The following is a 72,089-nucleotide window of genomic DNA, read 5'->3' as shown; positions in this document are numbered from 1 at the left end:
CGGTTGTTTGCACAATTACGAAAGATTAAATTAGACATTTTTTGTCCCAGCTTTTGCATTAGCATTGTCGTGCTACGTTTACATACCACTTTGCAATTTAGTTTTGCAATTTATACTCAAAATTGAGCTCTGATCATCACAACCATGTCTGTGGAGAAAGTTATGGAAAGAAGATGTCCATTAGAGATGGGTGAATAGTAACTATTCGTGTTCGAATAATGCTTACCGAACACCTAGTACTATTCAAGTATTCGTCACGACAAGAAAAATGCTTGGGCTCCCCTTTGACCTGTATAAGATTCCTTATTCTTGACAAATAGTACTTTTGGATTCATTACAAATAATCCGAACACGAATAGTTACTATTCGCCCTTTACTAGTGACCATAATCATAGTATCATATCATAGTATCATAGTATCATAGTTTTTAAGGTTGAAGGGAGACTCTAAGTCCATCTAGTTCAACCCATAGCCTAACATGTTGATCCAGAGGAAGGCAAAAAAACCCCAATGTGGCAAACAAGTTCCAATGGGGAAAAATGTCCTTCCTGACTCCACATCCGGCAATCAGACTAGTTCCCTGGATCAATACCCTGTCATAAAATCTAATATACATAACTGGTAATATTAAATTTTTCAAGAAAGGCATCCAGGCTCTGCTTAAATGTTAGTAGTGAATCACTCATTACAACATCATGCGGCAGAGAGTTCCACAGTCTCACTGCTCGTACAGTAAAGAATCCTCGTCTGTGATTATGATTAAACCTTCTTTCCTCAAGACGTAACGGATGCCCCCGTGTTCCAGTCGCAGGCCTAGGTGTAAAAAGATCTTTGTAAAGGTCTCTGTACTGTCCCCTCATATATTTATACATTGTGATTAGATCCCCCCTAAGCCTTCGTTTTTCCAAACTAAATAACCCCAAGTTTAATAACCTATCTTGGTATTGCAGCCCACCCATTCCTCTAATAATCTTGGTCGCTCTTCTCTGCACCCTCTCCAGTTCAGCTATGTCCTTCTTATATATCGGTGACCAGAATTGTACACAGTATTCTAAGTGCGGTCGCACTAGTGACTTGTACAGAGGTAGAACTATATTTTTTTCATGAACACTTATACCTCTTTTAATACATCCCATTATTTTATTAGCCCTGGCAGCAGCTGCCTGACACTGTCCACTAAAGTGAAGTTTACCATCCACCCATACACCCAAGTCTTTTTCTGTGTCTGTTTTACCCAGTGTTCTACAATTAAGTACATAATCATAAATGTTATTTCCTCTACCCAAGTACATGACCTTACATTTATCTACATTAAACTTCAATTGCCACTTCTCAGCCCAATCCTCCAATTTAAATAAATCTCCCTGTAATATAAAATTATCCTCCTCTGTATTGATTACCCTGCAGAGTTTAGTATCATCTGCAAATATTGAAATTCTACTCCGCATGCCCCCAACAAGGTCATTTATAAATATGTTGAAAAGATGCGGGCCCAATACTGACCCCTGTGGTACCCCACTATGAACTGAGACCCAGTCCGAGTACGTACCATTAATAACCACCCTTTGTTTCCTATCACTGAGCCAGTTTTTAACCCAGTTACACATATTTTCCCCTATCCCCATTATTCTCATTTTATGTACCAACCTTTTGTGTGGCACCGTATCAAAAGCTTTTGAAAAGTCCATATACACAACATCCACAGCATTTCCCTGGTCCAGACTTGAACTTACCTCTTCATAGAAGCTGATCAAATTAGTTTGACAGGATCGATCCCTCATAAACCCATGTTGATACTCTGTCATAAGGTTATTTTTCTTGAGATACTCCAGTATAGCATCTCTCAAGAAACCCTCAAGGATTTTACCAACCGTAGAGGTTAAACTTACCGGCCTATAATTTCCCGGCTCAGTTTTTGTCCCCTTTTTGAATATTGGCACCACATTTGCTATGCGCCAGTCCTGCGGTACCGACCCTGTTATTAAGGAATCTGAGAAGATTAAAAATAATGGTCTATCTATCACAGAACTCAATTCCTGTAGTACTCTGGGGTGTATGCCATCCGGGCCCGGAGATTTGTCAACCTTAGTGATTTCGAGGCGGCGGCGTACTTCCTGCTGGGTTAAGCAGGTAATATTCAAGGGTGAATTTATGGTATCACTGGTCATGTCATCTGCCATGGCATTTTCTTGTATAAAAACCGTAGAAAAAAAGTCATTCAGCAGGTTGGCTTTACCCTCATCCCCTTCCACCATTTCACCAAGACTATTTTTAAGGGGGCCAACACTATCGCTTTTCAGTTTTTTACTGTTTATGTAGTTAAAGAATATTTTAGGATTATTTTTACTTTCTCTCGCAATGAGTCTCTCTGTCTCAAACTTAGCTAACTTAATTTGCTTTTTACATATTTTATTTAGTTTTCTATAATTATATAATGCCTCATCACTACCTACCCTCTTTAATTCTTTTAAGGCTTTCTGTTTTTCTTTTATTGCTTCCCTTACAGCTCTATTTAGCCATAGGGGTTTCCTCCTATTTCTAGCATGTTTGTTCCCATAGGGTATATTTTCTGCACAAGCCCTATTCAGGATGCTCATAAAAGTCTCCCATTTGCTTTGTGTACTTTTATTACTTAGTACATCATCCCAGTTTATTGCACTAAGATCATCTCTCAACCGTTTAAAATTTGCTTTCCTGAAGTTTAGTGTCCTTGTAGCCCCTCTACTAGACATCTTACTAAAGAATACATGAAAACTTATTATTTTGTGATCACTATTCCCCAAGTAACCCCCAACTTGTATATTTGATATGCGGTCTGGCCTATTGGTTAGTACAAGGTCTAGTAGTGCTCCCCCTCTTGTGGGGTCCTGTACCATTTGTGAAAGGTAATTATCTTTCATTGTTATCAAAAATCTATTTCCTTTGCTGGAACTGCACGTTTCTGTTCCCCAATTTATATCAGGATAATTAAAGTCCCCCATAATAATTACCTCTCCGAGACTCGCTGCTTTATCAATTTGCTTTATGAGGATATTCTCTACCTCTTCCCTAATATTCGGCGTCTTATAACACACCCCTATCAGTATTTTATTATTCATTCTCCCTCCCCTTATCTCCACCCATAGGGACTCTACATTCTCAGTACCCTCACATATGTTGTCACGCAGGATGGGAATACTAATAATACTAATTATTAATTAGGAATTATTAATTAGGAATACTAATAATACTAATAACTAATATTATTAGTATTATTATAATTTATGATTATAGCGCCATTTATTCCATGGCGGTTTACATGTGGAAAGGGGTGCACATAGTAGGGACAAGTACAATAATCATAATTAAAACAAGGCACAGGCTAGTACAGGAGGAGTGAGGTCCCTGCCCGTGAGGGCTCACAGTCTACAGGCGATGAGTGAGGATACAGTAGGTGAGGGTAGAGATAGACGTGCGGCGCTATATCAGACTGAGGGTTACGGCAGGTTGTAGGCTTGTTGGAAGAGGTGGGTCTTCAGGTTACTTTTGAGGCTTTTCAAGGAAGGGGAGAGTCTGACATATTGTGGTAGAGCATTCCAGAGTATGGCGGAGGCACAGGAGAAATCTTTGATGTAATGGTGGGAAGAAGAGATGAGAGAGGAGTAGAGAAGGAGATCTTGTGAGGATCGGAGGTTATGTGCGGGTAGGTACCAGGAGACTAGGTCACAGGGGCAAAGATGTATGGAGCAGACAGATTGTGGATGGCTTTGTAGGTCATGGTTAGTGTTTTGAACTGGAGTCGTTGAGCAATGGGAAGCCAGTGAAGGGATTGGCCATATGTTCCTATTACATTGAATTTCAATACCCTATAAAGTTCCAAATTACAATGCTATGCATTGTCAAATAGCGCTTACAGCAGGTTAAATAGAGTAAGTATTAGGCTATGTGCGCACGTCGCGGTTTTTTTGCATTGTTGTCGCGTTTTAAACTGCACTGTGTCAATGACAAACTGCATGCTTTTGCTACCCCAGCAAAGTCTATGAGAAATCAGAATTTCCATGCGCACACTGCAGTTTTTTTGTCAGCATTTTATTTGTCAAAAATTTGTCAACATCTTTGGCATAAAATCCAGCATGTTTATTCTTTTTGGTTTTTGTCACATTTTGTCACCCATTGAAATTAATGAGGTGTGTCAAAACGCAAGAAATGTTAGCTGTGCGTTTACACCGCGTTTTTGTTGTGTTTTGGATTCATTTCTGTCAACAAAAACGCAGGTCATCCACATTGTTCCCAGATAAATTTATTCTCTCTCTCCAAGTGCTTTACATTCACCAATCACCGGTGCGGCGTTGCTGTCACACTACTCCCGCTGCCTCTCGTTCTTCTTCTGGAGCCACTCATTAGGCTCATACATATTCGCTGCTTCTCCTGACCACCAGCGTCTGTGATTGGTTTCAGTCAGACGCGCCCCCACACTGAGTGACAGCTGTCTGACTGTAACCAATCACAGACGCCAGTGGGCGGGTCTATATCGTACAGTAAGATAAATAGTTTAAAAAAATGGCGTGCAGTTTCCCCAATTTTCATACTCAGCCAAGATAAAGCCCCACAGCTGGGGGCTGGTATTCTCAGACTGGGGAGGCCTATGGTCAGTAGGCTATCCCCAGCCTAAAAATATCAGCCAGCAGCCACTCAGAATTGCCGCATCCATTAGATGTGACAGTTCAAGCACTTTACCAAGCTCTTCCCGATTGCCCTGGTGCGGTGGCAATAGGGGTAATAAGGAGTTAATAACAGCCCACAGCTGCCACTAAGAGACCCTGTGATGCCCTGGCAAAACCAGGTAGTCACAAAAGAGTTAATCCTCCTTGTTATCACCTGATCCCACACTAGTACAATCCAACAGACTCCCCCCCCCCCTAGAACAGTAGGGACACCCACTCAGGGGATATGAAGTGTCTGGGGAGAAAACAGGCAGTTGGAAGTGGAGAGCAGAGCAGAGCAGAGAGGGGTTTGAGCTCCTGGGCTGCTGTGGAAGCGTGCAGTGTGAGCCAAGTTCTGGGAGCTGAAGTGAGGAGTAAGCTCAGGGAACTGAAGTGGAAAGTGAGCTCCGGGACCGCTGGAACAAGTTTCTGTAGGAAGGAACCCAAAGTGGACCGGGACAGTGTAGTGGCCCGTCGGTATTGTGAGTGGGAATCCGGACTAGTGCAGGGAAATGGACTTCCCCCTTTCCAAGCAGAGGAGTTAAAGTGGCTTTCCACTGTGTGCAGGAGAGAGGGCTCTGCTTCATTGTACCGGGTGTGGGATCCGAGCACCACCCACCAAAGGCCCACGAACACCTTATGGACTTGTGTGAAGTTACTGTGTCATCCTCAGAGTGAGCACACCAGTCCCCTCCGGTCCAGTGGACGGCGTTCCGCTGTGCTATCCCTGCCATCACCACAACTTCCAACTGGGCCCCGGGACTACACGTCCCCTACCCGTGGAGGGGATCCCATCTTGCTACCCCCCCTGCTCCATCAGCCCCGGCGTCCCATCAACAGGCAGCGGCGGTGTCAACATCCCTCACCGCAACCCATGGGTGGCGTCACAGACAACTCCCCTGTAAATACCCCCCTTTTCACTCGTGGGCGACGGACGGCTGCGCGAGCCCCGGATCCAGCTGGAACTCGAGCCACAGCCACCGCCCGGATCCGAGTGCCTCGAGCGGCTCCCCGGTTGTGATCTTTCCCCCGCCCGCGGCAACCCCCCCCAATCATTAATCTGTAAGTGAGGGTAAATAAACACAAACACCCCAAAAATACTTTATTTGAAATATAAGACAAGCATCACCCTCTTTCACTTTATTAACCCCAATAACACCCCTGCAGGTTCGACATAATCCACACAAGGTCCCACTACGCTTGCAGCACTGCTGCATCTGATGCTTACAGCGAGCGCCATAGAACAAGACTACCCGCTGTGAGCTCCATGCAGCAACTGAAGTGAGCAGCGCGGTCAGCAGTGACATTAGGCAGGTTAGCCGCGGCCGCATCTGGAGTCCTCCACCCGTAACAGCAAATAACCAGAGTGACTGACGTGAGCCGCGCGATCAGCAGTGATGTCACTTGGGTGATTTGCGATCACAGCTGGAATCCTCCACCTGTGACCAGAAATCAGGCCGCTACTGAAGTGACCCGCAGATGGAGGACTCACCTGAGTGACGTCACCGCTGATCGAGTGGCTCACTTCAGTCAGGGACTGAACCTCACAGTAATGAACCACAGTTGTGACGTTTGGGATTCACCCGAGTTCATTCTGATTGCTCGACTCTATCTGCACACACAGCGGGAAGTCGTGCTCTATGACACTTGCTGTGACAGGAAAGGGATGTAGCAGAGCTGAATCACCATGGACCTCGTGTGGATTACTTCGGACCTGCAGAAGTGTTTGGGGGGTAATAAAGTGGTGAAAGAGTGTGCTTTTTGTATTTTATTCCAAATAAAGGATTTTTGGAGGGTATGTGTTTATTAACTTTCCCTTACAGATTAGTTATGGGGCAGGGTCTCATAGACAATTGCCATCACTAATCTAGGACTCAGTGACAGTGGTGGACTACCATTATCTCCTTATTACCCCGATTGCCACCGCACCAGGGCAACGAGAAGAGCCGGGTCCCGCGCCAGAATTGCCGCATCTTATGGCTGCGCCACTTCTGCGGCGGCTGTGGGCTGCTATTGTTAGGCTGGAAAGGGCCAAATAATGATGGCTCTTCCCACCCTAATAATATCAGCCCCCAGTTGTCTCCTGTACCTTAACTGGTTTTAGAAAAATAGGGGGGACCCCAAGTAATTTAAAAGAAAAAAAATAAAATAAAATAATTAAAAAAAAAAGCGTGGGATCCCCTCTATTTTTCATAACCAGCCAAGGTACAACAGACACTGAGGGTTTCAGCCTGCAGCTGCTGCTGTTCCTCTGCTGGAAATGAAAAACAGGGGGGACCCCACATCATTTTTTTTACCCCTGTCCAAGCTACCTATCCCTCTATCGAGCTATTCTGTTATTTCTTTCTATCTGTTCTCTGTTCTTGCTTATTATCTATTCTATATGTTCTTTCTATCTATTCTATATGTTATTTCTATCTATCCATCTATCTATTATTTCTATTTTTTCTATCTATCCATCTATTCTAGCTATTTATCAATTATCCTAGTCCTATCATATTTTTTTTCTCCTGTAAAAAACACATTAACCAAAATGTGCCTAAAACACATGCATTTTTACAGCGTTTTTTATTTTGTCAAACACAGTGTTTACAGTTGTCAAAGTCTGCCAGAGGGTGCAGTTTTGTTGTCAAACCAAAAACGCAGAGTGCGCACATATCATTAAACACATCACCAATTAGCTAAGTAAATATATTTCTAAATGTGCTATTGACATGAATTTCTCACCAGATGTCAGCAGCAACCCATCCAATCCACATAATGAAAAAAATCAAATCATAGCTGTCCACAAATTATATGTAATTATGAGAAATGACACAGGAAAAAGTATTGAACACACTTACTGAAAACTATTTAATTCTTCATACAATGACCTTTGTTGGTGATGACAGCTTCAAGATGCCTCTTGTATGTGGAGAAACTAGTAGCATAAATTGCTCAGGTGTGAATTTTCCACACAAACACTCTTCAAATCCTGAGGGTCCTGTGGGCCCCTTCTATGAACTTTGAGTTTTAGTTCCTTCCATATATTTTCTATTGGATACTGGTTAGGTGATTGGCTGGGACATTCTAGAAGCTTTATTTTCTTTCTCTGAAATCAACTGAGCATTTCCTTGGCTGTGTGTTTCAGATCATTGCCTTTCTGAAATGCCCACCCTCATTTCATCTTCATCATCCTGGTAGATGGCATTAGAGTTTTTATAAAGAATGTCTCGGTACATTTATCCATCCTTCAAATTAGTTTGCCAGTGCCGTATGCTAAAAAACAGCCCCACACCAAGATGTTTCCCACCTAAAAATGTTAGAGTTGGTATGATGTTTTTAGTGTGATGTGCAGTGCCTTTTGGACTCAAAACATGGTGTGGCATCCAGAGAGTTTTAATTTAGTCTCATCTGACCAGACTATATTCTCACTGTATTTGACAGACTTGTCATGTTGTTGCGTAAACTTTAAATGTGCTTGAACATGTGTCTTTGGGATTCGATCTGACAACTGAGTGCTGTGTGATCAGCTTCCATATCCACTGAGCCACAACAGATTTTGTTCCTATCCAAGTGCTTGTTATCTTTTACTTTTGTTTCATTCTTTTTCGGTCACCAGGTCTTTTCATTTGTTCTTGTTCATTTAGTCTGCCCTATCATATTGCGTATGTGGCTATTTATACCTTCCCCTTACTAGTCTTTAGTGCTGGTGCCTGATGTATAGAGACCAGCTAGGTTTAACTTCTTTGCTGTAACATCTATCTCTACCATTCCTTTCTCCTGCCAATAGTTAGATAGTAGAAGGCTATTCTTTCAAGCAGTAAGTACTTTTCCTTTAAACACTTTGGATTTGTGGTTTATGTTTCATCACTTTGGGCTCTCTTGTATATCTGCACGCTTTTCCTACTGTGGGTTTTAGTTCTCTGTATCTCCTTCTGATTCCTAAGGTCTCTGCCACACTCATGTGAAAATCACGCACGTGCCGTGAGACACATATTTTCCTTGCGTGTTGCGTTAGGTAAGTACGTGTCTCCGGTACGTGTGGGCCACGTGTGTTCTCCGTGTGCTATCCGCGATAACACGCGATAACACACGGAGAACCGGTTTACATACCCACGTGGTCCTTGCTGCTGTCCAGGGTACTGATCTTCTGCTCCAGCCACGCCCACTCCCCGCTGATGCTGCTTCTGGACGAGTGGAGGGGAGGAGATCAGTGCCCGTGATATCACGCCCACCTCCTTAACACGCTCATAATGAGCGGCGGACGGCAGCAACTGTTAACAGCGGAAGATTCTGCAGGGCTGGTGGAGGTGAGTATTTTTTTTTTATTTTAAAATAATGACACGTGTCACACGGGACCGCATCCACACTACATCCGAGTGGTATGGGTGCGGGCTGTGTGACACCCGTGATGCCGGAGAAAAACGGACATTTCGGCGTTTGTTAAACATGTACAAAAGTACAATCCACACGGACACAAGTTCCGTGTGGATTTACGTTAATGTGCCTGTTACCATAGGGTAACATTGGTGTACGTGTGTACGTGTCTCCGGTACGTGAAAAAACTGCAACACACGTACCGGAGGCACGAACGTGTGACAGAGGCCTTAAGAGGTTCGAGGAATGCGTGATTGCCTTTTAGGTAGCCAGGTTTGAGTTGTTATCTCTTAGTTTTGTGGTCAGGGTTATTTCATCTTGCTCAGGTGCCGCCAGAGTCTGTGTGGTTAGGAACTTCAGTCTGTGCAGGAGCCAGTTGGGCCAGGTCCAGTAGTTTAGAAATTGGCCCTGTCATCCCTGTGAGAAACCACATGTGCATAACATTATAACCAGCCCACTACGTTTTGTGTGTACTGAGCCGTCACTAATGGATCCTGTGAAAGTCTTGGCCTCGCAGCTTTGGTCCCTAACTTTGGAAGTGGTGGATATCAAGTTGCATCAACAACTTGCACTTTCCGCCACCACCGAGGGTTCGGTCCATCTGAGTATTTTGTTTGAACCTAAGGTGAAATTTCTGCTCTTTTTTGAAGGGGACCAAATCAATTTTTTTTATTTTCTCCGTCCTCTATCCTCTGGATGAGAAACCCAATGAGTGTGTAGCTTTCTGTCATTGCTCCGTTAAGATTCTAAAGTTTGACCATTTTCTGAAGATTCTCTAATATTTTCCTCTGTTGATACTCTTTTTTTCTGCACTTGGTCTCATTTACAATGAACCTAATAAGGTTGCGGTTGCTGAGTCTATGCTCTGCAGGTTGGTTCAGGGAAATCATAAAGTGGTGGACTACTGCTCTCATTTCAGACATTAGGAAGTTGAGACCTCCTGGAATGACGCTGCTCTCCGGAGTCAGTTTTGCCAGGGGCTTTCTAGCCAGACTAGAGACATGATAAATTATAGTCCTTCCCCGTTGTCGCTAGAGGTAGCTATTTAATTGTCTGTTTGGACAGACATCTAAAGGATAAAGACACTATTAAAGGTGTGTCAGGAACTTCTCATTCAGTAGACATGGGCCAACCTATGCAAATTGGGGCCTGTAGACAGTTCAATGTGGGAACTAAACTTGGAGCACTTTCTCAATTTTGTTTGTACTGTGGTTATTATGGCCACGTTATGATCCAATATTTCACATACAATAATGATTTTCTTAAAAGAAGAAGGGATTTTAAGGTGTAAAGATGTAGGCTCTAAGAGTCTGAAATTATTTCTCATACATACATCTGTTTCTTTCCTACAAGTGTCTTTGGGGAGTAAATCTGGGTTTATTGTTACTTCTGCATGTGTAGATTCAAGTTCTTCCTTAGATCTTATTGAGAGTGATTTTATTATTAAATTTGGATGCAGTGTTTCTTCTCTCTGTCATCCCATTCCGGTGTCAGCGATTGATAATTCTACTCTTGCTCAAAGTCATACTAGTTCTAAGGTTGAAACTGTTTGTATCAAGGTGTAAGAGTTAAGGCTGCTTTACACGCTAGCGATGTTGCTCGTGAAAGCACCCACCCCTGTCGTTTGTGCGTCACAGGCAAATCGCTGCCCGTGGCGGACAAAATCGCTAGTACCCGTCACACATACTTACCTTCCTAGTGACGTCGCTGTCGGCGGCGAACAACCTCTTTGTTAAGGGGGAGGTTCGCCGTCACAGAGACGTCACACGGCAGGTGTCCAATAGAAGCGGAGAGCAGCCGCATTAACGACACGCCCACCTCGTTGCCGGCAGGACGCAGGTACGGTGTTGTTCATCGTTCCTGGGGTGTCACACGTAGCGATGTGTGCTGCCTCAGGAACGACGAAAAACCTGCGTCCTGCAACAGCAACGATATTTGGGATATGAACAACGTGTCAACGATCAACGATTAGGTATTTTTAATCGTTAACAGACGCTCGTAGCTGTCACACGTAACAACGTCGCTAACGAGAACGGATGTGTGTCCAGAATTCCGTGACCCCAACGACATCTCGTTAGCGATGTCGTTGCGTGTAAAGCCCCCTTTACACACAGAATCCATATAATTCATGGTTCTTCCTTCTTTATCTGCTAAACTTGTGTTAGGTATACCCTGATTGGTTAAACACAATACTGCTATCAATTGGAAGACCTATGAGATGAGAGCCTGCTGTGGCTCTTCTTTTTCTGGATGTCTATTGGGATCCTTGGATTTTGTGAGGTCCCACCTTCCAGAATACATTCAGGACTTTGATAATGTTTTTTCTGAGACTCAGTGTGATGTTCTTAGGCCTCATAAGACATATCATTTATTTAACCTCTCTTTTCCAGAAAGAGAGGCCTCGTAAGAGTCTGGCCAACGGACATATATGGCTGTCTATCTCTCCAGTCGCTGTGGAGTTTTTCCTTGTTAAGAAAAAGATGCATTCATGTTGGATTTTAAAGAGATAAATAAGATTACAATCCATAATCCTTATCCTTTACCTCTTATACCTTGACTGTTTAATCAGTTGACTGGGGCAAAATGATTTTGTATACTTGACCTGAGAGGGGCGTATAACCTTATATGTATTCAGCAAGGTAACAAGTGGAAAACCGCTTTCAAAACACCTGAGGGTCATTTTGAAAATTTGGTAATCAATTAGGAATAGTAGATAGCTACTGGGTAACAATTCACTGAAAAAATGGACAATAGTAGCAAAGTGAAAGATAGCAATTACGCCTAAAACATAACCTTTAATATTTCCATATAATAAAAAGGTCAGAAAAGGGACCTGTATTAAAATGGACAAGACAAAAAACAATTACGATAAATATAGCCAGAAACCATTTATCATGATCCTGAAATCAGACCAACTGGCTTGTTTTGAATCACCTTATAGTTAATGATGTAAATACTGTATCCAGTACTGACAAATGCCGCAAGAAAACGGCAGTGACGAGATTATAGGAAAAGGAACGGTCTTACCCCATCTGCCGTGTAACCTATTCCCTGGTTGGTATAAACACTGGTGCTGGATGGTTCTGGCTACCAAGGCAAGATAACCTGGTCCTTAACTGTATGACTCAGGATCCCCACAGGCTCCAAACATGCATCCAGCGGTGTGCATATTTCTCCCAACGCGTTTCTTGTATCATCAGGGGAGAGAACTCCAAATTTCTGGTCAAAAAAATGACCCACACAATATGGCACAATTATTCCATCCAGACCAGGAGAATCCTGGGCAGAGCGCTCTAGGTTACACGGCAGATGGGGTAAGACCGTTCCTTTTCCTATAATCTCGTCACTGCCGTTTTCTTGCGGCATTTGTCAGTACTGGATACAGTATTTACATCATTAACTATAAGGTGATTCAAAACAAGCCAGTTGGTCTGATTTCAGGATCATGATAAATGGTTTCTGGCTATATTTATCGTAATTGTTTTTTGTCTTGTCCATTTTAATACAGGTCCCTTTTCTGACCTTTTTATTATATGGAAATATTAAAGGTTATGTTTTAGGCGTAATTGCTATCTTTCACTTTGCTACTATAATCAATTAGGAAGTTTTCAAAACTTCCTAAGTGATCTTTTTTGCTCTCTGGTGGGTAGATTTGTAGTGATTAATTTGGTTTTCATATTGAATTACTCATGCTCTCAAGAGGAGCTTCATGAACATGTCAAATAGGTTCTTCAAATTCTGTGTGACAATCAGTTATATGCCACACTGGAGAAATGTCAGTTTGAGGTTCAGCAGGTACATTTTTAAGGTCATTTGGTCTCTACATTGGGGTTTCAGATGGATCCCGGTAAGGCTGCTTTCACACATCAGTTTTTTTGCCACCAGGCACAATCCGGTTTGTGCCTGATGCGACGGATCCAACAAAAAAACGATTCGTTTTTTTTTTTTTCTTTTTCATGCCAAGAGAGAGAGAGAGACCCCCCATCATCACCGCACACACCAGTACTACCACCCCCATCAACATTGCACACACCGGTACTACAACTCCCATCAACACTGTACACACCGGCACTACCGCCTCCATCATCACCGCACACACCGGCACTACCACCTCCATCATCACATCATCACTGCACACACCAGCACTACCGCCCCCATCATCACCACACACACCGGCATACTACCGCCCCCATCATCACTGCAGACACTGACACTACCACCCTCATCATCACTGCACACACAAACACTACCGCACCCATCAACACTGCACACACCGGCAATAGCACCCTCATCATCACCGCACACACAGGCACTACTGCCCCCATCATCACCGCACACACCAGCACTAACACCCCCATCATCACCGCACACACCAGTACTACCACCCCCATCAACATTGCACACACCGGTACTACAACTCCCATCAACACTGCACACACCGGCACTACCGCCTCCATCATCACCGCACACACCGGCACTACCACCTCCATCATCACATCATCACTGCACACACCAGCACTACCGCCCCCATCATCACCACACACACCGGCATACTACCGCCCCCATCATCACTGCAGACACTGACACTACCACCCTCATCATCACTGCACACACAAACACTACCGCACCCATCAACACTGCACACACCGGCAATAGCACCCTCATCATCACCGCACACACAGGCACTACTGCCCCCATCATCACCGCACACACCAGCACTAACACCCCCATCATCACCACCACACTGGCACTACCGCCCCCATCATCACCGCACACACTGGCACTACCGCCCCCATCATCACTGCACACACCGGCACTACCGCACCCTTCATCACCGCACACATGCAGGCACTACCGCCCCATCATCAACGCACACACACAGACACTACTGCAAATATCATCACCGCACACACACAGGCACTACCGCACCCATCATCACCGCACACACACCGGCACTACCTGAGTGACGTCACCGCTGACAGCGCGATTCACTTCAGCTGACAGAGAGCGGCGGTGTTCTACGGCCGTTTGCTGTCAGCTTCCGATGTAGCAGAGCTTAAAGCGTCGTGGGACCTCGTGTGGATTACGTCCGACCTGGAGGAGTATTTGAGGATTAATAAAGTGGTGAAAGAGGGTGTTTTTTTGTCTTTTATTTCAAATAAAGGATTTTTCGGTGTTTGTGTTTAATTACTTTCACTATAGATTAATCATGGGGGGGTGTCTCATAGACGCTGCCATGATTAACCTAGGATTTAGTGGCAGCTATGGGTTGCCATTAACTCTTTATTACCTCGATTGCCACCGCACCAGGGCAATTCGGGATGAGCCGGGGAGAGTCCCGGGACTGTCGTATGTAATGGATGCGGCAATTCCGGGCGACTGCTTGCTGATATTTTTAGGCTGGGGGGCTCCCCATAACGTGGGGCTCCCCATCCTGAGAATACCAGCCTTCAGCCGATGGCTTTACCTTGCCTATATCAAAATTGGGGGGACTGCACATCATTTTTTTTAAATTTATGTATTTTACTGCACTATATAGACCCGCTCACCGGCGGCTGTGATTGGTTGCAGTGAGACAGCTGTCACTCAGCGTGGGGGCTGGTCTGACTGCAACCAATCATAGGCACCGGCGGGCGGGGGAAGCAGTGAATACGAGATGGAATAATGAGCGGCCGGCATTTTCAAAAGCAGGAGAAGCCACCAGAGCAGTGTGACAGCTGTGCAGCGCCGCTCCCATGATCGGTGAGTATAAAGGAGGGAGGGAGAGACCGACCGACAGAGAGAGAGACCGACCGACAGAGAGAGAGACCGACGGACTGACCGACACATCGACAGAGAAACATGCCCAGAAACAAAAACAGGATCCATTGTTGGTTTCCGGCATATGCCGGATGACGCTGAATCCGGCGCCCATAGGCTTCCATTATACCGAATGCAGTATGGCTTTGGATTCGGCGTGGTCCGTTTTTTCACCACAGCCAAAAAACTCTGCATGCTGTGTCCTTTCCGGCTGACGCCGCATGCAACGCGAGGCCATCTGGCACAATCCGGCGTTAATACATGTCTATGGGGAAGAAAATGGAACCGGCGCCGGATCCTTTTTATCCGTTTTTTGCTGGATTGTGCCTGATGCCAAAAAACTGATGTGTGAAAGCAGCCTTAGGTACAAGCCGTCCTTGATTGGGTGCAATCCACTAACCTTAAGGGGTGCTTTACACGCTGCGATATCGCTAACTATTTATCGTCGAGTTCACGGTGTTTGTGACGCACATCCAGTGTCGTTAGCGACATCGCAGCGTGTGACACGTACGAGCGACCTTCAACGATCGCAAAAGTGGTAAAAATCGTTGGTGTTGGAGAGGTCGTACAATCACCAAAAATCGTTGTCTGGTCAGTAGCGATGTTGTTCGTCGTTCCTGCGGCATCACACATCGCTACGTGTGACACCGCAGGAGCAACGAGCATCTCCTTACCTCCGCATCCACCGGCACTAAGGAAGGAAGGAGGTGGGCGGCAGGTTCCAGCCGCTCATCTCCGCCCCTCCTCTGCTATTGGATGACTGCCGTGTGACGTCACTGTGATGCCGCACGAACTGCCCCCTTAGAAAGGAGGCGGTTCGCCGGCAACAGCGATGTTGCTAGGCAGGTAAGTAGTGTGACGGGTGTTAGCGATGTTGTGCGCCATGGGCAGCGATTTGCCCGTGACGCACAACCGACGGGGGCGGGTACGCTCGCTAGCGATATCGGTACCAATATCGCAGCGTGTAAAGTACCCGTTACACGCAACGACGTATCTAACGATATATTGCCGGGGTCACGGATTCCGTGACGCACATCCGGCATCGTTAGCGACGTCGTTGCGTGTGACACCAACGAACGGCCGTTAACGATCAAAAATACTCACATTATTATTACATTGACACGTCGTTCATTTTCAAAAATCGTTGATTGTTGAGGACACAGGTTGTTCGTCGTTCCCGAGGCAGCACACATCGCTATGTGTGACACCTCGGGAACGACGAACTATAGCTTACCTGCGGCCACCGGCAATGAAGAAGGAAGGAGGTGGGCGGCATGTTACGGCCGCTCATCTCTGCCCCTCCGCTTCTATTGGGTGGCCGCTTAGTGACGTTGCTGTGATGCCGAACTAACCGCCCCCTTAGAAAGGAGGCGGTTCGCCAGCCAAAGCGACGTCACTAGGCAGGTAAGTGACAGTGACTGATCCTAGCAAAAGCTCCACCCCAGTGACTGAAACCTAAAGTATTTGCTGCATTTACTTAAAGGGACTCTGTCACCAGGTTTTTACTGCTCCATCTGAGAGCAGCATAATGTAGAGACAGAGACCCTGATTCCAGCTATGTATCACATACTGAGCTGTTTGCTGTGATTTTGATAAAATCACTGTTTTCTCTGCTGCAGATCTAGCAGTTATTTGAATATGGAGCAGAGTTATAATGAGCTCATACAGCTGCTGGACTACCTGGCAGCATGCCAATGGATTTACGCTAATGGTAATCTCCTGCTAATTAAACAGTGATTTTATAAAAGCTAAATTAAGCAGCCCAGTAAGTGACACATCGCTGGCATCAGGGTTTCTACCTCTACATTATGCTGCTCTCAGATTAGGTGGCAAAAATCTGGTGACAGATTCCCTTATTCCATATAAGTCTTTTTTTTTTAAGATAAATACATGGATTTTTTTTTGTTTTTTCACAATGTTAAGGCATCGTTACACGCTACGATTTATCTGATGATATGTCGGCGGGGTCACGGTTTCTGTGACGTACATCCGGCATCGTTAGCGACGTCGTTGCGTGTGACACCTACGTGTGACTCCAAATGATCGCAAATAGGTTGAAAATCGTTGACCGCTAACACGTCGTTCATTTTCAAAATATTGTTCGTCGTTTGGAACGCAGCAGACATATTGCTACGTTTGACACCCTGCCAACGACGAACAACATCCACACGACCGCCTTGGTCAAACAATATATCGCTGAACGATTTTGCGTCCTTTTTGAGATCGTTACTGCTAATAAACGACCTATGAGCGATCTCGGCAAATCGTAACTACGATCTGGGCGTGTCACACCGCTACTGAGATCGTCAGATAAATCGTAGCGTGTAAAGCGGCTTTTAGTGATGCACATTGCATTATTTAAATTACATTGGGGGCGGTTTAATAAAAAATGACATGACAAGTTCCCTTTAAATTCTCCAGAGCTCTAAAGGCCCTGTCACACACACAGATAGATCTGTGGCAGATCTGTGGCAGATCTGTGGCAGATCTGTGGCAGATCTGTGGCAGATCTGTGGCAGATCTGTGGCAGATCTGTGGTTGCAGCGAAATTGTGGACAATCAGTGCCAGGTTTGTGGCTGTGTACAAATGGAACAATATGTCCATGATTTCACTGCAACCACAGATCTGCCAAAGATTTATCTCTGTGTGTGACGGGGCCTTAAGTAAATCTGGACGGTCCGATGTGATGGGCTTTCTTGGTGTGATGTCTGTTCCTCCTCTCCTTTGCTGATTGCCATCCTCTTGCTTTGATTCACTTGGCTGATGCCGACTGATTCGGTTTTTAGCTAGCTGCTGGTGTCGGTTTTGCTCCAGATCAGGTATTAAACTGTCGTTCTCCTCAGATTATCAATCATATACTAATGGACAAACAGAGAGGATGAACCAGGAGATAGAACAGTATTGAAGATGTTTATTTCATCTAATCAGGAGAACTGGGTGGAATTTCTGCCTGTTGCTGAGTTCACTCTCAATAACCATACATCTACGCCAACTGGGATTTCGCCTTTTTGCTTTGGAGCTCTTGATCCAGTTTTTTTCGAATACAATTGACATGGCTGCACAGCACTTGGTCCCCTATTACAAAGCAGTTAATTAAAGGAGAGAGTAAACTGATCGATGCTCTCAAGATCTTGATGCCAAGAAGAAACCATTAAATTCTAAATAGAACAAGATGAAAAAAATGAGACTTCGTGAACTCCTGCTTATGACTTATTTTTCCGGAACTTGTTTGAAAACAACAATCACTTAATTCTTTAATGGTATTAATAATATTTCAATGGTTATTATCCATGTAAAGAAAGCAATATGGACTAAAAAAAAAAAAAATCAATCTTGAATAGTACAAGTGGTCTTAGGCGGGCTTTGCACACTACGACATCGCAGGTGGGATGTCGGTGGGGTCAAATTGAAAATGACGCACTTCCGGCATCGCATGCGACATCGTAGTGTGTAAAGGCTTGATGATACGATTAACGAGCGCAAAAGCGTCGTAATCGTATCATCGGTGCAGCGGCGGCGTAATCCATGATTACGCTGACGCGACAGTCCGATGTTGTTCCTCGCTCCTGCGGCAGCACACATCGCTGTGTGTGAAGCCGCAGGAGCGAGGAACATCTCCTACCGGCGTCACTGCGGCTTCCGTAGGATATGCGGAAGGAAGGAGATGGGCGGGATGTTTACATCCCACTCATCTCCGCCCCTCCGCTCCGATTGGCCGCCTGGCGTGTGACGTCGCTATGACGCCGCACGACCCGCCCCCTTAACAAGGAGGCGGGTCGCCGGCCAGAGCGACGGTCGCAGGACAGGTGAGTCCATGTGAAGCTGCCGTAGCGATAATGTTCGCTACGGCAGCTATCACAAGGAAATCACTGCTGCGACGGGGGCGGGTACTATCGCGCTCGGCATCGCAGCATCGGCCTGCGATGTCGCAGCGTGCAAAGTACCCCTTAAGGGGGCTTTACACGCAGCGATGTCGCTCGTGAAAGCACCCATCCCCGTCGTTTGTGCGCAGGGGCGGACTGGGCTGACTGGGGCCCACCAGGAGAATTGACTACAGGGGCCCACCCTACAGCTAAATATAAACACCCATTAGCGTTATCCCCATTATTGTGTTGCTTTGACTGTATACACAGACGGCTCCTGCACATCTATATTGTGCACCATAACTGGGATGTACAATTATAGTCGTTTGCAGTAATGGGGTCTTTGGTGAAAACAAGTTATCACCGATCTACAGGGTAGGTTGGTGATAACTTATTGATCGGTGGAACCAGACCAGTGGAAACCACACCGATCGGAAGATTGGGGAACTTTTTGCAGCAGCAGGTGGGGTGTGTGACCACAGCTCCATTCATCCTCTGTGGGGTAGGATGTGTGACCGCAGTTCCATTCATCCTCTGTGGGGTGGGATGTGTGACAGCAGCTCCATTCATCCTCTGTGGGGTGGGATGTGTGACCGCAGTTCCATTCATCCTCTGTGGGGTGGGGTGTGTGACAGCAGCTCCATTCATCCTCTGTGGGGTGGGATGTGTGACCGCAGCTCCATTCATCCTCTGTGGAGCAGCCAGATAATAAAAAGCGCAGCGCTCGCAGCCACTGAGGGAATGAATGGATCAGGGGTCGAGTCGGACACGAGCTCCAGTGTAATGGGGGATAAAAGTTGCACGATCGGTGCAGGTCCCAGCAATCGGTCCACACAGATGAATAAGTTATCACTTATCTTTAGGCCACGTTCACACACTTTTTCTCTGATTTTACTGCTCCTGGTTTTGGCTTCAAATACTGAGGTAAAAAAAACTCACTGAATACTCAATGTGTGAACGTGGCCTTAGTAAAGGTGATTACTTGTTTTCACTGGAGAATCTCTGTAAGTGCATATTTACTGCAGTGTAATAGTCACAGGACAGGGCAGGACAGGGAGGGGAGGGGTTAAATGTTTAAGTATTTAATTTCTACTGGAAAAAATCTGCCCCTTACAGAGAGAAAAAGTGACCTCCATACACAACACAATCCACTATACCAAAATCAATAATACCATATACAAGGGGGAAATACCGCCACACCGCGACCAGACAACATATTACCACCACATAGTGACCAAATACAACCACATACAAGGGATAAATACCGCCACACAGTGATCAGACAACATATTACCACCAAACAGTGACCAAATACAGCCACATACAAGGGAGAAATACCACCACACCATGACCAGACCACATATTACCACCAAACAGTGAACAAATACAGCCACATACAAGGGAGAAATACCACCACACCGTGACCAGACCACATAGTGACCGAATACAACCACATACAAGGGAGAAATACCGTGACTGACTTACCAGTGACGTCTCTAGCTGACTTTATTCATCTTCGCTTTTTCTCTTTATCCGGCGCTGACCGTCATCACTTCTTCCTGCCATGACGCGACTCTGCAGAAAATAACAGTCACCTATAGCCGATCACTCCCAGAGCACATTCCTCACTATTTCCCCAATTTCTACACCACGTCAGACTCTTGTTCCCCCATTGGAGACAGTATCCTCAAAATTAACTTATATTTCATCAGTAATAATGTCCCCTAATTTGCCCCTACAGTAATTATGCCCCACGTGCCACCATAAACTAATAATGTATGTCCCTCATTCTGGCCCCATATAGTAATTATGTCCCTCATCCTGGCCCCATATAGTAATTATGTCCCTCATCCTGGCCCCTTTTATTTAATAATGTCTGGGGAAACAAGTGGAATCAGAAGGGGTTGTTAATTGCTTCCTGTACAAAATATCACCCCACAATCCTGCTCTCCAAAATAGCCCCACAAAGTGCCCCTTTCCAAAATGTCCCCCCAAAAATTGCCCTTTCTATAATATCTCCCCCAACTACATCCCTGTATAAATCCCCCCCTCCTCATTATACTATGCTGCCTTCCAAAATCTTTGATGCCTCATAATGTCCCCCATTGCCCTATAATGTTCCAATTTCTTTCACAACGTCCCCCACTGACCTATAATGCCCCAATTTGCTTCATAATGGCCCCCATTACCCTATAATGTCCTTCCATTGCCCTATAATGTCCCCCACTGCCTTATAATGTCCCCCACTGCCTTATAATGTACCCCACTGCCCTATAATGTCCCCCACTGCCCTATAATGTCCCCCACTGCCCTATAATGTCCCCCACTGCCCTATTATGTCCCCCACTGCCCTATAATGTCCCCCACTGCCCTATTATGTCCCCCACTGCCCCATAATATGCTCCATAAAGTCCTCCACGGCTTCTTAATGCCAGTTGTAAAATAACACTGCTCCTCCCCCACCCGCAGCCCCTCATATAAAAGTACATCTTCGGCTCCTCTGGAGCGCTTACCTGTGCCTGCGCGTCCTCCTCTTCATCCCTGCAGCTGCGGCCCCGGTGATGATGATGTCGGTGCAGGACTGAGGCGCGCTCCTCTGCAGCCCTGGCGATGACGGTACGTTGCGGGGCTGAGCAGAGCTGCTCTCCCTCCTGTCACCGGCCGCACTGTACAAATGTATAGCGCGCCTGAAAGACGCGCATACATCTGAATACCGGCGCGGTCGGTGCAGGCCTGGGGACTCCCGCAGTGCACCGCTAGGACCTTTGGTGAGTCACATGACACATGTGATGTCACTAAAGGTCCTGCAACTGTGAAAACTTCAGTGATCATACAGAACTTGTACGATCACTGAAGTTTACGATTGAAAGGCTGGGTGCCGGGGCCCACTCAGGCCTGTGCATGGGCGTACCCAGGATCAAAACTAGGGGGGGGCAAGCCATGGTCGTTCACATTGTAAAATATTAGAACAGAAAAGGTGAATGCAACGAAAATTTTGAGAATTAAATGTAACTATAGCGCGATTAATGACTCCGCGCCCTCTCCACACACACACACACACACACACACAATACAATACATCCCCCCCATCACCCACTACATACACACACACAAATACCATGCACCCCCAATTACCATCTCCCCACGCACACAATACAATGCACCTCCCCATCACCCCCTCCAAACACACACACACACACACAATACAATGTACCCCCCCATCACCCCCTACACACACACACACACACACACAATAGAATGCCCCCCCATCAACCGCTACGCACACACAATGCACCCCCTATCACCCCCTACACACACACACACACTACGATGCATCCCCATTACCCTCACACACACACACACACAAATACACGCTCCATTACCCCCCCACACACAATACATCCCCCCATCACCCGCTACACACACACAAATACAATGCACCCCCCATCACCCCCTACACACACACACCCACAATACAATGCACCCCCACTACTCCCCCCCCCACACACACACACAATGCACCCCCAATACTCCCTACACACACACACACACACACACAATGCACCGTCCATCAGCCCCTACACACACACACAATGCACCCCGCATCACCCCACACACACACAATGCACCCCCCCATCACACCCTACACACACACACACACACACACACAATGCACCCCTCCATCACCCCCTACACACACACACACACACACAATACAATGCATCCCCCATCACACCATACACACACACACACAATGCACCACCCCATCACCCCCTACACACACACACACACACAATACAATGCATCACCCCCTACACACACACACACACACACACAATACAATACATCCCCCATCACCCACTACATATACATATATGCACACACACACACACAAATACAATGCATCCCTCATCACACCCTACACACACACACACACACACACACACAAATACCATGCACCCCCCACTACCATCTCCCCACGCACGCAATACAATGCACCCCCCCATCACCCCCCTCCAAACACACACACACACACAATACAATGCACCCCCCATCACCCCCTACACACACACACAATGCGCCCCCCATCACCTCCTACACACAAACACACACTACAATGCACCCCCATTACCCATACACACACACACACACACACACACAATACATGCTCCATTACCCATCCACACACAATACATCCCCCCATCACCCGCTACACACACACACAAATACAATGCACCCCCCATCACCCCCTACACACACCCCCACAATACAATGCACCCCCACTACCCCCTACACACACAATGCACCCCCATTACTCCCTACACACACACACACAATGCACCGTCCATCAGCCCCTACACACACACAATGCACCCCGCATCACCCCCTACACACACACACTCACAATGCACCCCCCATCACCCCCCCCCACACACACACACAATGCACCCCTCCATCACCCCCTACACACACAATACAATGCATCCCCCATCACACCCTACACACACACACACAATGCACCCCCCATCACCCCCTACATACACACACACACACACACACACACACAATACAATGCATTACCCCCTACACACACACACACACACACAAATACAATGCATCACCCCCTACACACACACACACAATACAATACATCCCCCATCACCCACTACACACACACAATACATCCCCCCATCACCCACTACACACACACACACACACACACAATACCATGCACCCCCCATTACCATGTCCCCACGCACACAATACAATGCACCCCCTCCAATCACACACACACACACACACACACAATACAAAGCACCCCTCCATCACCCCCTACATATACACACACACACACACACACACACACAATACAATGCATCCCCCATCACACCCTACACACACACACACACAATACAATGCATCCCCCATCACACCCTACACACACACAATACAATGCATCCCCCATCACACCCTACATACACACACACACACACACACACACAAGGCACCCCCCCAATCACCCTCTACACACACACACACACACACACACACACACAATGCATCACCCCCTACACACACACACACACAATACAATGCACCCCCCATCACCCCCTACACACACACACACACACACACACACACAATGCAGCCCCCCATCACCCTCTACACACACACACACACACACAATGCACCCCCATCACCCCCTACAGACACACACACACACAATGCAGCCCCCCATCACCCTCTACACACACACACACACACACACACACACACACAATGCACCCCCCCATCACCCTCTACACACACACACACACACAATACAATGCACCCCCATCACCCCTTACACACACACACACACACACAATGCAGCCCCCATCACCCTCTACACACACACACACACACACACAATACAATGCACCCCCCATCGCCCCCTACACACACACACCCACAATACAATGCACCCCCACTACTCCCCCCCCCCCACACACACACACAATGCACCCCCAATACTCCCTACACACACACACACACACACACACACAATGCACCGTCCATCAGCCCCTACACACACACACAATGCACCCCGCATCACCCCACACACACACAATGCACCCCCCCATCACACCCTACACACACACACACACACACACAATGCACCCCTCCATCACCCCCTACACACACACACACACACACACAATACAATGCATCCCCCATCACACCATACACACACACACACAATGCACCACCCCATCACCCCCTACACACACACACACACACAATACAATGCATCACCCCCTACACACACACACACACAATACAATACATCCCCCATCACCCACTACATATACATATATGCACACACACACACACAAATACAATGCATCCCTCATCACACCCTACACACACACACACACACACACACAAATACCATGCACCCCCCACTACCATCTCCCCACGCACGCAATACAATGCACCCCCCCATCACCCCCCTCCAAACACACACACACACACACACAATACAATGCACCCCCCATCACCCCCTACACACACACACAATGCGCCCCCCATCACCTCCTACACACAAACACACACTACAATGCACCCCCATTACCCATACACACACACACACACACACACACACACACACACACACACACACACACAATACATGCTCCATTACCCATCCACACACAATACATCCCCCCATCACCCGCTACACACACACACAAATACAATGCACCCCCCATCACCCCCTACACACACCCCCACAATACAATGCACCCCCACTACCCCCTACACACACAATGCACCCCCATTACTCCCTACACACACACACACAATGCACCGTCCATCAGCCCCTACACACACACAATGCACCCCGCATCACCCCCTACACACACACACTCACAATGCACCCCCCATCACCCCCCCCCACACACACACACAATGCACGCCTCCATCACCCCCTACACACACAATACAATGCATCCCCCATCACACCCTACACACACACACACAATGCACCCCCCATCACCCCCTACATACACACACACACACACACACAATACAATGCATTACCCCCTACACACACACACACACACAAATACAATGCATCACCCCCTACACACACACACACAATACAATACATCCCCCATCACCCACTACACACACACAATACATCCCCCCATCACCCACTACACACACACACACACACACACAATACCATGCACCCCCCATTACCATGTCCCCACGCACACAATACAATGCACCCCCTCCAATCACACACACACACACACACACAATACAAAGCACCCCTCCATCACCCCCTACATATACACACACACACACACACAATACAATGCATCCCCCATCACACCCTACACACACACACACACAATACAATGCATCCCCCATCACACCCTACACACACACAATACAATGCATCCCCCATCACACCCTACATACACACACACACACACACACACACAATGCACCCCCCCAATCACCCTCTACACACACACACACACACACACACAATGCATCACCCCCTACACACACACACACACAATACAATGCACCCCCCATCACCCCCTACACACACACACACACACACACACACACAATGCAGCCCCCCATCACCCTCTACACACACACACACACACACACAATGCACCCCCATCACCCCCTACAGACACACACACACACAATGCAGCCCCCCATCACCCTCTACACACACACACACACACACACAATGCACCCCCCCATCACCCTCTACACACACACACACACACACAATACAATGCACCCCCATCACCCCTTACACACACACACACACACACACAATGCAGCCCCCATCACCCTCTACACACACACACACACACACACAATACAATGCACCCCCCATCGCCCCCTACACACACACACACACACAATGCAGCCCCCCATCACCCTCTACACACACACACACACACACACACACACACACACAATGCAGCCCCCCATCACCCTCTACACACACACACACACACACACAATGCATCACCCCCTACACACACACACACACACACACAATGCAGCCCCCCATCACTCCCTACACATCACACACACACAATACAATGCACCCTCCATTACCCCCTCCCCAGACATAATACATTTCACCCCACATCACCACCCCCTGCAGACACAAATTACACTACCCCATCACTACACACTCCTGCCTCCCCCCCTCCCTCGGAATACAGTACTCCTCCTCTGCCTGTCACAAAGCTGTGTCTCCTTCACAAATGTTCCCCGTTATGTGTCCTCAGCCCCTCCTCACACATCTCCATTAATTACACCTGTCTCTTCGGCTCCTCCATGGAGCGCTCGCTTCCTCATGTCCCCTGTGTGGCGCCCGCAGCACTGTGATGACGTCAGCAATGTGCTGATCTCATCACGTTGCTGCACGTCGGGGGCGGGGCCCAGTCCCGGCGCGCTGTTCAAATGTATTTACGTCTGAAAGACGCAAATAAATTTGAATAGGAAGAAGCTGCGGTCACCGGCACCGACGCGCTCCTCTGCACTGTGTGCATGTCGGGCACACAGCAGGGCCGGAACAGCACAGCGCGCTGCCTCCTGCTCGTGTGCCCGGCATGCACACACTGATGAGGAACCCGCCGGTGGCTGCAGATACAGGCAGGTGACTGGTAAGAAGAAGAGCCCCCCCGCACATACCCCCGGGGCCCCTGCTCGCTCCCCGGGGCCTCCGCCTTTTATACTCACGCGCTGCTGCTCCTGCAGCCTGGCCTGGGGCGATGCCAGGTCCGTCCTCCGCCGCGCGATGCTGCCAGCACCTGCACAGGAAGGAAGCAGTCATCCCTCTGAGACTGCCTCCTCCTGCAGTGTCGCTGCGCAGATGAGTCAGAGCCATGCGGCACTGACAGTGACAGCAGGCAGAGCAGGGAGATCGCTCTCCCTGCTTGCTGCTACAGAGGGAATAGGATTGTCACTAATCATATCGGCAATGTGCCGATATGATTAGTGAAATTACCGGCCGGGGGGGCCCTCTCACACATATCCATAGGGGCCCAGGGGGGGTAGGGGGGAGGGGCCTAGGGGGCATGGCCATCAATAGCAGGGGCCCACCGGGGGTTCTCCCGACCTCCTGGTGGGCCAGTCCGCCCCTGTTTGTGCGTCACGGGCAAATCGCTGCCCGTTGCGCACAATATCGCTAACACCTGTCACACATACTTACCTTCCTAGCAACGTCGCTGTGGGCGGCAAACAAGCTCTTCGTTAAGGGGGAGGTTCATTCGCCATGACAGCGACGTCACACAGCGGCCGACCAATAGAAGCGGAGGAGCGGAGAGCAGCCGCATGAACAACACGCTCACCTCATTGCTGGAGGAAGCAGGTAAGCTGTTGTTCGTCGTTCCCGGGGTGTCACATGTAGCGATGTGTGCTGCCTCAGGAACGACGAACAACCTGCGTCCACAATGACCAACGAGATTTTGAAAATGAACGACATGTCAACGATCAACGATTAGGTGAGTATTTTTGATCCTTAATACTCGCTCGGAGCTGTTACACGCAACGACGTCTCTAACGACGCCGGATGTGCGTCATGAAACCCGTGACCCCGACGACATATTGTTAGATATGTCGTTGCGTGTAACGGGGCCTTTACTTTGTATTCAGCATCTGCAAATTGCATCAAACTTCCAAATTGTTACTAGTGTGGATGGGTCCTTATCTAAGGAAGTTCTGCTTTTAATCTTCAATCCTATGTGAGGGAGGGAGAGGTGGTCCCAGCAGACATCCAAAATGATTGCCCATTACTTTATTCTATCTATTCTTTGGAAATGGTATATTAGATCAGAACAGTTTCTAATTGTGGTTTCCCATCAGAGGAAAATAAATCATGAATCATTCAAGGCACTGAAGTAACGGGTCATGTTGCTCATTATTTGCCACGTTATTTTAAGTCTTACGTTTCCCCTATTGCAGAAAAATAAGGTGGGCACAGGTACTGTAAAAAGCCAGGCATCTGGCCTAAAACTGCCTAATTACTGTATTGTCCTATTGCAAAAAGTGAGCCAGGCAACAGCCCTTCATGATTTGTTTGCTTTTTAGTCTTTTTTTTTTTTATTACTAGGAACAAAAGCAAAATGAAACTATAGGTGACAAAGTCGTAGAAAAGTAGCAGCAGTCGACATCCATGTTATACTTTATTGGGCCAACTTCATAAAACAACATAAATGAATCTCCAAGACGAAGTATTTAAGTTCGAAACGCGCGTTGAGTGAGACAGAACCCTGTGGTTGTATATATTGTAACTGATGTACTTTGAATGCATGGGATTTTAATATATGGTGTTATTTTTTTGGTCAATGAGCACATATCTCTTAAAAATATAAATGTGTTCAAAGGGATAGTCTGACTGGATATCTTCTTTACATAAAGATCTATTTTGCACTATTATTTTTTTTAGATACAAATTGATTATATTAACTTTGATGATACATATTATGCGGCTTGATTTGCGGTCACACGTGAAGGACTCACCTGTGATCACAAATCCCCTGAGTGACTGCAGTGAGCCGCGCGATCAGCTGTGCGGCCACTCAGGTTACTCGCGGCCACAGCTGCAGTCCTCCACCTGAGAGCGGTGGCCGCGAGTAACCACAGTGACAGCACAGCTAATCGCACTACTCACTTCAGTTGCTGCATGGAGCTGACAGGAGCGGCGGTGTTCTACCGCCGCTCCTGTCAGCTTCCGATGTAGCCGCGCAATCACAATGAAGTCGGGTGAAGTTCATCCGAGTTCATTCTGATCGTGCGGCACTATGTCACAGCCAGCCATGCTCTTTTTGACAGTGCGGTCCCACTCGGCTCTACTGCAAGTCTATGGGGATGCTACAGAGCTGAGTGGGACCACACTGTCAAAAATGTGCGTTCTGGATGCTTTTCTCACTCTGTCTATGGCAGAGAAAGCATCCAGAATGCATGAATTCTCCAGGAATGTGCGCACTTTGCGTTCTGCCGAATGCGTCTCAGAACGCAGCTTTTTCGGCTGTGTTCTGAGACGCACAGGCAGTGACTTACACGCTGCGGAACTGAACGCAAAGTGCGCACATAGCCTTAAGGGAGCATGAACTGGGTATTAAAACAGCACTGAGCTATAGTGTTTTGGAGAAAAAGAAAGCAAAATAAGGTATTGCAGCATATTACAAAACGTCATAACTTTGCAATGCTTGAAAGATAATTAGACCAGAAACTTTGGTTAGTCTTTAATAATGTATCATGCTTTTCCAATCTATTTATAAAAAAAATAGTAAGTGTGTGATTTTTAGATAAGATATCCAGAAATAAAAAAATTAACCTGGCAACCATGGTACAGAGCGTGATCGGATGTAGTGTGCACCAAAAGAAAAAAAACCCACTCACCCTCCCCTAGAAATGATCTGTTCATGGCTGGCTACATGTGGGCGGAGACCCAAACTGCCAATCAGTGACTTCAAATGAAGTTCAGGTCCTGTCCGGGTCCGAAACCAAACTTTTAAAAAGTTCAGCTGGACCAGCAGACCCAAATTTCCATGGGTTCTCTCAAGTTTCCTGGTGAGGTATATTGTGTTCTTATCAAATTCATTTAGACCGCTAAGAGATCCTGCCCAATAGGAAGGCAGAGTATTTAAGAATAAAATCCTTTATAGTGATTGCTGACCGCTCTAGACACTGTGAGACCTGCTATGGACTACAGACTTAGGTGGGTTTAAAAAATGCATTAATTGTGGACCATTTCTTGATGATTATGACCATTTCCATGAACCTAAAGATGTAGTGAAACACTCTAAAAAAATTTGTGAGCCTTGTGTGAGTACCCAGAGATACACCCGAAGGTGAACTACAGTGATTGACCCTGTCAGCCTGCCTGCATCCACCTGAGATAAAGTTAGTATAGATACAGACAATGAAATATACCGCGTCCTGAAATTTTAAGTGGTATTGTGACTTAAAGATTTTATCCACTACCTAACTCATTACATTTTTTTATTCATCAATAGTGCTATTATGTGCTTCCATACTCTTATTATAGTCATATAAACCTTTTATCATGCAGATAGCATTACTTGGTGTCTGATGTTTACATCCTTCTCTTCCCCTCCCCATGCTTCCTGTGTTTTAATACTACAACTTCCATCCTGCATTGCTGCAGCCTGTGAAACAGCACTTAGTTCCTCCTTTCCTTCTACAGCCTGCACTGGTGAAGATTTTGGGAGATACCAAGTGGCAGAGTGGTCCAGGGGAGGTACCAGTCCATCTGGCAATTGCCGGAAGGCCAGTACAGCCCTGTCACTGAGTTTGTTTTGGAAATTTCAGTATGGCTCAACTGTCCATGTCATAGGATTGCCTAAACCCTTTGCTTTTGAAATACAGATTGTAGCAGTTCACTAGGTGTCCGCCCCTTCTGTTACTGCTGTCAGCTTAGCTAGTATGAGACTAATTGTGATTAACTCTAAAATATTCACACCCACCATCTGGAGCCCAGTAACAACTACCTTTCATTTTGTCTTATTTCTCTGCCGGAAAAGGAAGTATCAGACATAACAGAGGAGGAAGAAGCATCTGCATAACTGTTAGGGCCAGGTGGAAGGGCAGACCCAGGAGGTGGATCCACTGGACCGAACTCCTTGATGATGGTAAGGGGTCCGGTAGCTGGAACACTACAGGTAGCAGGGCAGTCCGTGCACAAGAGTATAATGGAGAAGTCCCTGGGACCACGGAGTCACTGATGGTAGTCCGGGTGACGGAGCTCAGGTTCGGAAGCCGAGATGATGTCAGGCGGAGTCCGGAACCGTTGGAGCGAGATGACGGGTCACCACAGGGATCCGAGATGGCACGGACTGTCAGGATGGCAGACAAGCAGCGTTCGGGGTGCGGGATGCGGCAGGACCGGATGGCGAGGCAGGATCGGCTCTAGAAGAGAGATACGTAAGTATGGCAGAGAGACACAAGGAGACCTGACTCCTAGCTTGGGAAACACGAAGATCAGGCCCCGCCCACTTGGACATTAAACCCCTTTATACCCTGAACCTGTGTGCTTCATTTCCTGTCAATGGACGCTGGCCCTTTAAGAAAGGGTCAATGACCGCGCGCGCGCCCTAATGCGCATGCGCGCGGCCCGGGTGCCAGAAGCCAGAGCAGGAAGCTGAGAGGAGGAAGCAGCAGAGCCGGGCTGGGGCTGAGACGCCGACGGGCGCCGGGAGCGGGGACCAGGACGCCTGGAAGGCGCCTGCAATGGATGCTGGAGAGCGGGGAGCGGTGGAGACCGGACTGAAGAACCGGGGAGCGAGGCAGGGGAGCCGGGGAGCGTGACAGGTGAGCCGGGGAGCAGCGCAGGGGACCCGGGGAGCGTGACAATAACAATCCAGTACTATGTGATCCCTGCTGAGATGCGCTCATAGAAGCTATACAATATAAGTATATTACAAAAGGTATTGTTTAGAAGAACTATGTTATATGGCAAGGGGGTGAAAAAGTAGTGAAAAAAACCCTTTAACAATGATATAACAGCCATAGCCTGTTACAATAATCTCTGTCGTGATCTATATCCTCCACGGGCAGCCTTTACAAAGTTATGAAATTTTGTAATGTACTGCATAATCTTATTTTGCATTGTTCTCTCCAAAGCACTCTATTGTTTCAAAGCCCAGTTAGGACTCCTGTTAGGTGCTCCTTTCAACTGCTCTACACCTATACACTTCCTTTTATCAGACTATGTATAGGACTATCTCTCACTCAATATAGGAGGGGGTACAGAGAGGCTCAGATAAGGAAAATCCCCTACACAGATTGTTTGAATGAGGTGTATGGATTTTGCTGAGCAGCAGTTAAAAGGGGAATATCAAAGGAGCTTGAACTGGACATTGAAGCAGCACAACTGCATTGTGATTGAGAAAAAATGAGTCAACCTATGGTAATTTAGAGATTTTGGGAATATAGAAAAAAATAAACTATGTCTGACTGGCTCTTAAAGAAGTTAAAATGTCTTCTCATTAGCATTTATCATACTCTAAGCCTCTTAAAATACCCAACTTAGTGACTTCCCGTGTCCACTCCTCATAAATAAATGGGATTAGTCAAAGCACTAAGTGAAGCTATATAACAAGAAAAATGGAGAAAATTATTTTTAGAATTGTGTAGGGTTAAGGGTTATGAGGCTTTGTACACACCAGCAATTCCATTATTTTTCTGTGTATGGTTGGTAGATGTAAATGTTTTAGTTATTTCACAGTAGTATTTTTATATTTCTGACTATATAACATGATAATAATAAAACTAGGATTATTTTGTTAGTAAGTACTTACTGCATTTTCCATTAAAATAGAGAATAATGGTTCTTTTGTTCTCTTGTCCAAGTTGTTCTTAATACATTTTTATTGAAACCATCTGACATATTATCTTTGATTTGTTTTATTTATTTGTAGCTTTTTTCTATTCTTAAATAACATCTTAATATTACATGAATGATACTTCAGAATCATAAATCCAAGGTTTAAATGTACAAGATTTTTTTTATTATACTTTGGAGAATGTAAATTTATATGTACAAGAGGAAAAAGGTTGAAAAAATTATTAACATGTGTATAAGGCAGAATAAAAGGTAGACCACTGTCGTGATTCTCTTCTGTACGCTAGTTATGTATTCATTTTATGATATTATAAAAATGTAGTAAACAATCAAGTAAGATTTGAAGAGACTGAAAAATGGAAGACACTCACCACTCTTGCTGTATCGCTCGACTTTATTCTTACATCAGGTTACATGTAAAGGCAGCGGGGAAGGGGAGAACACAAAGCACGTTGGACAACGGCCGTTTCGCGCCTACACATGGACCCGTGGAAACGCCGGGTGTAGGCGCGAAACAGCCGTTGTCCAACATGCTTTGTGTTTTCCCCTTCCCCGCTGCCTTTACATGTAACATGATGTAAGAATAAAGTCGAGTGATACAGCAAGACTGGTGAGTGCCTTCCATTTTTCATTTGTCTCTTCATAATTGCGGGTTGTTTCGACTTTGAAAGAGCACCACGATATAAGGTATCACCCCTGCCTGTATACAGAGATATCTGAGGGATTTACTCAATAGCCACTTGTCCAGGAAAGAGTACGAATTAATGCTGAACTTTAACAATGTGAACAGTGCCCAGCATTTCATTCTTTGAACTTTGCAATCAAGTAAGATTTGGATACAATCACACAAAAAAGTAATGCCTTTTCAAGGAGCGCTGAGCTCTAAAGGCCCCGTCACACACACAGATAAATCTTTGGCAGATCTGTGGTTGCAGTGAAATCATGGACATATAGTTCCATTTGTACACAGCCACAAAGCCTGGCACTGATTGTCCACAATTTCACTGCAACCACAGATCTGCCACAGATTTATCTGTGTGTGTGACAGGGCCTTAACTTATAGTGATTACTATTTAACCTCTTCAGCCCAGGGCAATTTCCATTTTTCATTTTCGTTTTTTCCTCCCCTTCTTCCAAAAGTCGTAACTTTTTTTCATTTGTCCCTCAATATTACCATATGAGGGCTTGTTTTTTGCGGGACGAGTTGTACTTTTGAATGACATCATTCATTTCACCATATAGTGAACTGGAAAATGGGGAAAAAAAATTCTAAGTGCAGTGAAATTGCAAAAAAAGTGCAATTGTACAATTGTTTTTGTGTTTTTTATTTAACGTGTTCACTATATGGTAAAACCGATGTGTCACTATGATGCCTGAGGTTGGTACGAGTTTGTAGATAACAAACTTGTATACTTTAACTTTTATCTAAGTGGTGAAAAAAATTCAGACGTTTGTCCAAAAAAAGAATTGCGCTTTTGTCACCATTTTCCGAGACCAGTAGTATTCTCATTTTTTCGGATCTGGGGCTCATTGACAGCTTATTTTTTGCGTCTTGAGGTGGCGGTTTAAATTATACCATTATTGTATTGATGCATCGTTTTTTATTGCCTGTAATTGCAATGTTGTGGCAATCAAAAAACATAATTTTGCCTTTTGGAATTTTTTTCTAGCTACTTCATGTACAGATCAGATTAACTGATTTTATATTTTGATAAATGGGACATTTTTAAAAGTGCTGATACCAAATATGTGTATTTTTTAATTATATTATTCTTAATGGGACAAAAGGGGGGTGATTTGAACATTTAGGGTTTATATATACACAGTATATTTTCAACCTTTTACCACATTTCAGGCTCCAAACATAAAGGTAGAAATCTTAATGTTACGGTGAAGAATCAACAACAAGTGGGACACAATTGTGAAGTTGAATGAAATTTATTGCTTATTTTAAACTTTTTAAAAAAGTAAAAAACTGAAAATTGGGGCGTGCAATATTATTCGTCCCCTTTTAAGTTAATACTTTGTAGCGCTACCTTTTGCTGTGATTACAGCTGCAGTCGCTTGGGGTATCTCTGTATCAGTTTTGCACATCGAGAGACTGAAATTCTTACCCATTCTTCCTTTGTAAACAGCTGGAGCTGAGTGAGGTTGGATGGAGAGCGTTTGTGAACAGCAGTTTTCAGCTCTTTCCACAGATTCTCGATTGGATTCAGGTCTGGACTGTGACTTGGCCATTCTAACACCTGGATACATTTATTTGTGAACCATTCCATTGTAGATTTTGCTTTATGTTTGGGATCATTGTCTTGTTGGAAGACAAATCTCCGTCCCAGTCTCAGGTCTTTTGCAGACTTCAGCAGGTTTTCTTCAAGAATGGTCCTGTATTTGGCTCCATCCATCTTCCCATCAATTTTAACCATCTTCCCTGTCCCTGCTGTTCTGATCAGCAGACGTGCAGCTAAAAGTCTGACAGCACAATTTAAATGGCTGCGGTGGGGATTGCGCTGTTCTCAATAAAAAATGTAAAACAAGTTTTTTTTAAAAAAAAATATATACACTGCCTTGCGAAAGTATTCGGCTCCCATGAATTTTTCAACCTTTTGCCACATTTCAGGCTTTAAACTTAAAGATAAAAATTTTAACAGGCAGATAGTTGTTAACTGCCTGCCTGTTCTGCCTGGCCCAGGTCTCTGCTGGCTCAGAGCGGTCATAGACCATTTCTGGTGGCAACTTTGCGGCTTCTGCTGACATCACGTAGACAGAGCAGCAACTTCTTTTCTGTTTTGCTCGGTTGATGGGGCGTGACTGCTGACATCATACTGATTGACAGCCGATACCCCGCTGCACAACTGCAGGAAGTCAGCTGTAAATCAGCATGACACTAACAGTCATGTTGTGTCAACAGAGCAGCCCGGAAGAAGAAGAGCTGCTCTGCTGATATGGAGCAGCTGAATCACAGCCATGATCAGTCAGGGACCGCTCTTAGCCAGCACTGGGTACAACCCTCAGGTAGTTGTTTCTGTTAACATCAGGACTCATAGTAAAAATAAAAAGGTGGATAACTTCTTTAGGTGCTTTGTTTTTTTTATGCAAAGCTCAAAAAGTGCAAAAACAAAAAAACCCAGCATCTTCAAATAAAACATAGCAAGCGTGAACAGGTGCCAGCTGCTATTGCTACACGAAACACAAACAAACGGTTACGGCAGCCTGTGTAAGCGCCAAGACATGTGCAAACATAGAATATATAAAATGTAAACTGCATTAATACTATATAGAATATACTTAGAAAAATTAAGATTCTTAGCACAAAAATTGGCCAATTCTTGAGTGCCCTTTAACTGCGGCAAGTGCAAAATTCGCCAGTTCTTGTGTGCCCATCAACCAAAGCAAGTGCAAAAATTGGCCAATTCTTGTGTGCCTATCAGCCACAGCAAGTGCAAAAATTGACTAATTATTGTGTGCTCATCAACCACGGCAAATGCAAAAATTGGACAATTCTTGAGTGCCTATCAACCGCGGCAAGTGAAAAATTCGCCAGTGCTTCTGTGCCCAGCAACCGCGGCAAGTGCAAAAATTAGCCAATTCTTGAGTGCCTATCAACCGCGGCAAGTGAAAAATTTGCCAGTTCTTCTGTGCCCAGCAACCACAGCAAGTGAAAAATTGGCCAGTTTTTCTGTGCATATCAACCACGGCAAGTGCAAAAATTGGCCAATTCTTGTGTGGCCAGCAACCGCAGCAAAGTGACCAAGCTCAAAATAGCCTGCAAAACAAAGTGCTATCTATAAAGAAAAATGTGTCTATCCTCTGCCACCACAAGGGGAGTTGAGAAGATCATTGCATACTGCTGAGTGCTGACCCTACTGATGTGGCAGGCAGCCAGAACTTATCATTTAGCTTTATGTCTACATAAGTATACTATATATGAGAAAAATACATATATATATATATATATATATATATATATATATATATATATATACACACTTATATATTTAATATATTAATTTTATATTAACATATAATATACTATTATGTAAGAAATTAATGGAGAATAGTATTATTTATAGAATTACAGTTAAAAAGAAGGATATTCACTTGGAAGATTTTGGATGAAATTGAAGCTGAGCTGCAATACCAGAAACTGTGCGCGGACAAGAACGGCCCCATTTCTGAGAAAAACCGAAAGAATGTATAAAATTTAGATGTTAACTGTATATCATCTGTTCATTCGGGACATGTATACTTGAATTATTTTAGTCTGCCTACTCTATGTCAGACTGTGATTTTCCCAGGGGCGGATGCTGACAGTGAAGGGCTCCTGTGCAGAACTTGTGTCTGTGCCCACCCGCATAAACACACACACATTTCCATCTGTATACACATTAAGCATAGTATAATAAAATATGCACATGCAGATTTACAGATTACACACATGGACAAAAGAATAAATTGTATATTATATGCAGATACACAACATTTTTGTGATATAATTGTTCGCATCGCAAGTCGTCATATGATTTTTCATACGGATCAACTTTCTGTTTAAAAAAAATGACACCAGTGTGGTCTGTTTGTAGACAGGCCTACTGCATGGCATTAGCAGGCAGCCGACGTGCTGGTTTGTGATCCACACAGAACCTGCCACATCTGCAGTTTGCGGACATGACTGGCTCTTCTGTCAGATGACCACTGCTGCTGACATGTTATCTATTGAGGTTGTCCCCTGTAAAATAACACCACATATACTCACCAGCTGTGTCGGCACTCGCTCTCCTGGGGCTCACGTCACATTTTTATGTCATGTGATGCCTGTGTCCAATAAGTGCTGGCTTCACTGTACACACCTTTGGACAAATCAGACATCAAGAGGAAGGCACCTCTTCGTGTCTGATACATCCAATGACGGAGTGAGTGAAGTTAGTACTGATTGGGCACAGGGATCATGTGACATAATGTGACGTGAGCCCCAGGAGGGGAAATGTCAACACCGCTGGAACGTCGCTGGCATCGGAGGTGAGTATAAGTGGTGTTATTTTACTGGGGACAAACATGGTGATTGAGGTACTATTATCCAATTGATGGACAACTAGAATTAAAAGTTTTATTTTGTTAAAATGCTTACAAATTTTCCACATGAAGCTGAGATTGATAGATTTGTCCACAGTCGTTTTCTGCATCTTCCTTCTCCAAAATGTGACTCAATGATACACAAGACACTTGTTCTTCATTCCCTGTTAGACCATCATAGATGTGCTCATAAAGTGGAGTTTATGATGGGCTGACAGAGTATGAGACCCCTGTAACACTGGGTGCAGGGCTTAAAATTGTATAAGGGCCCTCTCCAAACTCCTTATAGTGGCTATGGGCAATGTACACACTGAGCCACTAAGTATTCCTCTGTAATGGGGTGCCTGGGGTGCCTCGGGGGTTGTAGTCATGGCCCTTGTTATCAGGCTTACCCCTGGCTCCGCCGTCACTTTGGGGACAGGAGATGTCGTGATGGGGCAGAGTGTGGTGGTGGTGCAGATGTTGTCCGGCGCACAAACACTCTTCAGGCATGGTTCAATGCAATAAACAAACATTCTTTTATTCTTCACAAAGCTCCACACGAGGCAATAAAGGTGATGATATGCTTTCTTTAGCTGAGGGAAGCCTGTCCTTGCGTCCCCTCCAGTGGGGATGTGCCTGACTACTCCTCTTCGCCCGGCTCCCACTTCTGGCTACCCACAGCCCGGACCCACACCGGACTGCTTCACTCTCTGAGGTTCCGCCCCGCTCCTGTTCTCTCCGGCTTCCCTGATTTTCAGCTCCCACACTCTGCCCCGGCTCTGCTGCTCCACTCCCGTCCCCGAGACAACTACTCTCCTGATCTTCTCTTTCCTTTCACGCCCTTGCTCTCTCCTCCCCCTGTTTCTGCCGGCTCCTCCTCCCCACTGTGGTGACAGCCGTCCCACCCGGCCACCAGGGGTACCCTAACACAATACACATGTGTGTCGCCCTGGGCAAGCCAGGGGACACAGGTCACAACACCACCACACCCCACACTCCAGGTAGGCACATCCCAGCTAACCACAAATCCTTGTTGCCTTCCTCCAGAGGTTGATGATGCACACCAGGGGGTGGGCCAGGCGGTTGGCTCCGCCCACCAAGGAGCTCACAACACTGGAGGCAGGAAGAAACCAGGCAGATGAGTCTGGGAGGAGGAAGTGGAAGGAGTGAAGTGAAGCCCAGGCAGGGCAAGTGTGAGGAGCTAAGTGAAAGTGAAGGAAGGAAAGCAGTAAAGGAGGAAAAGCAAGTAAAGTGACAGAAGAGAAAGACAGCCTGAAGGGTCCAGGTTTGTGAGGGCCAGAACAGCAAGGTCAGCAACGGCGGTGACTGTCTGGAGGGGGACCGTTTGGAAGTTCCTGGAAGGACCCCGTTGGCTGTGTGCCCGGTGGTCTGGAGCAGTGTTCCGAAGGACAGTCAGCACCAGGGCAGGGGCCTCTCGGACCCCGGCAAGGCTAGGAGTCGCCAGATTTGCCAAATCCGTCAGTGACGGGGACGCAGATCCCCCAACAACCAAGTCCCGATTGAAGGCAACAGCCCAACCCGTATTGGAGAGACACCGCCACCGCCACGGCACAAGTTTCTCAGGGCCAGCGCCTGCGGGCAAAGTGTAGAGCTCCTCCGGCCCAGATTGCAGCCGGGGAGCGGGTAACCGGAGGGAATCCACCGCTACCATCAGTCAACACAGGTGTAAGGAAGAGGGACATCACCGTCACCTACCGGGAGTGCAGGTGCAGCCGTCTGTGGGACCGTCCTACCAGCCGTTGGTTTACCGTACAGACTGTGTCCGTGTGTCAGGCTGAGTGAGTACCATAGTGCCGCAAGGCACAGTGCTGCCCCCGCGTCCCTACGCCCTCCAGGCCCTACACTTTACATCTCATCACCGGGCCTCGGGATCACCAACCCCTACCCACGGAGGGGCAACACCACACCTGGCTGCTCCGCAACACCATCCCCGGGACCCCCACACTGAGCAGCGGTGGTGCAATCACCACAACCGTGGGTGGCGTCACGAACTATAACAATCCCCACACCCAACAAACACCCCCTTTCACTCATGGGCGAGGAGTGTCGCTCGAGAAACCCCGGGATTCGGCCCACGGCTCGAGCCACCAGGAGCAGCTGCCGGACCCGAGCAGAAGGGGTGAGCGCGGTGTGCTGACACCCTCCTCCCCGCCCGCGACAACTTGGCGTCACGAACAGGATCTTACCGCTCTGCCGTCAGGTAGAGGTGCGCCTTGTTACCGCCGGAGGCATCCGGCAGAAAAATTTCAGAAGCCGCCATCTTTGGCGCGAAAAGTTCCTGCTCGAGCGTCTTCTCGAGCAGTAGAAGCGCGAAGGCCAAAACTCCGCCCCGAGAGAGGAGGGGCCGGAAAGAGCTAAGGGGGACGCGATGGCGGCCGGCCGCATGTAGCTGCGGCTATAAAAGCAGGGATGCCAGGACTCTGCAAACATCCCGTTCCTGGAAGCAAACGAACCAGCCGTCATGTGGATGCCGTCCCGCGACACCGTACCCCCCGCGCCTGGAACCGCGGCGTGGGTGGAGATCCGGACCGCGCAGCTCTACCAACGGCTGCAGGTGAAGATGCAGCTCCTCATGGAGGAGTGGGAGGCCGACATGGCGGACGTTGTAGCCACCGTGCGGAGACGCGAGGAGGAAGCGGAGAAAGGGAGGGTGAGTGACCCACGTCCCGATGCCCTTGAGGGGCCGGTCATCGCGGCTGTGGGGCCCGGTCCAAGCCCTCTCCCTTCGCTGCCTCCCTCGCCACCCGTCCCGGAGGCCGTGACCCCGCCACTAGGCCTGCTACCACCGCAACCGGTAGCAGTACCCAGCGTCCCCGCCCAAGCGGGCCAACCTGTAGCCGGAGCCCGCAGCCAGTCAGCGGTGTTGCCGTGGAAGACTCCGAAGACCGAACCGGAGGCATCCCCTGAGAAACTCCCCGAGCCGGAGCCGAAGACCCGTTCCGAGCCGAAGGCCCGGCAGCGGAAAGCCCCTATGCCCATCCCCCACACCTCGGCTGAGGTAGCGCCGGGTTGCTGCTGCAAGGCAGCGCCCAAGGCCATGACACCGCGGGATACGCTGCCCACCTTCCTGACAGTGGGTAACGTGCTGGATGTCCCGCGGGGCTCAACCCGTGCGCCGGCGCTAGCAGCAGCGCCGTACTGGGATAGTGAGCCGGTACCGCTGGGCCTGGAGATCGCCGAGAGGGAAAGGAAGAAGGCCGAGCTGGTGGCCAGAGCGATCCGGGAGAAGGAGAATCTCCGGCAAGCGACATTCCGTGACCGGGGACCGCTGCACGAGGGACAGGTGAGGCGGTTTGATGTCCGCCGGGGCTACGGGTTCATCTACGAGCCAGGCCTGGAGGCCGAGGTGTTTGTAGCCCGGCGGGATGTGCATGCTCACCTGCCCGAAGAACATCCCGGCCGTAACCTGATGCCGGGAGATATTGTGCACTATACCCGGCACTTTGGGGAGCGAGGGTGGTTTGCGCTGGACGTTAACCTCAGGAGGGGCCCGAAGGCCCGAGCGAGCGCAGACCTCTACCCCTTGCCAGCAGCCCCAGCGCTTGACAGACCGGAGTAGGGCAATGGATGCCCGCAGCACCGTCCCCGTTGGGACCATCATTGAAGTTGTTGTTTGAAAAAGTTTAAAAAGTTTAAAATGATAAGTGTAATTACCGAAGAAGTCACCTGATTTGTTTGTTGATTAGAACCGGCAGGAGCCGGCACCGTTGTCCCCGTGGGGACCGTTTAAAGTTTAATTTGCATGGGAACTATCCATGGACAAGCCCGTGAACTTGCAGGGCACCACAAACGTTAAGTGGCTTGTAAATATGTTGGGTACCGTTACCGTTTCCGCAATACCGCCTCCGGAGAGGCAGGTTGGAGGGAGGGCCCTGACCAGAGCAGGCCAGGGCCCAGCCACCAAAGGAACCGGTGGCCACCCTCTGGAGGGGAAGGACAGATCCCGCTCGGGTAACTTGTGCTGGACTGTGGGTCAAGGGGTGCTGCCTGGGTTTTAGGGGCAGCATCAGGGCCAGGTTGCTTGGGTGGGAGAGAGCGGAAACCGTGACCGTACACCGTTGCAACGTTTAAGTAAATGTGCCTCCCGTCTTGGGAAGAGTTTTGATTAAAAATGTATTTATGTTTGCTTAACCCGTTATCCCCTTTTTACAGAAAAATAAAACCGGTGTAGGACGGCAGCCCGCGGACGGTCTGCATTTTGCTAAGGGGGAATGTGTCGCCCTGGGCAAGCCAGGGGACACAGGTCACAACACCACCACACCCCACACTCCAGGTAGGCACATCACAGCTAACCACAAATCCTTGTTGCCTTCCTCCAGAGGTTGATGATGCACACCAGGGGGTGGGCCAGGCGGTTGGCTCCGCCCACCAAGGAGCTCACAACACTGGAGGCAGGAAGAAACCAGGCAGATGAGTCAGGGAGGAGGAAGTGGAAGGAGTGAAGTGAAGCCCAGGCAGGGCAAGTGTGAGGAGCTAAGTGAAAGTGAAGGAAGGAAAGCAGTAAAGGAGGAAAAGCAAGTAAAGTGACAGAAGAGAAAGACAGCCTGAAGGGTCCAGCTTTGTGAGGGCCAGAACAGCAAGGTCAGCAACGGCGGTGACTGTCTGGAGGGGGACCGTTTGGAAGTTCCTGGAAGGACCCCGTTGGCTGTGTGCCCGGTGGTCTGGAGCAGTGTTCCGAAGGACAGTCAGCACCAGGGCAGGGGCCTCTCGGACCCCGGCAAGGCTAGGAGTCGCCATATTTGCCAAATCCGTCAGTGACGGGGACGCAGATCCCCCAATAACCAAGTCCCGATTGAAGGCAACAGCCCAACCCGTATTGGAGAGACACCGCCACCGCCACGGCACAAGTTTCTCAGGGCCAGCGCCTGCGGGCAAAGTGAGTACCATAGTGCCGCAAGGCACAGCACTGCCCCCGCGTCCCTACGCCCTCCAGGCCCTACACTTTACATCTCATCACCGGGCCCCGGGATCACCAACCCCTACCCACGGAGGGGCAACACCACACCTGGCTGCTCCGCAACACCATCCCCGGGACCCCCACACTGAGCAGCGGTGGTGCAATCACCACAACCGTGGGTGGCGTCACGAACTATAACAATCCCCACACCCAACAAACACCCCCTTTCACTCACGGGCGAGGAGTGTCGCTCGAGAAACCCCGGGATTCGGCCCACGGCTCGAGCCACCAGGAGCAGCTGCCGGACCCGAGCAGAAGGGGTGAGCGCGGTGTGCTGACACCCTCCTCCCCGCCCGCGACACATGCATATACAAATAAAACATTTTTATTAATAACATGGCCCACCCCCTACATACCTCCCCTCTTAAAGCCTGAGCCTCCCGGCAAGGCTCCATCTAAAAAAATCACATTTTTTTTTTTTTTTTCTTAAAACTAGGCAAAACATGTTCAATGAAATTGCGAACCTGTCCACAGAAGGGTGCCCGGAAGAGGGGCCCCAGTCCAGCGCCCGGAGTTCCTTCTGGAAGCTCCCGGTCTTGGTTGTGCCCGGAGGCTTGGCAGCACTCCCGGTCTTGGTTGTTAACGGCAGGAACACAAATAAAAACTTCTTCTTTTCTGCGGCGCGGAGGAGCCCCTGGCTCAGTCCAGCAGCAGGCTCTCTCCGGACTCAACAACTTTAACGGTTTTTAACCAACACACCTTCTTCCGGCTCGGAACAACGCCGGTGTCCAATACAAAACAGGCCAGCCATCTTCCGGTCTTGGTACTTATTCCGGATGGTAGGCCCGCTGCCACTCCGCTCTCTGGGCTTGTATATACTCGGACAAAGACTGCCCGGGCAACCGGCGCAGCCTCCGGAAAGGCTCGTGGCCGATGGGCTGCTCCTTGGTTTCGGCCTCCGGCTTTGGCTCCTCAGTCCCCGATGGGGGCGATGGGGTCGCTGCTCGGGACGACGGCGGGCTGCCCATAACAATGACCGGATGGGTCGTGATGTTTTGATTGATCGTCAGGATCGGTGGGGTTCCCTTCTCCGGATCAATACTCTGCCCGGGCATGACTGCCGGAGCTACAGCCAAGGTACGTTGCGGGTGGGAGGTCTCGGCCAATACCGGTCGTCGCTGGGCTCGTTGGTTCTGATATTCCTCCCATTCCACTTCTTGCTGCCACCGAGCAGCTTCTTGTGCGGTGGGCATTCGGGTTACCCCGACCGCAAACAGGCCCCGGCAACCCACTTCCCTCAGGAACCGTACCTTCTCTCCTTGGTACAGGGTATGAAGTCGCCGCGGGAGGCTTTCCGTGTCTAGATGGACCCGGTTGTAGAAGAAGTCATCACCGGTCTCGCCGTCCCGGATGAAGCCGTACCCCTCCTTCTGGTTGAATTTCACCACCACTCCGGTGGTGTACTGGTGCTCAAACTCCTCGCCCCCGGGACCCGCCATCATCTCCCAGGCGACGGTCTCGGCGAGCAGCCGCTCCTGTACTGGGTCCGGCTCAGGTGACAGGGACCTTCGTGTCGGTAGTGTTGCAGGCTGGACTGGGTCCCAGTAGAAGCCCCACTCGTCTTTCTCCAGTGTCCGGGCGTATATTTCCTCCGGAGCCAGAGCTCGACCGGGTGTCGCAGATCCCACCGTGGCTGGCGGGGGTATCTCTGGGCAGGGGTATGGGGCTCCCAGCATCCGGCTCCCCGACGGTAGTTGGGCGGTATAGGTCGCCCGGACCTCTGTGGTAGTTGCTCCGGTCAGGGCGTCCCATGTGGTCACCCAAGTCACTTTCGTGGCTCTTCCTGGTCCTCCGGGTACAGCTGGCAGATAAGCGGGGAATCCCTCCGCAACCGCAATCTGCTTCGGGTCGCTCTTCTCCAAGCCAGGCGCAGGGTGTAGTCCCTCGGCACTTTCCATCTTGCTTGGGGAATGAGTCTCAGGTACAGGCGTCAGGGTCGGTGGAGAAGCTGGAGGAAATGGAGGCGGGCTTGCTTTTCCCGCTCTTGGGCATACTCCACCCCCAGTCTCACACCTCAGGTCGACCCCTCCGCAGCGGCACTTCTTTCTTCTCACAACACCGCCCACTTCACATTTCTTCGTACGTGCCCTGGGACCGGCACCTCCCCTCTTTGGGCGGAGTACTCCGAACTTCTTCTTCGGCACCGGCCAGCCCCAGGCTCTTCTTTTGGCGCCAACTTTTCGCGCGCTTTCTTCATCTTCACAGACGACGGCCATCTTGCCGCCATCTTGTGCCCGGTCCAATGCTGCAGGCACTGCTTCTTCTTCCCACCATGGGACTGGAAATCTTCTCCAATAGTCCGGATCCTGGGCCCTAGGCACCACTTGATCTCCGGCTTCTTGGGTCCCTGGCATGTAATTCGCATCCTGCCGACTACGCCACATGTAACGGGGTGCCTGGGGTGCCTCGGGGGTTGTAGTCGTAGCCCTTGTTATCAGGCTTACCCCTGGCTCCGCCGTCACTTTGGGGACAGGAGATGTCGTGATGGGGCAGAGTGTGGTGGTGGTGCAGATGTTGTCCGGCGCACAAACACTCTTCAGGCATGGTTCAATGCAATAAACAAACATTCTTTTATTCTTCACAAAGCTCCACACGAGGCAATAAAGGTGATGATACGCTTTCTTTAGCTGAGGGAAGCCTGTCCTTGCGTCCCCTCCAGTGGGGATGTGCCTGACTACTCTTCGCCCGGCTCCCACTTCTGGCTACCCACAGCCCGGACCCACACCGGACTGCTTCACTCTCTGAGGTTCCGCCCCGCTCCTGTTCTCTCCGGCTTCCCTGATTTTCAGCTCCCACACTCTGCCCCGGCTCTGCTGCTCCACTCCCGTCCCCGAGACAACTACTCTCCTGATCTTCTCTTTCCTTTCACCCCCTTGCTCTCTCCTCCCCCTGTTTCTGCCGGCTCCTCCTCCCCACTGTGGTGACAGCCGTCCCACCCGGCCACCAGGGGTACCCTAACACAATACACATGCATATACAAATAAAACATTTTTATTAATAACATTTCCGGGTTAACTATGCTCCCTTTGTAGGGGGTCTGCCCACCCCCTACACCTCCTCACTAGGAAGACCACTCCCGCCTTGTGCAGATCAACATGAGAGGAGGCTGTGTGCTGTGAAGACTGGTATCCACGGCACACAGAGCACCCCTGCCCATATGCACATGGAGAGAGGGAGTCAGACTATGTGAGTGTGATCCTCAGTTTGAGTGATTTTTCCCTGTAGTCTTGTGAGACTTTAGCATCACAGATCCAGTGTCAGTGAAGCGACCAGTGGTAGGGCCGCGGGTGTGTGTGTATGCTCTATTCCAACAAAATCCCCATACTCAGATTTTACCGGTAGTAACATTTCTTTCCTATGAAACATATTTATAACACAGTCAACCGAACTATCTGCGCACATGTGTATGGTGGAGTCCCCGGATCTTCACTCCTTCCGGGTACGCAGCAAGGAAAAAAAAAAGAAAAGAGAAAAACACAAAGAAATGGCGGCAACTTTCCCTAACTTTCCCTACAATCACATACCAGTATATCCCAGAAGAAGATGCCGCTCCCACGTCGCAGGCCTGGAGTCTCACGATGATGGGTCCCGATGCAGCGCTGAAGGGATGCAGCTCCTCGGTCTTCTCCTTTGATCTTCTCCCGCTGGTAACGGATTCTAGTCAGTCTCTTAGTCCCGGGGCACACCGAGCAGAAGAAGGGAGGTCACGGTTGCACGGATGGCTCTCTTGTGTCGGTAACGGCCCCTGCACTTGCACTCAGGGTGCGATGCTCTGCAGTCAAGTTGTCACAGCCCCTGGATATGCACTCCGGGCGCGATGCTCTGCAGTCCTGTTAGATCATCGGTGAAAACAAGGTCCTGCAGACCGGGGATGGCAGAAACCACTTCCACAGGGTGATTCTTCCAAGAATCCGGTTGCAAAAGAGCCCTCTGTTCAGGGAGACCACACGTAGCTCTGTGCTGGCTGAGCTCCGGGGCTGTACTGTCCTCCCGCTCTTTTTCTTCCTGGTTAGAACACACAAGCTGTAGGGGATTTCCCACCTCTGTGTCTGTGATTGCACAGTCTGACACTGCCCCCTTGTGGGCAAGTGCTGAAGCAATGTTCAAATCCATTTCTACATTGATGATGCAGTCTGAATGGTGGATCCCATTACATCAGCATCAACAAGTGCTGAAAGAGAAGGCCCCAAAAAGTGGCTTTTGTTAAGTGGAGCAGAGCAGGCTCACTCCCTCTGTCTGTAAATGACTCAGGTACGGCCCCCTCCTCTCCATCTAATGTTGATGCTGCTGCTGAAGTTGTGATGAGCTATAACGTTTTAGCAGTATATCATTTGTTCAGGGCCCTCCACCTCTCTGGTGCCCCTGTGCACTTGCATTAGCCCTATGTCCGCCCCTGGATTTTCCAAAATAAATTTGACACACATTGAAAATCAAAGTCAAGAGAAACCGTGTAATGTTTCACTGTTGGTAGAATAAAATAATGCAATAATTCCCAATAGTGATCCACAATGAGGTTTAGTTGTAAGATCCAGGAGTAGACATATCATTGGTGCAACCTGTGCAGCCGCACATGGGCCCGAGATGTATGGTTGTGCATTTCCACCCCTAAAGTAGGTAGAATTGTGTTTTATGATGACAATAAAGGGCACAATTACTGTTCTTGCACACGGAGCCTCTTCCATCTGTGTCTCCCTGTGGTTAGATTTGCACTACTTCGCTTAGCCACATAAACTCAGGAATAGGAAAGGAGCTACACTTTGTAATGAGACACTCATTAGGATATACTGTATAAAGTGAAGACATTATACAGGGACATTTCAGTAAGGTTAAAGAAATGTTTAAGTTATTTCACCAATTATATTCTTTAGACTAGCAATTTCTCCACATAATATAAATTTGTGATTTAACAGTCTCAATTTGCACAACTCTCTTCAGGAAGTAATACTAATCAGAAAGTGAAATGGCACAACTAGACAGACCCTCTTATCATATTATAAGATTTAAGCCGGTCCATCCTATTGTTATAGCATCTTTAAGTTATGTATGTGTAGGGGGGTTAAGGGTTAGGCCCACTCCTGCATTTGTACCAGGCACACCACGGTCCTATGTACGGTCTACGAGGTAGCAGTGTTGCTCTGTAAGGGCCCTGGCACCTGGTTAGGTAGGAGGAGGGGGAGGATAGGGATATATATATATATATATATATATATATATAGGAAAGACAGGAAGTGAAAAAGGAGAGGGAGAGGGACTGGAAAGTTGAAAAGATAGTATGTCCATAAAGAGTGATCCAGACCCAAAGGGTCACCCATGTGGCTGTGATGTGCGGGTTCCTGGACAAATGGCGGAGGGGGGTTTAGTCTGGCAGTTGGGGGCTCAGCATCGGTACCTACTGGCAGGAACAGGAGGAACGCTCACCCCCCCTGGAAGAGATCAGTGCGCCCCCTGGTTGGAAGTGGGGGTATGTCTGGATGGCCTGTCACTTAGGGGAGATCTCTACAAGGAAGCCGACTGCGGGTGACCATGGAGAGGAGTGAGGGGAAGAAAGGAGCCTAAAGGCCCTGTCACACACAGAGATAAATCTGCGGCAGATCTTTGGTTGCAGTGACATTGTGGACAATCAGTGCCAGGTTTGTGGCTGTGTACAAATGGAACAATATGTCCATGATTTCACTGCAACCACAGATCTGCCAAAGATTTATCTCTGTGTGTGACGGGGCCTTTAGAATAGAGACGGCGCCCAGGTGCCAGGGGACTGAAGGCTGCAACTGTGTCGGGTGTATAAAAGAAGAAATCCCTTTATGAATACCTGTACTGGCGAAGTGCGGACCGAGGCCTGTAACCTTGGACTTTATTGCTTGACGAGATGAAGTGCATGTGCAACACCTGAAACTGTAATGGAGTCTGTCCTGTGAGTGGTGCAGCGATGGGGAGGTGAGGGGCTAACAGCAGGTTGTGCTGTGACCGGTTGTTCCCCTGCTACCAAGACTATACTGCTGCCTTCCCCGTGTCCCCACCACATATGCTCAAATAACACTGATTCTTTTTGGATAACCTTAAAGACTGATTCAGGTCACTTCTACCCTTACTTCTCAACAGGGGATGTGTCTCTTAGTAGAGCTTCCAAGGACAGGTATTGCACAAACCATTTTGCAGACCCTGAGGAGCCATGATCTTCTTTTAACCTCCATGCAAGGTCCCCTGGGTTGTGTCTATAGAGTAGCTGCCGGCTGGTGCAGTGAAGTGGGGCAGAAAAAGAATGAATACACCGTGTGCAGAATTATTAGGCAAGTTGTATTTTAGAGAATTTTTTTTATTATTGATCAACAACTATGTTCTAAATCAACCCAAAAGACTAATAAATATCAAAGCTTAATATTTTTGGAAGTTGGAGTGGGTTTTTTTAGATTTGGCTATCTTAGGAGGATATCTGTTTGTGCAGGTAACTATTACTGTGCAGAATTATTAGGCAACTTAATAAAAAAAATATATTCCCATCTCACTTGTTTATTTTCACCGGGTAAACCAATATAACTGCACAAAATTTAGAAATAAACATTTCTGACATGCAAAAACAAAACCCCAAAAAATTAGTGACCAATATAGCCACCTTTCTTTATGATGACACTCAACAACCTACCATCCATAGATTCTGTCAGTTTCTTGATCTGTTTACGATCAACATTGCATGTAGCAGCCACCACAGCCTCCAGACACTGTTCCGAGAGGTGTACTGTTTTCCCACCCTGTAGATCTCATATTTTATGAGGGACCACAGGTTCTCTATGGGGTTCAGATCTGGTGAACAAGGGGGCCATGTCATTCTTTTTTCATCCTTTAGACCTTTACTGGCCAGCCACACTGTGGAGTAGTTGGATGCATGTGATGGAGCATTGTCCTGCATGAAAATCATGTTTTTCTTGAACGATACCAACTTCTTCCTGTACCATTGCTTGAAGAAGTTGTCTTCCAGAAACTGGCAGTAGGTCTGGGAGTTGAGCTTCACTCCATCCTCAACCCGAAATGGTCCCACAAGTTCATCATTGATGATACCAGCCCATACCAGTACCCCACCTCCACCTTGCTGGCGTCTGAGTCGGAGTGGAGCTCTCTGCCCTTTACTGATCCAGCCACTGGCCCATCCATCTGGCACATCAAGAGTCACTCTCATTTCATCAGTCCATAAAACCTTTGAAAAATCAGTCTTAACATATTTCTTGGCCCAGTCTTGACGTTTTATCTTATGTTTCTTGTTCAAAGGTGGTCGTTTTTCAGCCTTCCTTACCTTGGCCATGTCCCTGAGTATGGCACACCTTGTGCTTTTTGATACTCAAGTAATGTTGCAGCTCTGAAATATGGCCAAACTGGTGGCAAATGACATCTTGGTAGCTTCAAATTGATTTTCCTCAATTCATGGGCAGTTATTTTGCGCCTTTTTTGCCCAACACGCTTCTTGGGACCCTGATGGCTATTTTCCATGAAATACTTGATTGTCTGGTGATCACGCTTCAAAAATTTGGCAATTTCAAGACTGCTGCATCCCTCTGCAAGACATCTCACAATTTTGGACTTTTCAGAGCCTATCAAATCTTCTCTTCTGACCCATTTTGCCAAAGGAAAGGAAGTTGCCTAATAATTAAGCACATCTTATATAGGGTGTTGATGTCATTACACAACACCCCTCCTTATTACAGAGATGCACATCATCTGATTTACTTAATTGGTAGTTGGCTCTCAAGCCTATACAGCTTGGAGTAGGAAAACATGTATAAAAAGCATCATGTGATCAAAATACTCATTTGCCTAATAATTCTGCACACAGTGTACAGTCATGGCCAAAAGTTTTGAGAATGCTACAAATATTAATTTTTACAAAGTCTACTGCTTAGGTTTTTCTAATGGCAATTTGCATATACTCCAGAATGTCATAAAGAGTGATCAGCTTAACAGCAATTACTTGCAAAGTCAATATTGGCTAAGAAAATGAACTTCAACCCCCAAAACACATTTCAACATCATTGCATTCCTGCCTTAAAAGGAGGAGCTAACATTGTTTTAGTGATTGTTCCATTAACACAGGTGTGGGTGTTGATGAGGACAGGGCTGGCGATCAATCAGTCATGATTAAGTAAGAATGACACCACTGGACACTTTAAAAGGAGGCTGGTGCTTGGTATCATTGTTTCTCTTCAGTTAACCATGGTTATCTATAAAGAAACACGTGCAGCCATCATTGCTCTGCACCAAAATGGCCTAACAGGGAAGAGTATTGCAGCTACAAAGATTGCACCTCAGTCTACAATCTATCGCATCATCAAGAACTTCAAGGAGAGAGCTTCCATTGTTGCCAAAAAGGCTCCAGGGCGCCCAAGAAGGACCAGCAAACGCCAGGACCGTATCTTAAAACTGTTTCAGCTGCGGGATCGGACTACCAGCAGTGCCGAGCTAGCTCACCAATGGCAGCAGGCTGGTGTGAGTGCTTCTGCACGCACTGTGAGACAGAGACTGCTTGAGCAAGGCCTGGTTTCAAGGAGGGCAGCAAAGAAGCCACTTCTCTCCAGAAAAAACATCAGGGACCAACTGATATTCTGCAAAAGGTACAGGGACTGGACTGCTGAGGACTGGGGTAAAGTCATTTTCTCAGATGAATCCCCTTTTCGGCTGTTTGGGACATCTGGAAAAACAGCTTATTAGGAGAAGAAGAGGTGAGCGCTACCACCAGTCTTGTCTCATGCCAACTGTTAAGCATCCTGAAACGATTCATGTGTGCGGTTGCTTCTCAGCCAAGGAAATCGGCTCACTCACAGTCTTGCCTAAAAACACAGCCATGAATAAAGAATGGTACCAGAATGTCCTCCAAGAGCAACTTCTCCCAACTGTCCAAGAGCAGTTTGGCGCCCAACAATGCCTTTTCCAGCATGATGGAGCACCTTGCCATAAAGCAAAGGTGATCACTAAATGGCTCATGGAACAAAACATAGAGATTTTGGGTCCATGGCCTGGAAACTCCCCAGATCTTAATCCCATTGAGAACTTGTGGGCAATCATCAATAGACGGGTGGACAAACAAAAACCAACAAATTCTGGCAAAATGCAAGCATTGCTTATGCAAGAATGGACAGCTATCAGTCAGGATTTGCTCCAGAAGTTGATTGAGAGCATGCCAGGGAGAATTGCAGAGGTGCTGAAGAAGAAGGGTCAACACTGCAAATATTGACTTGCTGCATTAACGCATTCTAACTGTCAATATAACCTTTTGGTACTCATAATATGATTGCAATTATATTTCTGTATGTAATGTAAACATCAGACAAACACAATTAAAAACCAGAGGGCAACAGATCATGTGAAAATATCATTTTGGTGTCATTCTCAAAACTTTTGGCCACGACTGTAGTTGGGTCAGAGAGGGCAGATAAAAGAGAAAAAAAGCAGTTAGAGATAAAATCAGGATGTAGGCGAGGTCAAAGCCAGGAAAATGGTGTCAGAGACTGAATTGTCAGGTAAGTGGAAAGTAAATTCAGTCCAAAGATCAGCATCAGATATTTAGTGGGCAGGGTGAGGTAACAAAAGATTTAGAGAAAAAAAAATGCACACTCTTTAGCACTCACATGACATACGGATACTAGGTGAGGAAAAAAAACATGACATTCACCAACCTTTGTGACTGAGAATGTCAGCGATTTTATATACGCAGATGTGATCGTACTCTAAACCTGTACATGACAGGGTGTGGTACTGCCCCATTTGCTACAACAGGGAGCTGATTACACCTCTTGAGCACACACACCCATTCTGCCTTACTGGAGTGTACTACACTACAGGTACAAAATACCGTATATTTTCATTTTATAAGACGCACCGGATTATAAGACACACACCAACTTCAGAGGGAAAAAAAGGTAAAAAAAAAATATATGGGGTCCGTTTTACAATCCGGTGGTGTCTTACCGCTGTGCTGGGGCTGCAGGCTCTGCTCCATCCTGGCTCTGCTGTACCCCGTGCTGGCTCTGCCCCATGCTGGCTCTGCCTTGCCCCGTGCTGGCTCTGCTCTGCCCCATGCTGGCTCTGTTCTGTGAGGGGGGGCGGCGAGGCACGCGTTATTCTGAAGATGTGCTTCAAACAAATGGCGCCCGGAGGCAGCGTGTGAGCAGATGGAGCCCTTGAGCCAAGAGTTCCATCTGCGCATGCTTCGGACTCTGGGTGCCATTATTTGAAGTACTTACCACTGACATTGTTAGAATGGCTTGTACCTCGCCGGCTGCCGTCGACCACAGCAGCGGCGCTGGCCACCGCCGAACACAGCAGAAGTGCCGGCCGCCGCCGCACACAGGAGCTGCGCTGACCGCCGCCAACCACAGCAGAGGCGCCAGCCGTCGCTGACCACAGCAGCTACACCGGCCGCCGCCGACCACAGCAGAAGCGCTGGCCGCCACCGCACACAGCAGAAGTGCCGGACGCCACCGCACACAGCAGCTGCGCTGGCCGCCGACAAACACAGCAGCTCCGCCAGCCACTGCACAGAGCCCCTGTCTCCTGTGACCCCGCTCAATCACCACCTGGTAAAAGCTACATTCGGATTTTAAGACGTACCCCTCATTTTCCTTCCAAATTTTTGGGAGGAAAAGTGCGTCTTATAATTTGAAAAATACAGTATATACAGTATATATATATATACATATATATATATATATATATGTATATATATATATATATATATATACAGTGCCTACAAGTAGTATTCAACCCCCTGCAGATTTAGCAGGTTTACACATTCAGAATTAACTTGGCATTGTGACATTTGGACTGTAGATCAGCCTGGAAGTGTGAAATGCACTGCAGCAAAAAAGAATGTTATTTCTTTTTTTTTTTTTAAATTGTGAAAAGTTTATTCAGAGGGTCATTTATTATTCAACCCCTCAAACCACAAGAATTCTGTTTGGTTCCCCTATAGTATTAAGAAGTATTTCAGGCACAAAGAACAATGAGCTTCACATGTTTGGATTAATTATCTCTTTTTCCAGCCTTTTCTGACTAATTAAGACCCTCCCCAAACTTGTGAACAGCACTCATGCTTGGTCAACATGGGAAAGACAAAGGAGCATTCCAAGGCCATCAGAGACAAGATCGTGGAGGGTCACAAGGCTGGCAAGGGGTACAAAACCCTTTCCAAGGAGTTGGGCCTACCTGTCTCCACTGTTGGGAGCATCATCCGGAAGTGGAAGGCTTATGGAACTACTGTTAGCCTTCCACGGCCTGGACAGCCTTTGAAAGTTTCCACCCGTGCCGAGGCCAGGCTTGTCCGAAGAGTCAAGGCTAACCCAAAGACAACAAGGAAGGAGCTCCGGGAAGATCTCATGGCAGTGGGGACATTGGTTTCAGTCAATACCATAAGTAACCTACTCCACCGCAATGGTCTCCGTTCCAGACAAGCCCGTAAGGTACCTTTACTTTCAAAGCATCATGTCAAGGCTCGTCTACAGATTGCTTATGATCACTTGGAGGACTCTGAGACAGACTGGTTCAAGGTTCTCTGGTCTGATGAGACCAAGATCGAGATCTTTGGTGCCAACCACACACGTAACATTTGGAGACTGGATGGCACTGCATACGACTCCAAGAATACCATCCCTACAGTCAAGCATGGTGGTGGCAGCATCATGCTGTGGGGCTGTTTCTCAGCCAAGGGGCCTGGCCATCTGGTCCGCATCCATGGGAAGATGGATAGCACGGCCTACCTGGAGATTTTGGCCAAGAACCTCCGCTCCTCCATCAAGGATCTTAAGATGGGTCGTCATTTCATCTTCCAACAAGACAACGACCCAAATCACACAGCCAAGAAAACCATGGCCTGGTTCAAGAGGGAAAAAGTCAAGGTGTTGCAGTGGCCTAGTCAGTCTCCTGACCTTAACCCAATTGAAAACTTGTGGAAGGAGCTCAAGATTAAAGTCCACATGAGACACCCAAAGAACCTAGATAACTTGGAGAAGATCTGCATGGAGGAGTGGGCCAAGATAACTCCAGAGACCTGTGCCGGCCTGATCAGGTCTTATAAAAGACGATTATTAGCTGTAATTGCAAACAAGGGTTATTCCAGAAAATATTAAACCTAGGGGTTGAATAATAATTGACCCACACTTTTATGTTGAAAATTTATTCAAATTTAACTGAGCAACATAACTTGTTGGTTTGTAAGATTTATGCATCTGTTAATAAATCCTGCTCTTGTTTGAAGTTTGCAGGCTCTAACTTATTTGCATCTTATCAAACCTGCTAAATCTGCAGGGGGTTGAATACTACTTGTAGGCACTGTATATATATATATATATATATATATATATATATATATATATACACACACCGTATTTTTCGCTTTATAAGACGCACCGGATTATAAGACGCACCCCAAACTTAGACATAAAAAAAAAGGTAAAAAAAAAGAAAAATGGGGTCCGTCTTATAATCCGGTGTTCTCTTACCGGAGGGGGGCAGCAGTGGTGGTGAAGCGGGGTCACAGGAGGCACCGGATTTGCTGGCAGGCATGGCGGGTCAGTGGCAGCGGGGTCCGGGGTGGCAGATGTCGTCCGGGGTGGCAGGAGCCGGGGGATCCGTGGTGGTAGGAGCCGCGGGGCCCGTGGTGGCGGCAGCAGCAGCGGCGACGGTGGGTGAGTCATGCAGCAGGCCGCTGCAGTGAGTGTCCCAGTGTCCGCGGTCCCGGTTCAAATAATGGCGCCTGCGCAGATGGAGCTCTCATCCAAGGGCTCCATCTGCGCACTCGCCCGCTGCCATCATTTGAAACTGGGACCGCGGACAAACTGGGTAAGTTGCTGCACAGCCGCCCGCCCCGCACGCACAAAGTGGCAGCCAGCAGGCTGCCCGCCCACCCTGCGTGCAAGCGGCCAGGTACCTGTGCTTGCGTGCGGGCGGCAGCCATCTGCCGCCCGCACACAGCACCCGGCCGCTGCCCGCACACAGCACCCGGCCGCCGGCCACTGCCCGCACACAGCCGCCGCCCGCACACAGCCGCCACCCGCACACAGCCGCCGCCCGCACACAGCCGCCGCCCGCCGCCCGCACACAGCCGCCGACCGCCGCCCGCACACGGCACCCGGCCGCCGCCCGCACACGGCACCCTGCCGCCGCTCGCACACGGCACCCGGCCGCCGCTCGCATACGGCACCCGGCCGCCGCTCGCACACGGCACCCGGCCGCCGCTCGCACACGGCACCCGGCCGCCGCCCGCACACAGCACCCGACTGCCACCCGCACACAGCCACGGGTACCCAGCTGCCACCGCACGCAAGCATAGGTACCCGGTCGCTTGCACGCAGCCACAGGCACCCGGCCGCCCGATCACCACACAGACAGGACCCCCAGGTACCGCTATATTCGCTTTATAAGACGCACCCCCCTTTTTCCTCTCAAATTTTTGGGAGGAAAAGTGTGTCTTATAAAGCGAAAAATACGGTATATATATACAGTATATATATATATACAATATTTCTTGATGGAAAGATTCTGGACTGCCTAGAGCTATTGGCTTTAATTTTAACAAATCCATTCAAAGCAGTTCAGGAAGTAGTATAGGAGAGGGAATCAAAACTGCTGGACGAATCATCAACAGTCTTAAATACACAGATAATGCAACATTGATAGCAACAAGCATAGATGGAATGAAGGACTTATTATGGAGTGTCAAGATGGAAATGTGGCGCCCTGGACAAGCCAGGGTCCACAGAGCACATCACCCACAATCCCCACACTCCCAGCAGGCACACCAAAGCCAGAACACAAAACCCTTGTTGCCTTCCTCCAGGGGCTGATGATCACACCAGGGGGTGGGCCAGGCGGTTGGCCCTGCCCACCGAGGAGTTCACAGTCCTGGAGGCGGGAAAACCAGGCAGATTAGTTGGAGAAGTGAAAGGGAGCAGAAGGAAGTAGTGAGAGAGCAGCCTGAAGTTGGTCCGGGTGTGTGGCCCGGACAGATCAGCAAGGTTGGCAGACGGTGGTGACCGTCTGCAGGAGTGGCCGATTGGAGTCTACCGTAAGGACCGTGGGCGGGCGGTGGCTCGGCGGTACCGGACCGGTACACAAAGAGGAGCCAGCACCATCTGGCAGGGGCTTTTCGGACCCCGGCAAGGCTAGGAGTCGCCGTGAATTTGCCAAATCCGTTAGTGAAGGGGACCTCCTGGGTTTCCAAACAGTCAAGTCCCGACAGAAGGCAACCGTCCAACAGAGTGAGAGAGACACCGCCACCTCCAAGGCAACCGTTTCTCAGGGCCAGCGCCTGCGGGCAAAAGGGGCTCCTCTGGCCCATATCCAAGCCGGGGAGCGGGTTACCGGTGGGAACCCATTGGAACCGTACGGACATCGTGCAGGGAAATGCAGTCACCACCAACCTGCCGGGAGCAACAACACCGCAGCCGTCTGTGAGACCCGTCCATCCAGCCGTGTGTTTTACCGAGAGTGTGTCTTCATCATTGGGCTGAGTGAGTACCACCGTGCCGTGCGGCACAGCGCTGCCCCTGCGACCCTGCACCTCGCCAGGCCCCGTAACCCGCCTGCCATCCATCCCTACCCCATCACCGGGCCCCGGGACAACCAACCCCCTACCCACGGAGGGGAGAACTAACAACCAAGCTGCTCCCAGTCACCGCTCCCGGGATCCCCGTTTAGAGCAGCGGTGGTGTCACCAAAATCACCACAACCATGGGTGGCGTCACGGACAATATCCATAATCAAAACCCCCACAACCAATCACCCCCCTTTTCACTCACGGGCGAGGAGCGCCGCTCGAGTCCCCGGGATCCGGCCCACCGCTCGAGCCACCACCGAGGAGCAGCAGCGGCCGCAGCAGCAGCGGCAGCCGGACCCGAGCAGTGGGAGAGCGCAGCGTCCCTTCCTCCGCCCGCGACAGAAAGCTCAAACATGGGACTGGGAGTCCTATCCAATACAAAGAAGACAACGATATTGACTCCTGCCAGGTACGACTGAGACACATTTGAGATGGACGACGACGAACTGGAAGTTGTAAGGACTTCAACCTACTCAGATCAATGCTCAGTCAAGATGCAGCAATGACACCAGAAGTCAATGGGGGAATAGCTATGGGCAAATCTACAATGAAGTCACTGGAGAAGGTCTTCAAATCGAGGAATGTTTCACTGGTAATGAAGACACGGCTCCTACATAGTCGGGTGTTTTCTGTAGTCATATGGATGCGAAACATTGACAATAAAGAAACAAGACAGAAAAATTAACGCCTTAGAAATATACCATATTTTTCGGACTATAAGACGCACTGGACCATAAGACGCACCCTGGTTTTAGAGGAGGAAAAGAGGAAAATAAAATTTTAAGCAAAAAATGTGGTCATGACACATTGTTATGGGGCGAGGATCTACTGCTGACAATGTTATGGGGGTAGTCTCCCCAAATTCTCTAACTCAGGTACCCCATCCTGGTAATGATCCTCCTGCCTTGTATATATATGTCCCTCATCCTGGTATAGCCCACATCCTACTATATACTGCCATCCTGCTATATACCGCCATCCTGGTATGTACTATCATTCTGCTATATACCCCATCCTGACATATGGCCGCATCCTGCTATATACCCCATCCTGGCATATGGCCGCATCCTGCTATATACCCCATCTTGGTGTATAGCCACATTCTGCTATATACCCCCATCCTGGTATGTGCTCCCATCCTGATATATATCACCATCCTGCTATATACCCCCATCCTGCTATATACCCCCATCCTGGTATGTGCTCCCATCCTGCTATATACCCCTACCCTGCTATATACCCCCATCCTGCTATATGCCGTCATCCTGCTATATACCCGTATCCTGCTATATACCCCCAGCCTGCTATATATTCCCATCCTGCTCATAATAGACCCCCATCCTGGTGTATGCCGTCATCCTGCTATATACCCCATCCTGCTATATGGCCACACCCTGTGGCACACAAAAAAAAAATAAACGTTTATACTCAACTTTCCTTGCTCCACGCAACATCGCTCCTCCTCCTGTCACTGCCGGGAGCAGCGCCGCTTACCTGTGTGGAGCCGGCCAAGCTCCCTGCAGCATCGCAATGTCCCCCTGTCTGTGTCGGCCGCGGCTGCGTGTGGACACGTGCGCACAGCGATGACGTCATCCCTGTGAGCATTGCTAGTCTCCACACTCAGCCGCGGCCGGCAGACAGGAGATCGCGGTGCTGCAGGGATCATTGTCGGTGAGTATACTGATTCACTGCACCCTGCGCTGATGATGATGCACAGGGGGCAGTGAATACAGCCGCACATGATCACTCCAGGCTGTAGTTGCCAGGGGTGATCATGCGGGCCAGCTGTTTACTATGCGCGCATCCCCAGCCCACCTGTCAGCGCCGGCTTCAGTGCTGAGGGATGATGGGTGAGAGGATGGGCGTGCATATGAAATGAGCGGGCCCAGGTGGTCACGGCAGGCGCTGCTACAGCCTGCTCATGCCCCAGATGATCCGCTCCACCACAGCACCCTCATTCCCCGCAGCCCTATATTCAGACCATAAGACGCACCCCCCACTTTCCCCCAACATTTGGAGGAAAAAAGTGCGTCTTATAGTCCGAAAAATACGGTAGTGCTGGAGAAGGATATTATCAATACCATGGATGGCAAAAAACCCTCAAACAAATCAATTTTGGAACAAATCAAGCTAGACATGTCACAAGGTACACCAAGGTGTATTTACAGATACAATTAGGTATATTTACCCGTATCTTACCGGATATTTATCTTGACACACTGCATCACTCGTGCTGTTTCCTATTGAATTTATCATATGGGACTTAGTTGCATTTGCACTTTATTTTATTGCAGGTAATTTACCTTATGGATCAGTATATCTTTTCTTTATGCTTTTCCATGTGCTTCATTGACATTTATATTTTTACAATTTTGATTGTTATTTTTTATTTTGATCAAACAGCTTACCTACTACGGGACTACAGAACAGGAGAAGGACTTGAGTATCCTCATTACAAATAAGCTGAGCAGCAGCACTCAATGTCAAGCAGCAGCTGCTAAAGCAAACAAGATTTTAGGGTGTATAAAAAGAGAGATTAGATCCCGTGATCCCAACGTATTGTTACCCCTCTATAAATCACTTGTAAGGCCACATCTGGAATATGGGATCCAGTTTTAGGCTCCCCATTTTAAAAAAGTAAAATATATCTTTGTACCGTGTTAGCCAGTATAGATAAAAAAAAAAAAAATTGTTTAAAAGAACTCAAGTCCTCAGTGGTTGATACCTTTTAATGGCTAACATTAAATTTAAATTTAAATTATTTGTTAGCCATTAAAAGGTATCAACCACATTTTAAAAAAGACATTCACAAGTTAGTTAGTTCAAAGGCGGCAAATAGATTATTACAAGGAATGGAGGTCGCCCATATGATGACAGGTTGTGAAAGGAAGATCTGTTTAGCTTAGAAAATAGACGTCTCAGAGGAGATCTCATTTATATGTATAAATACATGTGTGGTCAATATAAAGGACTGGCACCTGACTTATTTCTTCCAAAGACAATACTAAGGACCAGGGGGCACTCACTGCGAGTGGAAGAAAAGCGATTCCGACAGCTAAATAGGAAAGGGTTCTTTACAGTTAGAGCAGTCAGACTGTGGAATGCCGACCACAAGAGGTAGTAATGGCAGACACTATAACAGGTTTTATAAATGGACTGGATGATTTCCTCACTACACAACATTGTTGGTTATAAATGACTTAATGACAAAATGTATAATTGGTGGAGGAAGGACCTAGGTCTTTTTTCAACCTATGTACCTATCGGTTCACTAAGAATTAATTACTATTATCTAATTCCCATATTTCATACTGGCATGCTCCACAGTAATGATAACCCATATCATATATCCATTATAAGATAATTGGTATTGATAATACACAATAAGTCATGATGCCTATATTGTCCCTACTATGTATACAGCAGTTTTTCCTCTTGTACATATTATTGGATGCAGATTAATTGCCAATGTCCTGATCTAATTTTTTCCAATAAAATCACGTTTTATTATATCTTGTGACCATTGCTCAGTCTCCTTTTTTCCTTTTTCATTTTCAATTAGTATGGAAAAGGTAAGAAAATCCAAGGCAACACAAAATCTTCTCCGTTTAGAAATCTTTATTTGCCCTAGTATACTAAAAAAAATTCAATATGATACAGTTAGGTCCAGAAATATTTGGACAGTGACACAATTTTCGCGAGTTGGGCTCTGCATGCCACCACATTGGATTTGAAATGAAACCTCTACAACAGAATTCAAGTGCAGATTGTAACGTTTAATTTGAAGGTTTGAACAAAAATATGTGATAGAAATTGTAGGAATTGTACACATTTCTTACAAACACTCCACATTTTAGGAGGTCAAAAGTAATTGGACAAATAAACCAAACCCAAACAAAATATTTTTATTTTCAATATTTTGTTGCGAATCCTTTGGAGGCAATCACTGCCTTAAGTCTGGAACCCATGGACATCAACAAACGCTGGGTTTCCTCCTTCTTAATGCTTTGCCAGGCCTTTACAGCCGCAGCCTTCAGGTCTTGCTTGTTTGTGGGTCTTTCCGTCTTAAGTCTGGATTTGAGCAAGTGAAATGCATGCTCAATTGGGTTAAGATCTGGTGATTGACTTGGCCATTGCAGAATGTTCCACTTTTTTGCACTCATGAACTCCTGGGTAGCTTTGGCTGTATGCTTGGGGTCATTGTCCATCTGTACTATGAAGCGCCGTCCGATCAACTTTGCGGCATTTGGCTGAATCTGGGCTGAAAGTATATCCCGGTACACTTCAGAATTCATCCGGCTACTCTTGTCTGCTGTTATGTCATCAATAAACACAAGTGACCCAGTGCCATTGAAAGCCATGCATGCCCATGCCATCACGTTGCCTCCACCATGTTTTACAGAGGATGTGGTGTGCCTTGGATCATGTGCCGTTCCCTTTCTTCTCCAAACTTTTTTCTTCCCATCATTCTGGTACAGGTTGATCTTTGTCTCATCTGTCCATAGAATACTTTTCCAGAACTGAGCTGGCTTCATGAGGTGTTTTTCAGCAAATTTAACTCTGGCCTGTCTATTTTTGGAATTGATGAATGGTTTGCATCTAGATGTGAACCCTTTGTATTTACTTTCATGGAGTCTTCTCTTTACTGTTGACTTAGAGACAGATACACCTACTTCACTGAGAGTGTTCTGGACTTCAGTTGATGTTGTGAACAGGTTCTTCTTCACCAAAGAAAGTATGCGGCGATCATCCACCACTGTTGTCATCCGTGGACGCCCAGGCCTTTTTGAGTTCCCAAGCTCACCAGCCAATTCCTTTTTTCTCAGAATGTACCCGACTGTTGATTTTGCTACTCCAAGCATGTCTGCTATCTCTCTGATGGATTTTTTCTTTTTTTCAGCCTCAGGATGTTCTGCTTCACCTCAATTGAGAGTTCCTTAGACCGCATGTTGTCTGGTCACAGCAACAGCTTCCAAATGCAAAACCACACACCTGTAATCAACCCCAGACCTTTTAACTACTTCATTGATTACAGGTTAACGAGGGAGACGCCTTCAGAGTTAATTGCAGCCCTTAGAGTCCCTTGTCCAATTACTTTTGGTCCCTTGAAAAAGAGGAGCCTATGCATTACAGAGCTATGATTCCTAAACCCTTTCTCCGATTTGGATGTGAAAACTCTCATATTGCAGCTGGGAGTGTGCACTTTCAGCCCATATTATATATATAATTGTATTTCTGAACATGTTTTTGTAAACAGCTAAAATAACAAAACTTGTGTCACTGTCCAAATATTTCTGGACCTAACTGTACATAGCCTTTATCAAGCCATAAAAATGTTTATGGCTTGATAAAGGCCCTGTGTCAGCCAAAACGTCGTTACTGCATTTTTTCTTTGTATGCTGGGACAAATAAAGATTTCTAAAACAGAGAGGATTTTTCGGTGCCTTGGATTTTCTTGTATTTTCCTCGTAAAGTAGCAGCTAATGGAGAGCTGTACAAAGTCGCACAAATAGTGAAGTGGTGCATGGGACATTATTAAGCCGGTTTCAGACGTCCATGTTTAATCAAATACCAGTCACACTCATGGTTATGGTCATACGTGTGTCACATGTGTATCATATGTGTGTCGCACGTGTATCACACATGTGACATCCGTGTTTGCATACGTGTGACAGGTACCAGAGAAAACACGGGTCTGTGAAATAAAAAGACTTTCCATATTTACCTGCTGTCTCCGCCTCTGCTGCCTCCCGCTCCTGACCCCCGCTCATTATATTCATCGATTATTCACTGCACTCAGGACCTGGAAGCCGGAGCAGCTCTGGGTACAGCACCGCCGAGGACAGCACTGCGTGGACAGGTGAGTATTCTGCAAGCACAGTGACATCCAGGAGGTCATTGGAGTTCTCAATGAACTCTGATGACATCCTGATGACCCCCGCGACACCTGCGCTACAGCTTCACGGGTTCATCAGAGTTTATTGGGAACTGTGATAAGTTCTCAATGCTGTCCCCGCAGTGCTCTGGCTTCCAGGTTCTCACTACACACACACACACACACACACGTATACACTGAGCACATATACACACATATGTATACACACATAGCAGACACAAATGGATACACCGAGAACATACACACACATAGCACACATGCATGTATACACTGAACACACACACACACACACACACTCTCTGCTATATACTCACCCAGCGATGCGGTCCCCGGCACTGAAGTCCCCGCGATGCTCCTGCTTCCAGCTCTTCAGTTCAGTGAATATTCAGTGAGTATAATGAGCGGTGGTTAGGAGCGGGAGGCAGCAGAGCCGGAGACAGCATTGCTGGATACAGGTAAATATAGAAAATATTTTTATTAAAAAGACCCCTGTTTTCTCCGGTACGTGTCACACTGATGTCACACGGATCACATCAGTGTGCGATCCGTGTGACACTTGTGCTGCCAGACTAAAAACGGACATGTCTGCGTGTGTGCGTGCGGGGTCATGAGAGGTCACACAGTCCGTGTGAAAACACGGACGTGTGAGTAACAGCAAATAATAACATGGGTACACGTGACATCCATGTTAAAAACGGATGTCACACGTACCTGAAACACGGACGTCTGAAACCAGTCTTAATTAAAGTATGGAAAAGGTAGCAAGACAACGGGTGTACAAAACCCCTCTTCATTCTCACCACCTCATGTCCTCATTTCCATAGCATCTCCCATTTTATTCCAGTTTCTTACAAAAAGTCAACAGTGTAAAGTATCTACCAGCCTTTATACATATGGCCCTGTATATCCATTTGTTACTAGTTAAAATAGTTAGTCATTAATTGGGAATTTAAGTTATATTTCATCTTGGCTTTTAGTAAATACGTTCCTCATATGGTTACCATCATGTATTATGTAACTGTCTTTACCAAAAGTTCTACAGGAACCGCTCGGATCTGCAGTCACTGAGGTCAAGTCTCATGACCTTCGTGATAAGATCTCTCCCATAACTTCAGTGAAAGCATTGTTCTCATCTGCTCATCGGGTCATAAACACATATATTAACCTGTCATTTTTCAGAGCTCTCAGAGCACCAGCTGCTTGTTTTAATAGGATTCTTGTAGTATATTTTATATAAACCAGATTATAGGATACGTATTGTGTCCTACCACAGACTAGCTTAAAGTTTTGGAATATTATAATTAAAGGGGTTGTCCAGGATGGTTTGATTTTTTTTTTTTAAATGGGTCTAAAAACAAACTGTTGTACCCGACGCCGACTTAGAGCGGTCACCTCCTGCCGGCAGTTCAGCTGCTCACGTCACAGAGCATCTCTACCTTTTCTGGGTTGCAGTTAGGCAGTGGGGAGCCGGCTGTCAGGCAACATGACCGTCAGTCACAAACCCATAGCTCCCAACCAGCAGGAATTCAGCTGGACTGTCTCAATTTCAGAGCTCAGTCCCGCTGTCCCAATTTGAGGGTTTTTGTCCCGGCTTCCTCTCACCTCTCCCTTGCTGGCTATGTAGCCCCTTTTTTATTGAGGGGGGGGGTAGTATTTCTGCAGCACATAAACCTAAATATTCTCTAGTCTGGTCTCCCAAGCCTCGAACGCATGAACTTCTTGCCTGTAGGCAGCAGTTCTACCAATGAGCCACTGTCCAGACTGAGAGATACAGGAGGATTTGGTAATCTTCAACTGTGGTGCAGGCAGGGAACCCCCAAACAGATTATTCAGCTACATAGGGATAGACAGCTATGTGCAGATTTGTCTTTATGTCTCTGCAATGTAAAGGTGAAGAAATAGTCAGATTTTTTTGTTCCTATAAAACTACTATAAAATAATTACAAATATGTCGTAATTTTATTCTCTCAGTTCCCAACTGACTAATGAGGACCACACTCCTTAGGATATGTGTATAAGACTCCTCACTAACACCTTGAAAGTCCACTGTTCGCCATAGGAGAATCTATGTCTTAATATGACCATGAATTCCTTCTGATATACACAATTTGGTTCCTTTCCGCCATAATCAACTGTTTACTACCATCCTGCTGATACAAGTCCCATCTTTCTGTCCTCCTTTACATGGGCCTTCTACAGTACATGCCCTGAATTTCTTTTCATAAAGTTTAATTGGCCTCACTGGCCTGCGTTTCAGTCTATTGAATACTCCAGTTTATTGGATGTTGTGTCTATCACGTATATCGTCATGTTTCCTTGGTCCTCAGGACGTATTGTCTGATGTCTGGCTCTCCCTTTTCTCTGCACAACAACACGCTTTTACATACAGGTCTGCCACTGGTTAGACCCTAGGTCCTTCTTTTCTGGATATCAGGCCCTATCTCCCTCTTACCAGGAAGCTGCTCGCTGTCCGTCCATGTATCTCCTCCCATCCTGGGTAATCGCCACTGTTAACCCTGTATGTGCTTTACCATATTATTTACCAAACACATAAAACCACATTTAAAACAGTGCATTGCACAACATAAAATTTTCTTCCTGGGCGTGTGGGTAACATTTCCATTTCCTTAGACTATGACTGATGGGGCAAAGCGGTCACCGAAATGGCTGATGTAGCAGAACTGCCACACTGCTGAGTGTTGTAACAGTGCTGAACACAGCAATGGCTGATGTGGCAGAACTTGCACAGTGAAAACGATGTGACAGCTGACCCACCGAGGGCTAATGTAGATCTGGCCAAGTGATGACTGATGTGACAGCTGAAATAGTGATGACTGATGTGACAGCTGAAATAGTGATGACTGATGTAGCAGAGCTGTCACAATAATTACTGATATAGACTTGGAATAGCAGCCCTGATCTCAGAATAGCAGTGGAGTTATATAGAACCGGAACGCCATCTGCCTGAATACTAATGCAGCATCCTGCCGCCTGAGTTGAGAGATTTCACCGGTTGACAGTACTCAGTGCTAGAACCTGAACAGCTGAGTAAAAACCTATTCCCCCTGTACACATAATGACATTTTACTTTAAATCTACAGTAAGTCAATTTATACTACAGATTTTACTGCATATTTAACCCCTTTGCAATGCATGGAGTGAAATCTGTGGCAACATTTTGCCAAATTCCACTACAAAATTGTATGTAACTCTTGCAGATTTGTTATACATTATTCAGCTAGTATTACAGCCTTTGTTGATGTACACAAGATCTGTTAAAGGGAACCTGTCACGTATAAAAATGCTATTAACCTGCAGATATGGGTGTCATCTGGAGGTTGATATCATTTTAAACCTGCCCGGCGCCTGCACATTAAGCCCTGCTGCTGGGAGGAAAATAACTTTAATCCCCCAGCAGTGTTCAGGTTTAAATTATGGGATGCAGAGTCGGAGTGGATTCAGTCACCAGTGTGTGGTGTGGGGCGCGGTTACAGCTGCAATTCTCCATAGACAGGATAATAGCGTTTGAAACCTGCCCAGCACTTGCACATTAAACCCCGATGCTGGTAGGAAAAGAACTTTAATCCTTCCTGCAGCGTTCAGGTTTTATTCACGGGGCGCCGCCGGTGTATGTTCAGTCACAACTCTATCAATGGAGACTGCCGGCTGTTACAGCACTGACTGACAGCCACTGAGCATTAGACCCAGCTGTCAGTCAGTGCTGGGGGTGTGAATTCAGCCCCTAAGCGCCATACACAGAGTGGTGACTGAACCCATGCCAGTGCCGCCCCCCATGATGTAAACTTGAATTCTGCCAGGAGGATTAAAGTTCTTTTCCTCTGAGCAGCACAGTTTAATGTGCAGGGGCCGAGCAAGTTGTGGAGACACGGTGGTCAGTGGATGCTCTCTTCCACTGACCCGGCCGCCTTTAGAAAGACAGCATGGCCCAGGGCTCATCCCAACTGAACGACCGACCTCCTTTACCATGGGCAGAATACTACTCAGACAACACAGGGTGAGGGAATCACAATTTTAAGACTTTATTGGATCGCCAAACAATTAACGGCATATGGCACATAACCAGCAAAACCACAAAATGTAACCGGCAACAGTTTCTCACCCTTCCGCTGGCTTACCAGGGATTAGAATGTCCGTGCCTCAGAGCTTCCAGGGCTACTTACTCCAAACCAGTAGCACCCCGCTTTCGGCGGGCAGCCACCGAGAATGGAATAATGCTAGATTTAGAAAGCTGGCTGAGGACCACAAAGTCTGTAGTCAGGTGACTGGTTTGTTCCAAGCTGGATTCCTTCCTTCGGTAGTCCTTGATATCTCAGCCAAATCCTTGCATTCGATGCTGAAGTCCATGTAGTATTATAATCCAGGTTCGGTTATGGCTTACCAATCGGATCCGCAGATCCTAGATTGGTATCATGTAGCAATAGTCTAGCCGGGCAATGGAGAGTCCTCCTTCTTATACCCCTGAGCTCTCCATTAAGACCATTGGGGTCTTCACAATTGGTGGATAAGACTGGGCTCTTATTGGCTAGATTTCAATCCATATACAAAAGGTCTCAGGCAGATACAGTTAGGTCCAGAAATATTTGGACAGTGACACAATTTTCGCGAGTTGGGCTCTGCATGCCACCACATTGGATTTGAAAGGAAATCTCTACAACAGAATTCAAGTGCAGATTGTAACGTTTAATTTGAAGGTTTGAACAAAAATATCTGATAGAAATTGTAGGAATTGTACACATTTCTTTACAAACACGCCACATTTTAGGAGGTCAAAAGTAATTGGACAAATAAACCAAACCCAAACAAAATATTTTTATTTTCAATATTTTGTTGCGAATCCTTTGGAGGCAATCACTGCCTTAAGTCTGGAACCAATGGACATCACCAAACGCTGGGTTTCCTCCTTCTTAATGCTTTGCCAGGCCTTTACAGCCACAGCCTTCAGGTCTTGCTTGTTTGTGGGTCTTTCCGTCTTAAGTCTGGATTTGAGCAAGTGAAATGCATGCTCAATTGGGTTAAGATCTGGTGATTGACTTGGCCATTGCAGAATGTTCCATTTTTTTGCACTCATGAACTCCTGGGTAGCTTTGGCTGTATGCTTGGGGTCATTGTCCATCTGTCCTATGAAGCGCCGTCCGATCAACTTTGCAGCATTTGGCTGAATCTGGGCTGAAAGTATATCCCAGAATTCATCCGGCTACTCTTGTCTGCTGTTATGTCATCAATAAACACAAGTGACCCAGTGCCATTGAAAGCCATGCATGCCCATGCCATCACGTTGCCTCCACCATGTTTTACAGAGGATGTGGTGTGCCTTGGATCATGTGCCGTTCCCTTTCTTCTCCAAACTTTTTTCTTCCCATCATTCTGGTACAGGTTGATCTTTGTCTCATCTGTCCATAGAATACTTTTCCAGAACTGAGCTGGCTTCATGAGGTGTTTTTCAGCAAATTTAACTCTGGCCTGTCTATTTTTGGAATTGATGAATGGTTTGCATCTAGATGTGAACCCTTTGTATTTACTTTCATGGAGTCTTCTCTTTACTGTTGACTTAGAGACAGATACACCTACTTCACTGAGAGTGTTCTGGACTTCAGTTGATGTTGTGAACGGGTTCTTCTTCACCAAAGAAAGTATGCGGCGATCATCCACCACTGTTGTCATCCGTGGACGCCCAGGCCTTTTTGAGTTCCCAAGCTCACCAGTCAATTCCTTTTTTCTCAGAATGTACCCGACTGTTGATTTTGCTATTCCAAGCATGTCTGCTATCTCTCTGATGGATTTTTTCTTTTTTTTCAGCCTCAGGATGTTCTGCTTCACCTCAATTGAGAGTTCCTTAGACCGCATGTTGTCTGGTCACAGCAACAACTTCCAAATGCAAAACCACACACCTGTAATCAACCCCAGACCTTTTAACTACTTCATTGATTACAGGTTAACGAGGGAGACGCCTTCAGAGTTAATTGCAGCCCTTAGAGTCCCTTGTCCAATTACTTTTGGTCCCTTGAAAAAGAGGAGGCTATGCATTACAGAGCTATGATTCCTAAACCCTTTCTCCGATTTGGATGTGAAAACTCTCATATTGCAGCTGGGAGTGTGCACTTTCAGCCCATATTATATATATATGTATAATTGTATTTCTGAACATGTTTTTGTAAACAGCTAAAATAACAAAACTTGTGTCACTGTCCAAATATTTCTGGACCTAACTGTATGAGGGAGAGACAGCTAAGTTACATTGTGTCGCCCGAGGACCAGGGGGTACTCAGATCCGGGCCACAGAGTCACTCCTGTGGGTATCACGGTAGCGTGACCCGGTCTGTGATCCCAGGCTCCACAGTAAAAGGTGGTTTGTTAAGGGAGATTGTCCGTGACGCCACCCACGGTTGTGGTGATTGTGGACACCACCGCTGCTCTTTATGGGGATCCCAGGAGCGATGGTATGGAGCAGCTAGATGTTAGTCCTCCCCTTTGTGGGTAGGGGGTTGGTTATCCCGGGGCCCGGTGATGGGGTAAGCAGGGATCAGGGCGCAGTGCTGCGGTGTTGTGCCCGAGGGCACGGGCGTACTCACAAGTATTCCACACAGAGTCACTGGTAAACTAGGAATTGCCGGTGTCCGCAGCCTTCGGTACGGGGTGTTAGTGTCCCACACATGGTGCAGCAGCTCCTGTTGTTCTTTCCCTGCAGCCAGGTGCCTTTCTCTCCACTCTCTTTCTCCTTCTCCTCAGCCAGGAACGGGGAGTCCACCCCCCCTGCAGTGATCCGGGTCACCCAGGTACCGGGGGGCCACTACCCTGCCCGGCTACCTCTGGCCCCTTCCTCACTCACAGCCTGTCCCGGCCCTCTCGGAGCACGCTTCACTATCAGCCTGGGAGCTACAACTCCAGACTCCTCTTCTGTCTGCCTCTCCAAACGCTCTGCTCCAGCCCCTCCCCTCTGCTCTGCTTTTCTCTTACACTGGGGGCTGTGGTTTGTCCTGCTGCACCGGTGTGAGATCAGATTACCAAGGAGGATTAACTCTTTCTGTGACAACCTGGCTTTGCCAGGGCGTCACAACATCGCATCTAGCAATACACATAGTAATAAAATGGGAGGTTCACATAATTGATTTGTCTTGGTATCTGGCCTTCCCTGGCCAAGGCAATTACATGAGTCAACAAGAACTTTAACACTAGACTCCTAATATTGTAGAAACAATGAGGAGCTTATCCCCTGTTTATAAACAAACTATCATCATGTCTGGCTCAATTTTAAGAAACTTAAGCCATGCTAGGCACTGACGGAGTCCATGTCGTCACACAAGTTTCAAACACTATTAACCTGCAGATTAACCCCATGTCTGCAGGTTAATGGTGTTTTTTTACATGTGACAGGTTTCCTTTTTTGTATATGGGGCTGTGCTGAAATTCTCTGCACAATGGGTAGGTAAGGGAACAGGAGAAATGCAGAAGAGACCTATAGCCCCTTCCTTATCAAAATCCAAAGGGTCTCAGAGCATGGACCACTACTAGAGTTGATCGAGCAGCCAAAAATCTGGTACCGACGGATCACTGCCAGATTTTAAAAAGAGTCCGATCAGCTCCGGAATCCAGTGCCCATATAAGTCAATGGGGACCGGAATCCAGAGGTTAAAAATGTTTGTGGAGGGGATAGAGGGGTAGGAGCGAGCGCGGCATACTCACCGAGGCACTGTCATGGCGGCACACTCCTTCCGGCTCACGCTTTTCCCTTACGGAGCCGACAATTCAATATTCATTGTTTTCCCCGCCCACCGAAGCGTGTAATTGGTTGCAACTAGACGCACCACCACCCTGAGTGTCAGCTGACTACAGCCAATCACAGGCACCAGAGTGGCCGGTGGGCGGTGAAAGCAGTGCAAGTGTCTGCCGGTCAGCATGGTGGTAAGAAATAAACAATCGGCAGCACGGATATAGCTCACGGCTGCAGCCCCAGCTGTCGGGCTGTATCTGTGCTGTGTGTCCAGTCACACGTGCGAAACTACTGGGTGATGCCATGGCAGATTTGCGCGAGTCCCTCGAGGGCATGTGTGACTGCGTTGAAACCGCATGCGGCTTTTTTTTTTTATTTAAATAAGTAATTAAAAAAAAAAACGACATGCGGTTCCCCCTAATCTTCATTCCCAGTCAAGATAACGCGGGTGGGAGTTGGTATTCCAGCCAGCAGCCTCCCGGTATTGCCACATCTATTAGATGTCACAATCCCGGTGTAATACCGGCTCTTCCTGTTGGCCTGGTGCGGTGCCAATTGGGGTAATAGCAGGGGTTAATAACAGCACACAGCTGCTACTAAACCCTAGGTTTGTGATGGCACAGGTTTCTATCAGATACCTGCATCACAAACCTGTAAGTGAATGTAAATAAAGACAAACACAGAGAAAAATCCTTTATTTGGAATAAAATACAAACACTCCTCCTTCACCTCTTTATTAACCCCCAACACCCTGCAGCTCAGACGTAATCCACATCAGGTCCCACGCCGCTTCAGCTCTGCTACATCTGAATATCACAGAGAGAGGCATGACCAACCGCTCTCTGTGAGCTTCAGAGAATGAATGAGCTGCGCATTGAGCGGTGACATCACTCAGGTCATTTGCGGTCACAGCTGGAGAATCCCACGGTCCTTCATCTGTTATCGCAGGCAACCTGACCTCAGGTGGAGGTCACTGAGTTCACAGACCTGCATCTCCTAGCAGAAAAATCACAGTTTTTTTGGCCAAGAGATGCACATTTTGTGCTCAAATTTTTACACCATATTCCTGCATCCAATCTACACCTCCTGGCAAAAAAACAAGGTGTTTTGACACATTTTTTTGCCGCGGTTATTTTTCCGTGATTTTTGCCGCATTTTTTTACTAGGAGGTGCACATTTGGTGCTGGAGTCATCTGCACTAGCTTTCAGCACCAAATTTCCACTTGCTGGCAGAATTTATTTTTTTTTTTGGGCCAAGGGA

This window comes from Anomaloglossus baeobatrachus, chromosome 2 (assembly GCF_048569485.1).
Source record: "Anomaloglossus baeobatrachus isolate aAnoBae1 chromosome 2, aAnoBae1.hap1, whole genome shotgun sequence".
NCBI classification, from domain to species: domain Eukaryota; kingdom Metazoa; phylum Chordata; class Amphibia; order Anura; family Aromobatidae; genus Anomaloglossus; species Anomaloglossus baeobatrachus.
This window is presented reverse-complemented; position numbering follows the sequence as displayed.